This window comes from Papaver somniferum, chromosome 1 (assembly GCF_003573695.1).
Source record: "Papaver somniferum cultivar HN1 chromosome 1, ASM357369v1, whole genome shotgun sequence".
NCBI lineage: Eukaryota > Viridiplantae > Streptophyta > Magnoliopsida > Ranunculales > Papaveraceae > Papaver > Papaver somniferum.
In genome coordinates this window covers 235,500,107-235,572,195 of record NC_039358.1, presented here as the reverse complement: position 1 = coordinate 235,572,195, position 72,089 = coordinate 235,500,107, and the positions used below count along the sequence as shown (strand labels likewise).

Sequence of the window (72,089 nt, the reverse complement as noted above, 5' to 3'; positions counted from 1 at the left end):
ACGAGCAGCAACAGTAAAAAACAAAAGTTGCAAAGAGAAGAAAAGCTTGAAAGAGAGAAGTAAAAAGAAAGAAAGAAAAGCGTATGATGGTAAATAAAATATTTTATCCCGATTACCAAGATATCCCTCTCAAAGCATTGATTATAAACGTATGGATATGAGGAGGCGTGTCAGATTGGAAATGCCGGAAACAACACGTGTAGATTAACATGCCGAGAATCCGGATAAAGTAACAATTAAGAGGAATACAGAAAGATGAACGAGTGCGACAAAACGTATCAGAGTTTCTCATACCGCTCTCTTTAACAAAAGAACGATATGAAAAGAGGAAAAATGTGGATACAAAATACCGCACATTTGTTTAGTATGCGAAGTAACTCCTTAAGTGTTAAGCGAATACGATCGCATACAACATATTCAAGATGACGAACTAGATGACTTCACCTAATCACGAGTAAAGTGTGAAGATCTATGCGGCAGTAAAGAAACCGTGCGGCAATGGTAAATCCCTATGCGACAGTGACGCACGTCAGATCCGAAATAAGGGACTTTATTAGCTGTCCTCCACTATGTAAACTCCTATATAAGGAACCGAGCGTCTTTGTAAAAGGGAGAGGTCTTTTGAGAGAGCTTAGACAAGAAATTTAGGAGAGAGAAAGACTATTTGCTTCCCAAGTTAGGGTTTTCTCATATCTTTGTACTTGTTCTAAGATTTTAATAAAAGTTATTGAGATTCTTATGATGGTTCCTTAGATTGTTCTATAGATTTTACTAAGGGTGTGGTTGTGAGATTTTTCTCGAAACTACATTTTGGCGCTAGAAAATAGCTCGGAATGATATACCCTGTTGGTGAATTTCTTTAAAAACAAGTTTAAAATTATTCATAGTATTTCATCGCTGCATTAATAATATTTGAGAGTTTTAGAAATTTAGATCTAAAAGTTTCAACCAAAGATTTTATCTCAGGAAAACAATTTTCTTAGTAAAGATTTCAATTCCTTAGAAAGTACTTTTTCCTTCGTCAAGAGAAAATCAACTACAGAAAAACAAATGGTGAGACAAGCATCTACAGCAGAACAAGCGGTAGCAACTAGGAGGAGCGAAAGAATCGCTGGAAGAAGAAGAAAAGAAGTTGATGAATCATCAAGGATGGAAGAAAGAAACAATCGAGGAAATCAAGTCCAAACTCAGATTCAACGCGAACCAGTGCAGAATAACACCATCGACTACGATAGAGTAAGTGTTCATACTGCATATACAGATTCAACAGAAGAAGATGAGCAAAGAACTGGAGATGGAGGACCAATAACAGATAATGAAGAGAATGTGACCATAGAGGATCTCCGAAAAATATTAGTCGCAGAAAGAAGGAGAGAAGAAGAAGTACGTGCGAATCTGACACGTCAGAACAATGAGTTAAGAGAAGAGAATATCAGATTACAAGAAAAAAGGTCACGAAGTACAACGCGTACAAGCTCAAGATCTAGAACAAGTAGGAGCACGTCAAGACGTAGCAGGTCCAACCGCAGAGATGCCAGACAAGAGCAGCTTTTAGATAATAACATGGTTGAACATAATCAAGTAGATGATAATATACAAGAACAACGCGATGGTGACCGCATGGAGCAACAATCAAATGATGATAGATATGTACAGCAAGGCGAAAACCACCATATGCGATAAAATCACAGAGGCAACCGACATGATCAACAAGGTAAACGTTATCGCACGCATCATGACCAGGATGATGAAACTGATGAGGAGCAGGGAATAATGATATTACAAGGAAGAGAAATGTTAAGAAATCAATATGAGAGAAATGTTATCAAGGTTAGTGACGACGAGGTAGAATTCTTGACCCAAGGAGATGTTGTGGATGAGAAGAACGTTTTGTCACTCTGGTACGACGATTTGAAGTTGTTGTTGGTAACTGATGGTGAGAAAGGGTGCAGGTACTTCACCAAGAACTTCAGAGGAACTGTGAAGGGGTTCCCGGTGAACGCGGTGGATACTACAGGCGCTGGTGATGCTTTTGTTGGTTCATTACTTTACTGTGCTGCCAGAGATTCTTTAATTCTAGAGGACGAAAACAAACTGAGAGAAGCTCTTAGGATGGCTAATGCTTGCGGTGCAATCTGCACAACTAGGAAAGGAGCCATTCCAGCATTCCCGGACAATGCTGCTGCACAAAAGCTCATCTTGGGATCCCACTAGATGATGAATTCACTTTTGTTTTTCGAAGTTCTTTTTAGCACTCAGTAGTACCATTTAATTTTGGATTATGTCTACAAAATGAACAATAATTATAATTACACCACTTTTTTTTGGAATTTGTTTTTTTATTTTTTTTCAGCTGAAATTTGGTTATGTTACTGTTTGACTGAATACACTAATATTCTGATCCTGCGTGTATAACTGATGAGATATGGAAAGTTTGTACAATTTGATGCTGGTATTTGATCACTGGGAGCTCATGAGGAAGGAGGATCACAGAGGAGTTTGTTTATTTATTTGGGTGACACTACAAGAAAATGTACCTATTGTTACACCATATATTGTCACACCTTCAATAAAGGTGTTGCAAAAGCAAATTTCTAGTCATAGTACTTTTCAGCTGCAGTTAAAAGTTATAATTAACTGCTGCAAAATGAAACTTTTGCCACACAACTGTAGCAACAATATAAAAAGAGTGTGGCAAAAAAGTATAATCCCATGCTGCAACAGTAAAAATTGGGTGCAGTAATAGACTTCTTACTACACAGCTTATCGCGACGCTAATAGGGATTTATGTTATAATAATTGGGTCCTATATATTAAGTTTCTTGTAGTGCGAAATCAGATTTTGTATTTAATTTCTTTTCTTTTTCTTACTTGGAGTAAGAATATGGCTTAAGCTGTAATTGACTATTTGAGTCCAAAGCCTTTTCTACCACTTTTATAAGGATCATCAGATGATGATAGCTATGATTTTGTATCCCTAAAGGTTATTGTCTTCGTCTCAATGCAAGTATATATAGGAGAAGAAAATATAAAAAATTTTAAAAGGTCACCCGATGATGATATATATCTATAGAATTAGTAGTACCTATCACGGCCGGTCAAAGGGAATACGTATAGCAAAGCCGTAAAGTGGTTTTTTGATCAGATATTTTCTTACATTGTATGCTGCACTTAATATACACGTTATATATGCTTATAGTCCTATGTTATTTTTTATGGGCATCTAGTAACATGCTTGTTGTTCTTTTCCTCCAACCCATAAACCTATTTGTTTGGTTTATAAAAGAATTATTTCTGTTAGAATATATCAGAAGTAAATGCATTCAGAAGTAATAATTCCATTGTGTACTTTCGTGGACATTATAGATATCCATTTAAGATACCGTTAGTATCTGAGTAATTAATTCCTGATCATCAAATATTGTTCGACCATACAAATACTAGATACTATTAAAACAGCCTGGATTTGTTGATAAAAAGGAAACAACATCATTCCTTGATATCTTGCAAAATCAATGTTATCGTAGGAGCAAAGTATCGCATAGGTTATCAAGTGTGCGAGATTCATATAAGGCTGTGTGATAATGTCTCACGGTAATCCCGAAAATAAAGAAAACATGAGCTATTATTCATTATGTAAATATCTATATAAAGAGAAAGGCATGAGAGAGAAAGAGACACACTTTATAAAATGACACATTTTCCGGAGAGAAGGTAGAATTATTATTAGTATTATCTCCTTCTTCTTCCTCCATAAAAAACTAGAACTCCAAATACTCATTAATGGAGTCTCAATTGTAATCCATATGTAATTTCTTCAATCATAGTGAAACCTAACCCCGTGGATGTAGATCATATTGATCGAACCACGTAAATCTTGTGTCCTAATTTATATTTCCATTATCTTTATCATTATTTTCATATCAAATAAGTTCAGATCTAGAAATCATAATCATGATAGTACAAGGGCTGTGTTGTAGGATTTCCTACAACTACATTTTTGGCGCTAGAAACACTACCTGCGTGTTGGATTGAAGAAGATTCAAAGAAATTAACTATTGTTGGAATCATCTCAATGGATATTAAAGTCTTAAGGGGAAAAATGGACGTTTCAGTGCAATACTATCACGTGCGAAGAATAAGTATTACTAATGGATCGAAGAAATCAAGGGAGAGAGAGATATTGAGGAGCAGATGCGATGAAATCGTGAACAAAGGGAATCTTGGCATAGACTCATGCGAAGGAAGATGGGAAACATATAATCATAGCAGACGAAAACATACATCAACAGAGGCAATCTACACGAAAAGGAAGAGCTTGCTTTCATGCGAAAACATAGGATGCAATGTACAAACTAATTTGGCGTGAAGAATTATCTGGAACAAAGAAGTACAGGCGAAATACACGCATAGGAAAATCTAGGAACCCACTGAGGCGAAAAGAACACACTCAAAGCATCAACCGGAGGATCTCAAATAGTCTGTGCGAAGAACTGTTTATCTAATAATTGTGTCGATCTGATGCTTGCAGCGAGGAAAGTTCTAGGTAACAGGTAGAAGCATAAATCAAATCACAGGAACAATTGAAAACGTTCATCGTCAAAAACAGGTTCAGATGGAATAAGAGCGAAATAAATGGAAATCTACAAATAACCGTATAAAGGTTGGATCGGAATGCAAAACTCATGATGAGGACCATCTCAGCCAAATAGATCAATTGCAACTTTGTATATCATCTCATTAAGTGTAACAGGAGAAGATAATGAATCAAGCAAGATTCAAAGAGAAGATAATGAATCAACAATTTAGTGAATACGTCGTGCGAAGAAATCATCGTTCATCAACATCTCAGTCAAATTACACGTATGCGAAGACATCATCTTCACGTATGCGATGGAAGGTGGCAAGTGGAATTAAACAAAGTTGCACTGAAACCCATAAGGCAAATACGAATTGTAGGTTTACACGAAGAAGTCAACTCAACTCAACAGAGCAAGCACGACATATTATAAGGCTGCAGTATACAAACTCAACAGCTCCAACAGCATCAATTTGACAACCTTAGCTAGAGAAATTCATCACCATCTCATAGGAATCAGCAAAATATAGAATCAAATCGAGAAGGATACAAGATACCAACTTATCATCGCATAAAGACGTAGACAATGTGAAAGATAAACCCATGAAGACACCATCTTTATAACAACCCGTTATCATCGCATGAAATAAAGAAAATATTAAAGACGAAGTTTCCGTGAAGAATCGTCAGCACCAACTCATATCTTAGAGCAAAGATTCCCGCAGAAAATGGAGGGCCAAAGACAAATTATTTGTTGGTGAAATATAAAGGGAAATTACACAAAAATAACATATACGAATCTTACAGCTTTTTCAAAAATTGAGGCTAGCACAGTTGGTAAAGCCAAAAGCTTTTAAGTTTGATGTCACATGATCGATCATCACCGCACCCATTCTTTTTACAAGTTTTATTCAGCATAGATGGACCGTTATACCAAACTTCAACATAGTGTGTTTCTTTCAGACGTGAGAACCAGCACAGATGGCTACGAGCAAAGAGAACGAGTTTGACATCGCATGTTCGAGTCTCCCCGCATGTGAATTTTTATCACATTTTTGGAATACAAAGAGCGAAGATATGTATGAAGTTACAGAATTGTTTCATAATGCCGCACACAAGAAGATGCACAGTTGGTCATGAAAGGAAGGTGCAAACCACAGATCCAGAATTCGAATCCCACATAGGGAAGGCTACACCGACCCCGGAACTTGAGTTGTGGAGATTTGGGGTGAGAAAAACGATGATGCCCATCCGGGAGAGATACCTTAAACTTTCAGTCTAAGATAACAATCTTAGATTGAGAAACTAAGGTGAGAAAGGCTCTGCTAAGGAGTCCAGAAACTCGATCAAGGCGCCGAGGTACACGGTTTAGTCAAGAGTGCCCGGGGCGTCAGGAGCGTACCTCGCCACTCTTGACAAGTCCTGACCATGATGCACTCGGTCCGAAGATACCCCACTTAGGGTGAGGTCTTGCTGCCATAAACCCTATAGGTAGTGTATGCGAGACTGCGAAATCAACTGGTTGTTGATACCGGATGGGAAGAGCCATAATCTTAACCCGATATAGGTAAGCTTCCTTGAAGGGGCAGCTCGGGGGAAGATAAGGACGACACCCTCCATTAGGGAGCTGAATTGTGTCAAAAGTCGACAATGTTATGGGGCTTTTACTCACGGAAGTACTTAGGCCCGTCGCATTGTCGCACAGAGATATCCTGAAGAGGCAATAATAAAAGAGATGATAAGGCAAGATCAATGGGTCATTGCATGAAAGTGTAAAGACGGCCTACGATTTTGCCGCCAAGAGACAAAAGTAAGACCTTTACTTAGGAAAGCCAATAAGACCTCCAGAGAAAAAAAAAATATTTTATTTAACTAAATATTTATTTTGCAGGATATCCGAAAAAGGAGTAGCAAAACTAAGTTCGTACATGAGCAAACGAATCGTTAGGCAAAATAAAACCTCATGAGTAAAATAGAACACAAGTTAATATTGTTTTGCAGGAATTGATAAAGAGCGGATAGGCTGCGAAGAAGATCACATAATAAATGTGATTGAGGCAAAGCCAAAGAAATAAGGAAAAAGAAGCAACAATACAATGCGATACGATGAACTAAAGATGGAAGAAAAACAAAGGTAAGTAACTCAACATTATCTATACATTACATGACATAAGCATCGCATACGCATTCATGGCATAAGCATCGCATAAGCATTACATGGCATAAGCATCGCATACACATTTCATCGCGTAAGTGTTTTCACTTAATTATTTCGCATAAGCAATTTGAAGACATTATACTCAAAGAAGAAAGACGTAAAGATCAATTCGCTCATCCAACACTTTCTCAAGAGTTCTTCTCTCATAGATGAAAAAACAGAGGTAACGATGGATTATCAAGAAAACATTTTTTGTTCTTTATCTTTTCGGTCAGAATCATTTCCAAAGAAGACGCTCATTCATGAATAACATGTATTCTCACCAACAATGGAGTTAGAGAAATAGAAGACATGAAATAGGAATCACATCAAAAAAGTTTCGCATGATTGATTCACAATACTTCTTATATTTCGAGGATTAGTACTTCTTATACTTCTTCAAGGATACTTCATACTTCTTATACTTCTTCGAGGATACTTCATACTTCGCATAATACAAGAAATGATACTTCTCAAAGCTTCAGAACTTCACAAAAGAATAGAGGCAAGTACGTACTTTTCAAGTCCAGTATTCTTTCGCTCGTTCCTTCAACAACAAAGATCAAAGACTACTCCAACATCATGCATCTCACACCAGCGACTACAACAAAGTGGATTTTTCCTTGAAGATCACTCTTCATGCGATATTCAAGAAAAAAGAGGAAAAATGTAGGGGCAAAGTATCGCATAGGTCATCAAGTGTGCGAGATTCATATAAGGATGTGCGATAATGTCGCACGGTGATCCCGAAAATAAAGAAAACATGAGCTGTCATCCACTATGTAAATATCTATATAAAGAGAAAGGCAGGAGAGAGAAAGAGAGGATACACTTTTAGAAAAGAGACTCACTTTAGGAAAGAGACACACTTTATAAAAGGACACATTATGTAGAGAGAGAAAGTAGAATTATTATTAGTATTATCTCCTTCTTCTTCCTCCATAAAAAACTAGAGCTCCAAATACTCATTAATGGAGTCTCAATTGTAATCCATATGTAATTTCTTCAATCATAGTGAAACCTAACCCCGTGGATGTAGATCATATTAATCGAACCACGTAAATTTTTGTGTACTAATTTATATTTTCATTATCTTTATCTTTATTTTCATATCAAATAAGTTTAGATTTAGAAATCATAATAATGATAGTACAAGGGGTGTGCTGTAGGATTTCCTACGACTACAGTCACGGCTAAATTGGAAAGTATCTACAAAATGAGAAACCCTGTATTATCTACATGTTAAGCGGAATGAACAGTAATTAATCATTTAGTAAAAAATATGCAATTTTAAAGGGTGACATGAATGCTGACATTTATGTTACCTACCAGTGATATTGACTTATAAATACCTCTGTATTTTCATATAATTTTCACACACTGTTTTCACTGTATCTGTTTTTCTTAATTAAAAGAACGAAAGAGAGAGAGAGGGTAGTAGAATTGAGAGGACTAATGTCAGCAACACCCGAACTTTCAGAAGAATTCTTCGAAATCGAAGAAGTGAGAAGAAAAAGGGTTCGCAAGGTAATTTCTTTTCATTTCGTTTAAAAATTTATTAACAAATCATGATGACATTTTTTTTTTCATGTTTAGGGACGTATTGAGTATCTGATTAAATGGCGTGATTGGCCTGAGAGGTCAAATACGTGGGAGCCCCTGGAGAATGTTCAGGAATTTGTTGATGAATTTGAAGAAAGGTTTCAAACATTGAACCTCTTTAGATTATGTATTGTAGGAATTAATTTGTTATTTTATATTTTAACTTGTAATATAGTATTGACTTGTTCTTGTTTGATTGTTTGTTTGTTTTTCGCATTTAAAGCTTACTAACGAGAAAGCGTAAGAGGAAGCGGAAGGGTACAGTTCGTCGTAGAAGTGCAAGTAAATCATTATCATCGGTTGATGATATAAAGACTTCTGATCACATGGTAGAAGGTGAGCATAGAGTTGGGCTTTCAGAAGATTTTGATGAAAGTATTCAGAGTACAAATCGTTTGAAAGGGGCTAAAAGGAGAAAATCTGGAAAAGTCGAAAGGTTTTGTAATAAACCAACTATATTAGACGATGCTCAAAGTGGAGACAAGTCTGACGCTGATCATGAGGTGGAGCCGGAAGGTGAAGGACCAACAGGGAATGCTAGATAATCTGCATAAGGTGGAAAGGTTGTCTAACCCATGTACTTTATGTTGGAGTATGTGGCTCGATAAACACCACATATGTATAGCTAGGATAATCCCACATGAAATAATAGGAGTACATGTGGCGCTTAATAAGTTTTGGCATTTCCTTACATAGCACCGAGGCTTTTTAGATTAAAACCCCACACCTGCTGCAACAGGTGGTCAAGTGGGGACAGTATCGGTGCTATGTGGTCGGGCCCAGAAGTAGGGTCCGGCGGTCCGTGAAGATCCTAACAACTGGTATCAGAGCGTATGGTTGGGGCTACTGTCCGGACGGAGAAGTGGTTGTGTATGTCACCCGGTTCAGGGCGCAAGTGGAGTCAGACTCAAGGTGGAGCAGGCAAGGCCCAAAATAGAGTTGGCGCTCAAGGTGGAGTTAGTGCTAGCCTTACCATTAACTCAAGGTGGAGTACGGTTCCAGGGCGCGTAGTGACAATAATCATGTTCGATGGATAGCTATACGGACGGTGATCATATGGTGGAGTATGATTGGATTGGTGAGGTGGTTTAATCTCGCCAAGGTGGAGATTGTTGGAGTATGTGGCTCGATAAACACCACATATGTATAGCTAGGATAGTCCCACATGTAATAAGAGGAAGTACATGTGGTCCCTAATAAGCTTGGGCATCTCCTTACATAGCACCGAGGCCTTTTAGATTAAAACCCCACACCTGCTGCAACAGGTGTTCAAGTGGGAACAATATCAGTGTTATGTGGTCGGGCCCGGAAGTAGGGTCTGGCGGTCCGTGAAGATCCTAACAACTGGTATCAGAGCGTATGGTTGGGGCTATTGTCCGAACGGAGAAGTGGTTGTGTATGTCACCCGGTTTAGGGCGCAAGTTGAATCAAACTCAAGGTCGAGCAGGCAAGGCACAAAGTAGAGTTGCGCTCAAGGTGGAGTTAGTGCCACACCCCATTAACTCAGGTGGAGCAGGATTCTATGGTGGGCAAGGTTGTGCTCAAGGTGGAGTTAGTGCTAGCCTTCCCATTAACTCAAGGTGGAGTAGGGTTCCAGGGCGCGTAGTGACAATAATCATGTTCGATGGGTAGCTATGCGGACGGTGATCATATGGTGGAGTATGATTGGATTGGTGAGGTGGTTTAATCTCGCCAAGGTGGAGATTGTTGGAGTATGTGCCTCGATAAACACCACATATGTATAGCTAGGATAGTCCCACATGGAGTAAGAGGAGTACATGTGGCGCTTAATAAGCTTTGGCATCTCCTTACATAGCACCGAGGCCTTTTAGATTAAAACTCCACACCTGCTACAACAGGTGGTCAAGTGGGGACAGTATCGGTAATATGTGGTCGGGCCCAGAAGTAGGATCCGGCGGTCCGTGAAGATCCTAACACTTTCAATAACAAACGGTATACGAGATATGCGTGTCACCTTTGTGGCAGTAAGATACGTAAATCAACTTTTGGGTGAAAGATTCATATATCTGTTTGGGTGAAAATTGTACTGCAAATTTACTAATGTAACCTTCTTCAATCGCTTGCTAACTTGGAGGTTGAAGGATTCATATATCTGTTTGGGTGAAAATTGTACTGCAAATTTATTTCTGTTGAGTGAAAATTGTACTGCAAATTTAATTCTTATTCGATTTTTGTCAAGCAATTGTTCCATTAATACTACTTTTAACTGATTATGTAATATCAACCTTCTATTGAGAGGTTCGGAAAGAGTCTGCACTTTTTTAATGGTTGGCAGTCGCCTCATTTTATCGAAATTAGAAAAGTGAATCTTTTATTATAAAGCTTGAGGAAGTAGGGTTGTGCTTGGATGTGTATCTCATGATATGGTTGTTATGGCTTTGCAATGAAAGCTTACCTAGGTCTCTATGATTCATTTCCTCGGCTTTTGTGTTGATTTGAAGGAAAGTCTTGAATTTTCTTGTACTTAGAGTTCCACCTGGTTCAGACCTTACAGGCCACTCGTAATAATAGATTTGTAAAATATGAATACTGTTTTGAAGGTTTTCAGTGATCAGTTTATTAATTTGCACTTGTCATCATGACTTAAAGCTCCATTGAGACTGAGGTGGTGGTGGGTAAATAACAAACAACTGAAGGATGAGAATCCACGACTAGTATTTCAATTCCCTCTTATTTTATTTTAGTCCCTAGTAATTACCACATACAGGAGAACATTTAACCTAAATGAGGAAATTCTACTAAATTGAAGCAATAATTTAATATCGCAGTTGTGCAGTTTCTATGAGAAATTTTCCCTCATGAATGAGACATGAAGGAGTGATCGGAGAAGAAGATACAATCAGAGTAATCAAAACTAGCGGTTCCATCAAGAACGAATTAAAAGAGTATCTTCTGCAGTTTGATCAAGAACGAAGGCGACTATTCTCTTGAAGAATCTTAATTAATGACAGTGTCATAAAAGTATTGTTTCACTGGACCTCATTTTCTTCAAAATGGATTGCTCCTCGGTTGATTTGCATGTCAATAGTAAAGCTTAAATCTATTAATTGACCAAAAAGATTGCATTGGTTAAATTTATACAATATATAAAAGGGATCATATTTGATACTTGCGATTAGTGGTGATCTTTCGTGTTGTTTTTGTTTTCCCTACATATTTTTTTTTTTTTTTGGTTAAAGCAATTAATACAGATTGCACATTCGCAATAAGTTGAGTCTTTTGATTTGTAATGTATACTGCACTTGAGGTACACGTTATGCTCCCTTTGTTACCTTTTATGGGCATTTTAGTAAGAATGATTCTACACATACCGGGGCTCTCCACCGTGAGTATTACCGCCTCTCACAGCCCCGGAACCCACTGGAGCTTGCATGGGGTGGGCTTATGGGTCCCCCATTTTTTTGTGAGGTGCTGTGTATATCACGGGATTTGATCCCGGGTATACGTAGAATTGTTGATTTGGTAACATCTTTGGTGAGCACAGGAAGTATTTCTGTCAGAATCAGAATTAATTGCATTCGAAGTAAAAATATCAATATGTATTGTCGTCCACAGTTTGTAAATCTATTTAAGATACCGCTGCAATGGCTTCATCGATCAATTATGGGTCTTTATTAACGGATTTTCATTACCGTTAGTATCTGAGTAATTACTTATCAAATATTGTTCGACGATACAATTACGAGAGATACTAATCTTATAAAAACAACCTGGCCTTATATTGATAAAAAGGAAACAGCATTATTCCTTGATATCTTGCAAAATTAATGTCATGGCAATCAAGGAAGTGAACCGCTAAAGTGGAAAGGAGCTACAAAATGAGAAACACAAGAATAATCTTTTTGTATGATAAACATGCAGGTTAAGGGGAATGAACACTAATTAATCATTTAGTAAGAAATATGCACGTTTATAGGATGACATGAATGCTACCATTTATGTTACCTACTACTACCAGTGATTTTGGCATATAAATACCTCTGTATTTTCATATAATTTTCACACTGTGAGATGTAAACGAGTTAGTCTACAAATGCTTATTGGATAAAATAGCAGAGCTGATGGTTGTTGGTTGGCCCTTCTCCTAGTTACATTTTACAGTTCTGTTTCTTGTCCTGCGTCAAGAAACGTTGGTCACATAACTAGCAACACCGGCAAAGATTGTATTGATCATTCAAGTTGTTTCTTTATCTCAATCCAAAGAAAACAGTTTCACCCGTAACTTCTCCTCTTGAATGGTTAAAACTAAATTTGTCGGGGTTTTTTGATACGGGTCCAGCGTAGCTTGATGCAGGGCAGGAATCCGAACCATAGAATTGGGCCACTAGCAGAAGTGCCAACATGACTACCACCACCTCAACTTCTACTGCGACGGAAAGAGAATTTGGCGCTTCTTTTGTGATTCCGTAGTTATGTTTTCAAACTTGTTTCATGATTATTTTAACTTTTAATTTTTGTTATAGGGAAAGTTGATTTGTTTAGGGGGAAAGCTAAAAACATTTGACTATTGTATATTTCTTTTGACTTTGGGTCATTAAAGGGGAGGAGTAAAATATTGTCTTTCCCCTTAACAAATACCGAAGTTTACCGTTTTGTCCTCCACTTAACCTAATTTTTTTATTGATCGGTCTTATCCTAATCTTCTTTTTTTCCTTTTCACAAAAACTAGCATAACTGAAGAAGATACTGGCCGGAGCTATCATACATCAACCACGGAAGAAGAAAATCAACCAAAGACTATATAAGCTAACTGGTAGTAGTTTTTACGTGTGAAAACTTTTCACTGTCAAGACGAACGTACACATGACATTGGGAAAACAAACAAATGGAGAAGATAAAGATTGTAGCCGAACTACTGGTTTGCAGACTTTAGGTGTATTTACAGTTGGACCGAGTCCAATTATCTGAGGAGGTAGTTGTACAGTTTGTTTATCGGCAAAAGTAAAATTCGTAGTTTGGATTTCTAGTTGCGGAAAATCCCACAACTACACCCCTTATGACATTATGTAAATCTAAACTTATTAAATCATGAAAATGATGATAAAAGTGCTAGAAAAATAAAGAGACACAGGGATTTTTTACATGATTCGATCAGTGTGATCTACATCCATGATTCTTCACTATGAGTGTTGAAATTACATGAATATTACATTTAGAACCTCCATCAATGGGTTTTTGGTAGAGCTCTCGATTTGGGTGGTGGTGGTGGAGGATCAAAGAGAAGAAGAAGGATATATTTTGTGTGCCTTTTTTCTATCTCTCTCTCTACTGATCTCTCTTTATTAGTCTCTCTCTTTCCCTCCTTATTACAATGTCTTCTAGCTCTTTATATAAACAGGTATCCTAGTAGATGACAACCAAGACTCACATGCATGATCACAATTGATTGATTCTTCTTCAGTTTGTCTTACTCGACAGGCTTTTGGAAGTTGTCCCTATCTGTCGCACTTTCACTTGGTTATTCGCGCTTCCCTAATGAAGTTGGTCTTCGTATTATCTTCATCTCGTAACTGTTCTTTCGCACTCTTTCTTAACGTCGTGTGATTGCTCTTCGCCTTCTTTTCCTTGTGCGATATTTTGCCCCTACAAAATTCAAACACAAACAAACTAGTGACTATTTGGTGGATTCTTATAATCTAAGGCCTCGCTTCAGTCCCCACTGATTAAGGTGAGATTAATAATGAGTTAGTGATCTGATTCGCACAAGGTCAAAGAAACTTCTTTGATTCTAAGAGAAAAGTTGGTTGATGTTGTATCACGCTTTACATGGGTAGGGGCGATCAAGGATCGAACTGCAATAGCCAGTACATGAGAATGTGGTTGTGGAAAGTAAGTGGTGTGCCTCGAAACTGATTAAAATATTAGAATGCACCGAAAAAGTGCTAGAACATCAGAAGATTCATCGGTAACATAAAATAAAATTTAAGCCATGAAAGAAGATGACATGACTTTAAAGAAGAAGACCCATTAGAATACCTGTGTTTTTTCTCTTTTTGGTGAATTTTTTTTTGTCAGACTATTACATTATCATGGTATGGGTTTGGTTAGAGGGTAATTTGGCAATACACAATAATATATGAAAGTCAAATTCAGTTATTATTCCCCTTATACACATTTAATAATAGCAACTTTCCCTTAACATGCTTTCCCCCTAAATAAATCAGCTTTCCCTAAAACAATTTGATTGTCTTCAACAGAATTATTGCGTTAAAATTTTTGATTCTTTTATATTTCGTCCAACAGAACACATCAGTTACTGTCTGCATATTGGGTATATTTTCTCCTTCTCCCTCTCCTTCTAATACCTAAAAAAGCGGGGGTCTAACAACACCACCAAATATTTCACTTAGCAATCTGTATGGACTAACTCCGAAATACTTTGCTAGAGAATCAACTAGACAGTCAGACTCAATCTAAATAAAAGTATCTCAAGGAGTTAATATCTCTCTCTTGATTTGATTTTTACTCAAGATAAAAACAATAGCGAGTCTTTATCAAATACAAGGAACAATTGGACGGTAACAAAAACCAATGTCCAGGGATCAATCAATATCAATCAACAACCAAAGGTTGGATTTCCAATTGATGATCACGAACGCACAACATGTATTATTTCAATTATATAAAATATAATGCGGAAAAGAAATAACACAGACACCAGAAATTTTGTTAACGAGGAAACCGCAAATGCAGAAAAAAACCCGGGACCTAGTCTAGATTGAATATACACTGTATTAAGCCGCTACAGACACTAGCCTACTGCAAACTAACTTCGGACTGGACTATAGTTGAACCCCAATCAGTCTCGCACCGATCCAAGGTACAATTATACTCCTACGCCTCTGATCCCAGCAGGATACTGCGCACTTGATTCCCTTAGGTGATCTCACCCACAACCAAGAGTTGTTGCAACCCAAAATCACAGACTTGATAATACACAGATCTGTCTCACACAGAAAAGTCTATCAAAGGATAAATATGTCTCCCACAGATAAACCCTAGGTTTTGTTCCGTCTTTTGATATAAAATCAAGGTGAACAGGAACCAATTGATAATCTGGTCTTATATTCCCGAAGAACAGCCTAGATTAATCAATCACCTCTCTGCAATCCTTCCTGACTACACAAGCGGATTTTCGAGGAATCACAAACAGTGAGACGAAGATGTTTGTGACTTCTTTATCTTGCCTATCAGAGAACTCTCACGATCTCAAGTCAATCAATCGATTGTACTCTTACGATAGAAGATGTAAGATCAGATCACACAACTACGATAAAGTAGTATCGGTATGGCTTCACAATCCCAATGAAGTCTTTAAGTCGTTAACCTGATTTTAAAGAAAAAAATCAAAGGTTAATGGAGACCGAATCTAGTGGGCGCACTAGTAGCACACATACGTGTGGGGATTAGTTTTGCACAATGCTAGATGTCTCCTTTATATAGCCTTCAAATCAGGGTTTTGCCTTAGGTACAAAGCAATCCTTATTCACCGTTAGATGAAAACCTGATTTAGATTCAATCTAATATTTCTCAACCGTTAGATCGAAAACTTAGCTTGTCACACACACTTGGGTAGGCATTTTTTGGGTTCATGAAAACCATGCCCAAACGTGTACGTGTATGTTGGTTCAACATAGTACCCCAAAAGGTTAACCATATGAGCATTTCATATTAACCTTCTTCTTCTTCACCATAACTAGTTCAATTCACTCAAATGAACTAGTTAAAGAGTTGTTCAATTGCTATGAAATCTTATGTAATTACACAAGACACAATTGAAACAAAGATGATTCGATTCGATTGAATCGGCTCATGAACATTATAGCCACGGTTTTCATAAAGCATTCCTTAGTAATTTAATGTTTCATGTTCAGAGCACATCTTTAGATCATAACCTCTTAAGTTCACAAACAAGTTCGCGGACTAAAGTTAATCGGTTGAGTTTTCCAAACTCAACAGAAATTCTCGGAAAGAGAACTTCTGCCAGTTCGCGGACTTAGCACATAAACGAGTTTTGGAAAATCCAACAGAAATTCTCGGTCGAGAACTTCCGAAAGTTCGCGGACTGAGTCTGCGGACTGGGTTCGCGGACTTGGCAAGCCAATTCCACAATCCTCCCGATTTCTCTTGATCAACAAAGTTCGAAAACTTCGGTTCAAGGAATACATGGTTATGTAATATAAACTCTCATTTCAATCATTGAGACATTCTCGGAGGATGCTATGTAGCCGTTATTCACAGACCGATTCACGTCAGAGCAATTCTCAAAGTGATTGAAAGTTTTCATGAATTCCGTCACTAGGTGAAGATAAACTTGATCAAAGAGAAACGCTTTACCAACACACGATTTCGAGATAAAAGATAAGCAATTAATGCTCAGCTCGAAATGTCAAATGTGTATGATCTAGTCTATATAGCATACCACTTTTGTCTCATAAGAAGTAGGAGATAGAAGAGATAGACTTTTGAGTGATAGATAAGCTCAAGTCTCCACGTACCTTTTTGTTGATGAAGTTCCACAGTTCCTTGTATAGATCTTCGTCGTTGTATGATGAATCTCCATGAAGTCCTTGAGCTCAACTACACTTTTCTATCCTAGTCCGAGACTTAGCTATGTAGGCTAGAAATCAAGACTTATAGTTTTGATCACTAACATTAACAAACATGCTTGAGATATCAACGCATGCGAGGTTGACCGAGCTATACTCTAACAATACCCTCTCTTCAACCCTTGAAACCCTAGCGCCGAAACCTTTTATCTCCTCGGATCTCTCTTTTTTTGACGCATCGGAGGAGAGGTGTACAGTTTAGTTGATAAGTTAGTGATCTGTTGGTTTTTCATGTTTTAGCTTAGATTTGGCCATTTTGGTGTCCTTCTCTCGATAAGCGATCTGTTTCTTTTTCATGTTTTAGCTTAGATTTGGCCATTTTGGTGTCTTTCTCTCGATCTGTGGATTATGAAGGCAAGCTATGTTGTAAAAGGCGAAGCGCCAAAGGTGCACTAAGAGCAGTTCCTATGGAATGAACAAACTCCAAGTTTGTTCATTTTTCTCCCACTATGGAATGAACAAACATGAAAAATAGATGCTCAAATCAACAAATTTATTGATTTAAACATTGAGTTGGATGAACGGGCGCGCGTCGGATGGAAGAGCGGGCGTTGGTGCCACAAACGCGATTGTTGGAAGAACCAACGCGCGACCATGCCAAAAACGCCAGCGACATTTCCACTGACGCCCGCGACTCTTGGATTATCGCCAAGTACAATCCGTGAATACTTTACTACTTTTAATCTTATTTTATCCCACTTTATCCTATTTTATCTCACTTCATCCTATTGTATCTCACTTCATCCTATTTTATCTCATTTAAATATTATATTTTATTTTTCATCTTTATCCTACAAAACATTTTATATTAAAAAGAAATACTAGTGGGGCCCTAGAAAACCAAATCTGATCATTTTGCGCTACTTACCAAAGCGGAGAAACCCGTTTGGCCATCCATGTGGCTCAACAAAATTTTTAGTTTGAACATTGTCATAGGAACTGCTTTAAGCGTAGGGCCAGCGCCCGGGGAAAAAAGGTTTCCAGTCGCCAAACCATGACCAATTTTTTATTTTTTTTCCTGGGCGCCAATAACGCTAGGTGAGGCGAGGGGATGGGCTTGGCGCCTCGCCTAACGCCTTTTACAACATAGGAGGCAAGCGGTAGGGCTATCATATACTCTTACGGCGACCTCTGCTTGATGGCGGTACTAAGTTATTATATGTTGTTTCTTATGTTCGTAAGAATCCATTGGGGTTCATTTGGATTGATCTTGTTTTTTAGGTTACCCACCATTAGTCTACATAAGCTTTCCCAATGTAAATATGAAAGAGTCAGTCTACAGAAGCTTATGCTATCATTTTCAACTGATGTTGACACCGAGTCCAGTGAGAAAACCGTACTTTCTGGGGTGAAACAGTATAGGTGATGCTTGTCAGTTGGCCCTCCTCCTAGTTAAATTCTACAGTTCCATTTCTTGACTTCTGCCAAGCAACCCAGGTCATGTAACTCCGGGTTGAGAGAACAGCCAACTTGAATGGTTAATTTAAAATCTGGCGGTCTTTTTGGATATGGGGCCTGCGTAGCTTGGTGCAGGTCAGGAAGTAGAATCATAGAAGGGCCACTAGGTGAAGTGCCAACATGACTACCATCACCTCGATTTTACTGATATTTTATGGGATCAACTACCATCACCTCGATTTTACTGATATTTTATGGAATCAACTACCATCACCTCGATTTTACTGATATTTTATGGAATCAACTGAGGATGGTAGACTTAGTCCTGTCGTGGCTGGAAGAAGACAATAGCTGCACCTAAAGGGTCATTTCCAATCAAAGATAAAGATTTTTATGTTTTCTTTTACCATAATTTCATTACATTGTATAAGCCACTAGCAAGTTACACTAGTTTCACTGAAATAACACTATGTAAATAAGACACTAGAATTTTACTGCTCTACCGAGTGAAATTTGGTTGTAAGAATGACACAACTGTTCCAAAACTTATCTTCCCATGGATGAAGATGAGCCAGAGCAGGAATATTAGGATCTTCAACGATCTGGATGGTCTTATCCCAGCAATCCTTTATATTTTGAACGATTTCCCAGCAACAGCCATAATCTTTCATGCGTGGTAACTCCTTTGCAACTAAACTTTGAGCCAAATTATCTGCACACGTTTCAGATATCCTGCATTGTGCTGGCAATGAAGGTGCTTTTGTAGGTGAACTGACTGACAACATTGGTGCTTGTGCAGGAGATTCTGTAAGACTAACACATTTGTCCCAAGCATTTTCTGCCCATGGATGAAGGTTAGCTGAAACAGGAATATTAATAAGGTTCATTATCGCTTCCCAACAATACTTGGTAGTTTGTACAATTTCTTTGCAACATACAACATCTTTTTCGCTTGGCAAGGCCTTGGTCTCCATAATTTGTGCCAGAGATTCTCCAGACGGACCTGAAATATATCCTGCAATTTTGTAGCAATGGATCTACATATGGTGCTTCCGCAGGAGAATTTCCATTGTTACCGATATCCCTTGCACCTACTTCGGTAATACCGATGCACAAACAACAAACAAGGCCAAAACCAATGAAACATTAACCAACTTTGCCATTAATAGTCACTTAGCCTTTTGGCTCTTTTGTACTTCTGATTTGATTTGGGATGAGTTTCAATTGGTTGATGTAAAACTAGAATCAAAATACCTCATTATATTTAAATTGGCCAAGAGATGTATAAGCCAAGCTGTTTCAGTTTATTTTCTTAAAGTAGTCGTTAAGTTACTTGTATATTAACGTTATGGATGTGCATGTGTGTGATCTTCATTGTTCATTTTGTTTAAAACATTTAAAGAGAGGTAATAAGCTATTTTCCTACATTGGTTTCAGCCGACTGAAGAGCGGTTTAGCGCAAACAACTTTGCAACCACCTAGAGAGACCAGTACCCTTGATATGGCATAATTTGTGGAGTGATCAACTTTGCAAACTTTCTTTTGAAGCTATTAAAGAATCTTTGAAGTTTTTTAAACCTCTATATCTATAATAGTCATATTTTAGGTTTTCAAACAACTTAGAAAGAGAAAACAATCTATCTGAACTCATTGAGGGAATAACTTGGAGTTGCATGCAACTAGTTTAACCTTGCCGACATCCACTTGGCCTTCCTTGGTCTTTAACACCGCATCTTTCAAGATAAATTTCCATACATCGAAGTTCGAGTTGTATCTCTGCACATATCTTTGATTGTGACTTTGCTCTCAACTTGATTTCTCAAAGCTTCGATCATCGATTCATCAAATTGAGTAAGAACTTCCACAGCAAGTTCTAGAGTAAGAGTTCCATTAGAAATCATCTGATCAAGAGTTTCCATCAAACACTTCCCAATTGTAGACCCTCTATATATTTCAGGACTCGCCATATTCAACTACAAAACAAAAAAAGCGATCGATGTTTCGAGAGTTCTTTGCTCTGCTCTTATAAGGTCTCAAAACAAACTGAATGCTCTATTAGAGGAATTTCTCGTTATTAGAAGGAGAAAGTTTAGCAGAGAGGACTATATATAGGGAGCGAAAAGAAGAGTTAGTACAGGAATAGGAAAGCTGTGGTGTTTCTATATTTAAGCTCGTATCTATACCGCATATGCAAGTCTAAAAGCAAAACACGGTCCTGTATCTTAATAAGTCGGTCGCAAAACAGATTTGAAGTCTTGAGCTGCTTTAAGTGCTCTTCCCGTTGTCTGGACTTATGTGTGGTTTGGTTCAGAGAATGGATTCCAAGGGCTATCAGTGTAATGAGCCCGTGAGGAGGCTAATGGGATTGTAGGCTCATCCATAACCAGGTCTGTGCATCTGGTACGGTGCACTTAGAATAACAAGATGGGCAGAATATATATAGGACTGAATGACTCAAAACCCTAGCTAATGAGCCGGATAGAGATGGATATGGAGATGGAGGAAAATCTTCTAAACAGCCTCCCCTATGATGTTAAGTTCAGCATATTTTCTAAGTTACCAGTTATCAGTAGTAAATTGTATGCTTTCCAAGATTTTACAAAATTATACATATTTTGCGTACCTGAATCTTCGATGTAACGGTGGTGGGTTGCTAGAGCATCAGCACCATAGACACTGAATCTGAGATGCTTAATTCCGTTTTACATAAGCATCACAGTCTCTATGATGCAGAAAACCGCGAGCTAGGATCATGACATAAAACTGCAGTACCAGTTCCACACAATTAGACGTGAGGAGGAGCACAGGTTCGGGCAACGGATTGATTTGTTTATCAGGTGATTCAGCTTTTAAGACTGATGAACCTTCTCATACAGTAGAACCCCTATAATTTAATCTGCGATAAATTAATAATCACAATAAATTAATAAATTTTTCCAGTTTCGAATCGGGACCAACGTGCTAAATTAATAATTCGCTAAATTTATAAAATAAAAACTCTTTTTAGCTTTCTATAGGTCCCTCGTATATATATATATATTAATAACTCTCTGATTTATATAAATTTAGTTTTACATTTATGCTAATTTGGTAAAGAATGATTAAATTATGACTTGGTTTTTCTTAAAATTGATCTCATATTGAATTTCATCTTGAATTTTTCTTAACATTAGAAGAGTTTTTGATATTACATTTTCTAATGCAATAAAATCATATTCAATATATTTGCAGCTATGATAGCTTCTTTACGGTAAGGTGGCTCTGTAACTACACTTTCATCTTCGACTTCCACATCATCACTTTTGTCTTTTCCCATGGCACTCTCAATTATTTCTTCGTCAGTCAACAAATAAAAACATAATATCCTTTTGAGGGCTGTTTAAAAGGATATCAACATCCATTCCATTGTGATAATTCAATCCATTGATTAAATTTTGCATTTCTCTAGTTCCTTTATTATCTAACGCTTCACTGGGATACTTTGATACGGTGTCACCCATTGAACGAATCTTACAATGACGAAAACAATTTTCAATGGAATAAGGTGTATTGGTGACAAAAACAATTTGAAATGGAGTAAGGTGTATTGGTTCATTTTGTTGATTTTTTTTTAGAATCAAAAACTAATTAATATATAATTTGATAATTATTAATTTATGTGATTATTTAATATAGCGATAAATTCATAAACTTTACCTGTCCCCGAAGCTATTATTTTATAGGGATTATACTATATATGTAACCCGATCACCCCTGAATTTGTATACCTTCCACGAACGAAGATGAAGAAAAAAGTATATGATGGGATTTACTTTGTGGGTGGATTTTTTTACCATGCCATCATGTAATAATATTTTGTTATTATTGAAGATGTCGATATCAATTGATGCCGAGACTGAGTCCAGTTAGAAAACGGTACTTTCTGGGGTGAAACAGTATAGGTGATGGTTGTCAGTTGGCCTTTCTTCTAGTTGCATTCTACAGTTCCATTTCTTGACCTGTGCCAAGCAACGCAGATCACAGAACAAACAACACCGAGAAATAGTGTATCAACCATTTTCAAGCTAAGACAAGAGCCAACTGGAATGGTTGATTTAAAATTTGTCGCGGTGTGTTTGGATACGTGGCCTGCGTAGCTTGGTGCAGGTCAGGAAGTGGAATCATGGAAAGGCCACTAGGTGAAGTTCCAACATGACTACCATCACCTCGACTTTATTGATATTTTATAGTTGCACCTAAAGCTAGGGGAGAAATATCGCACAGAGCTAAAACACGACGTGGCCCTGACTAAAACGGCCATCAACACGAAGAAGAGAGAAATTAGGCGAAGAGTAATTATGCGATAAGGAGAACTAAGCACGAAGAACAACCATGCGACAGGCATAACACGATGTATATCAAGAAGAGTACGAAGCAGTAGCGCGAAGGACAGCGACATCTCCCCAAAGCCTGACGAATAAGACATAATGAACAGAGTTCAGCTAGTAGAGATTTTGCACGTGAATCCTTTTGTCTTCTACCATAGTGTTTACTTATATAAGGGTTCAAATAGTAAAGAGAGAGAGGAGGTTGGGGGGAGAATTCAGTGAAGTATCAAAGATAAAACCACTTTTAGAAGAGAGAAAAGAAGCCATTAGAGTTTAATCTTTTACTTGTCATCTCCATTGTTATAAACTTGAATCTTCATCATATTTGTAAGAACACCATATCCTTAATAAAAAGCTTGTGTGAAGATCGTATCTAGTGTCAAGAGGTGTATAATATCATTAATGTTTAAGTTTATCTCCATGGTTTAGACTTTGTGTTCTTATCATTTCATTGGGTGTAGTTGTGGGATTTTCCACAACTACATTGTGGCGTTAGAAACAGGGAAGATTATCCTCACCTTCTAGCTAGTAGCTAGAAACTATCATCTATGAAAACAGTTGATTACTTTTCACAAAAACCCTACCTTTGAAATATTTCCATCTTTATGCAGTCCCAGTGAAAACCCAACCACTTGGTTCAGAAAAGTACTGGTCAGGAATCATTCGCTTCTCAGAACCCTAAAGAGAAAACTCTTGACCAATTACCTTTGTTAAAAAACTAAGACTACAATCAAACCCTTGTCAAAATCCCTTTGATTATCAGAAATCCAGTACAACAACATCTCTGATTAATAAAATGGTGTGAATAGCATCTAGAGAAGCACACGCTATCGTAACTCGGAGAAGCAACAGAGTGGCAGATCGGAGAAGAGCTAGAGGCGAGGCTGAAACTTCAGCGGAAGGAGAAAAGCGAGGGATAGAACAACAAACTAGAAATCGCAGTCTACCTTCCATCATAGTAACGGGACAGCAGAACAATGAGGCTATCTCTCAGAATCCAACACAACAAAATAGCAACGTAGAGAGAGTTATGTACGACGAAGGCAGTGTGCCTACGACTGATCTTGATACTATGGAAGATGAAGAACGAACAACAAGAGGAGAAGATGAGAACCCCAACAGGTGGAAGACCCTACCCAAGGCGACCATAAGTCCTTTAAAGTTCTATGTGGGGAAGGAAATAAGACCTTGTTTAGGAGGCAGTTAAGACCTATAAAAATTCAAGTGAATATGAGATATCACAGGAGCGCGAAGGGAGACTGAGGCATGAAGAAGATACACTGAGACAAGAAGGAAACGCACTCCCTCAAGCTAAGCATACCTCAATAAGAAATACTTAAAATAAAACTACATCAGCATGCTCTGCTAAATACCATATGATACAAACGATAAGAACCTACTTCGCATAAATACCTATCTCACGACTGACCTTAGGAAGGAATATCACCAATATAGTTGGATTCGCACACATAATGTTCGCATGAAAAACTTCCCGAGCAGATGGGAAGCAGAGGGACGTATGAGAATACTAAAATTTACATGCTCCCCACCTCCTCGGTCAAAGCACTTAGAAATATGATAAAGATAGACATAATTCAAATTACCTGTCCTAACCAAAAAGGAACCTCCCTGAATGAAAATGAATATTTAATTAGATTAAGGATATGATATCCAGTTACAATAGAGATTAGTGAGATTACCCATCTCATCGGGATATGAATCCAAGAACGGAATATGGAGATTTTCCGTGGATCTTGCCGTGAACAATAGCAAGAAAATAATTTTGCTTTCTTCTAGGAAAGATCTATAAGATAATAATTGTCCATAACTATGGACAAAGAAAACATTCTTAAATGTGAAGAAAAACAAGAAAATAAAAGAAAATAGGAAGAGTTATTCGACTATAACTCAGATGGAGAATAAACAAAATATCCATTGGGAAAAACATACTACTATTGACGATAAGTCTGAACAAAATCGATGAAAATGATAACCCAAAAAATAAAAAGCGGAAGCAATTGAGCGGATCTCCCTCTCTAATATCATAATAAATTATGGGTATCACTGAGTCGGATCATCGATTAGACAGAAAGTAAATCAAAGAAAAAGAGCGGATCTCTCCGTAGGGTGAAACCTCACTATTGATAATCAGTAGATAGATATTGGGATAATTTTATGATTACATTTGAACTCTTTTTTATAGAGTGACGGATATTCTAAACTTAATTAAGAAGATAATATCAAATTTAAATATCTTTCACTAGGTAGATATTTAGGAAATTACAAAGATTACCGAAATACTTTTATCATGCAATCTTTAATGTCTCCTGAGCACGTATATCGCACGGACACCTCGGTGGTCTTCTCTTCATGGTCTCTCAGACTTCTTGTATACGTGTTACATTCTAATAATACTAATATTATAAAAACAGCCTGGCCTTGTTGATAAAAAGAAACGACATGATCATTCCCTGATGTTTTATAAAAAAAAAATATCATGGCAAATCAAGGAAGTGAACGGCTAAAGAGGAAATTAAGTAGTTACAAAATGAAAAACATATTCAGGTCAAGGGGAATGAATTTCACATTTATAGGGTGACATTAAGGCTGGAGATCTTATGGATTCTGCAATTTAGTGCTCTCTATTAATTAAAACAAGACACTCCATCTAATCAATAATTGTATAAATTTTCACAGCATTGTGGGTTGACATCCCCACCCTTGATATTCACTGTATCTCTATTTTTTCTAGTAGAAGACGAAAAGAGAAAGAGAGAATGTAGTAGAATTGCGAGGATTAATGTCATGAAACTCCCTAACTTCCTGAAGGTTTCTTCCAAATCGAAGACGTAAGGAAGAAAAGAATTCACAAGGTAATCTCTTTTCATTTTTTTTAAACCCTAATTAAGAATTCTTAACAAATCATGAATTTTTCGTCATGGTTAGGGTTGTACGGCATATCTGATCAAATGACGTAATTGGTCTGAAACATCAAATACCTGGGAGCCTGCTGAAAACGTACAAGAATTTGTGGATGAATTTGAAGAAAGGTTTCAAACTTTCACTCTCCTTGGATTAGATATTGTAGGAATTAATTTGTTATTTTATGTATTGGTTAGCTTGTTTGTATTTGATTGTTTGTTTGTCTTTTTTGCATTTAAAGCTTACGTATAAGAAAGGGTAAGAGTAAGCGGAAGGCTACAGTTCGTGGTAAAAGTGCAAGTAAATCATCATCAGTTTGTGATATAAGGACTTCTGATCACATGGTCGAAGGAGGTGGTCATAGAGTTGAGCTTCCAGAGGTAGATTTTGATGAAAGTACCCAGAGTAGTAATCGTTTAACAGGATCTAAGAGGAGAAAATCTGGAAAGCTCAGGAGGTTTCAGAATGAATCAACTGTATCATAGCATGTTAAAAGTGGAGACAAATCTGAAGCTGACCATGGGGCGGAGAAGGATGGAAGGACCTGTCGGGCAGAGCCGTGCCTGAGGCCGTGCGACCGCACAGGGGCGCAGCTCTGCCGAAGGCCTTTTTCCCCATGGACCAATGGTGTATACTCTCACCTTCTCCTCCAAGCCCAGTAAACTCAACATATAAAAAAAGAAAAAAAATCTTTGCCTTGGGTGAGATAGGTAAGTTCTTCAATGCACTAGGCAGACGACTTGTTTTTGTTATATTTTTTCTGCCCCTGAGCATCACTATATCTTATATCTTGAATCTCTATCATATTACTACCACGGGCACCTGCCCATGGCTATATATTTTGAGTTACCGTTCGCTTAAAAAAAAAAAAAAAAATTAACCTTCTAAAAGCCCAGGCGAATTTTTTTGGCACATGGTCCTTCTATACTCAGGGCCGACTCTGTTATTGGGGGATGCTAGTGCTACAAATGATCAGTTACGGTGGAAGGGTATCGATGTTATATAGTAAAATAAAATACTGATGATGAAGTTGAAGTGATTTCAACTCATTCGGACGACGTTTAAGTGATTTCAGCTCATCCAACTGAAGCTGAAATAATTTCAGTGCATTCGGAAAGTAGTACTCAAAGTGACGGCGAACCTTGCTTGTCTATCCTTGGTGAGTTCCGTAGAATGAAGATATATAATCACAGTCAAATGGTTAAATCTGGTAAGGCTCTCATAATTGAATTCTCAGCTTCTTTCCTTGTTGCATAGATTTGTTTACTCATGGTTTGATTTGATTACAAATGTATGTGGCTAGGTGTAACGTGCCCCAAGCATCCCAACTACAGAGAGCATTTTCCCGCAAGTGCAGGCCTAAAAAATCTTGTACTGCAGTATTCCAGAGTACGGAGGAAAATAAAATATTTAGTGACGGTTAATGGCATCCTTCTTAGGGAAAATGTTTGCAGGTATCTACTTGAAAGAACCTGATTCCACATGCACGGAAAATGTTAGATCCATGCAAATAGGAAAACAAACAAACAGTTATGAAAACAAGCAAAATAGGATAAAAAAAATGAGAAATTAAAAATTACAAGAAGATAGAAGATGATAATCTAAGAGGGATTATCACAATGATCTCTTGGACAGAAAGTGATCTCGAATAACAAAGTATTGCCTTTGATGATTGTCATGATACACATTTTATGACTGTTTATATAGGCAGACTGATCTTGAAGGTATCTACTCGTCATGAACATACAAACCCTATCAAATTTTGCATCCCTTGAAAGAATGATGCCTCTCACTCAAACGATGCAAAGTTTGGTTATTTTTTCCTTAATTTTGATTGGACAATCAATTAATGTGTAGATATGCAGCATCAATCTTTGCATTTATTGTCTTAAATACACTAGCAAATTAATGGTTTCCTAAATTCGTTTGAAATTTGGCAAAAGAGATAGGGTTATTAAATGGACTTGTTATGCTTAATTTCTCGCATAATCAAAATGAAGACCATTAATTAATGAAATGAATTACAGCACGTGAATCTTGGTGCAATAAAGGTCTTCATTTTGATTATGAGAGAAATTAAGCATTGCAAGTCCATTTAATAATCCTATCTCTTTTGTTGTATACGAAATTTCAAACTAGAGTTTAGGAAACCATTATTTTGCTGGTATAATTAAGTCAATAAATACAAAAATTCATGTTGTATATCTACACATTAATTAATAGTTCAATCAAAATAAAGGAGAAAAAATAACCAAACTCTGCATCGTTTGAGAGAGAGGCGGCATTCTTCCAAGAGTTGCAAAATTTGGTAGGGTTTGTCTGTTCATGACGAGCAGACACCTTGGCAATACTTTGTTATTCGAGATCACTTTCTACTCAACAGATCACTGTGATAATCCTTCATAAATCATCATTTTCTATCTTCCTGTAATTTCTAATTTCTCATCTTTCTTATCCTATTTTGCTCATTTCCGTAACTGTTTGTTTGTTTTCCTATTTGTATGGATCTGACATTTTCCGTACAGCAGGTATAATCAGGTTCTTTCAAGTAGATACCTGCGAACATTTTCCCAAACAAGGATATCATTAACCAGTGGAGATCCTTAAATACATTGAGGAAAATAAAATAGTTCAAAGCATAAAAGAGGACAAATGAATTTCTTTCCTAAAATCAGGCATTAGAGGGCACTAAATTGGTCATATGGTTGAACAATAGGGTAATCCCCTCCTTTTTCTTACAAAACCTTACTAAGTTGGTCATTTAGCCTTTGTCCAATTCTTTTTATCTGTTTAGTCCACTGAGCTCATTAGTTTGGTCCACCAAGCTCAGCAAATTAGCCCATCATGTTTCATACATACGTGTTATTTCTTTTTAGCAAAGTAAGAAGAATAGAGAAAAAAAATGGGAGGGAGACTTTATGAGCTCTTGAGACTTTCATCGCTATACATCGGTTACATAGCGTATAGTAGACTGTACTGAAACATCTATGCTCGCGCACGACTATCAAGAGTCACCTTTATATTCCATCTACAAATAATGTACAGCATAGACTACAACTACATAAGGTGGAAGGGTTGTCTTACCCATGTTATAACACCAAGATCGTCAAACCTCTATTGGTTATAAAGTTTCAATCACAAACGGTGTGCGAGATGTGCGTGTTACCTTTGTGGCAGAAAGGTACGTCAATCAACTTCTGCTTTAAAATTTATTGTGCTGTCTTTGTTGATTGTTTCTAAAAGCATGGAATTCAGCGATTAGTTTAATAATTTGCACTTGGCATCATGACTTACAAAACTTATGGGACAGAGGTGGTGGTGGACAATAAACAACTGACGGCTGACAATCCGCAACTGGTACTATTTCAATTCGCCCTTAATTTTTATTTTATTTACATTACTAGTATAATGAATGAATTTCCACATATGACATTAAAAGTAAATGAGGAAATACTACTAAGAATTTAATGTCGCAGTTGTGCAGTTTCTATGACTATGAGCAAATTCTTTGTTATAGCCCTCGTGATTTAGACACAAAGGAGTGATCATAAAAGCAGATACAATCTAAGTAATCGAAAGTAGGGGGTCTACCAAGAATGAATTCGAAGAGTATCATCTGCAGTTTGATCAAGAACCGGAAGGTGACTATTCTCTTGAAGACTCTTAGGTGACAGTGTCATACAAGCATTGTTTCAATTGAATAAACTACAGAGAAGACCTAATTCCTTGAGCTTATTGTTTGAGAATTTGTATCGTTGCTGACCCGAAGAAACTGAAGCACCTTCAATAAGAATAAGGAAAATGGGTCATTTGTCCAAATATTTTTAAATCACGGTTCAAATGGACGAGTAAAAAATAGTTTGGGTGAAATGGCCAACAAAAAATAGTAAAGATGAAACTGGTTTCATCCTAACTTAAATTTAAAAAATAGCAAGGATGAAACTAGATACATTTTGTGTAAATTAAAAATAAGAAAAAATATTTGAAAATGGACACGATGAAACTGGTTACATCCTGCCTATTTTTACATTTTTGTCCATTTAAACAGTATCAAAATCTAACTGTCCATTTCACCCAGAAATTGTTGATTTTGGTCTTTTTAACCAATTTTGTGATAAAAATATTCATTAATTTTTGCCTTCGTGTTTCTTTTTTGGTCAAATGACCTTAAACTTTTGCAAAAGGAATTAATATACTTGTGAATTGAGAATGAGAAATATGATATGAGTTTATAGGGAACAAATACATATAGTTGGTTACTTCACTTAGGGCTGGTATAAAAATTCATATCTGTTTTCCATTTTTGAGAGGCAAGGCATTTCTGTTAAGCAAAAAGACTTGTATGTAGGTACTACTAAATCCTCCAACTACACTTACAACGTGACATGACTCCTTGGACATAATAAGAGCTTCTCCAATGGCATGTGCGTGGAGATAAATGTCAAAATCCACCTAGGATGCACATCCATTTCTCAAAGATCATTTTCCAATCTGGATGTCATAAATCAATGTATGCATGACTTTATGTAGAAAATGTCAAGGGGAATGTCTAGTTTCCCACATTCTTTTTGACATTGTCTACTATCTTAGTCAGCTTTTCTAAATTAAAAATATATTTTATTTACTAAAATTAATTCTAATATAAGAAATAATCATTTTTGGATCAAATAAAATCTTAAAATTATTAAACATAAAATTTACATTTAATAAATTTTTGGGTGGGCTAACGGAAAACATGCATGTGTTGACCTTACTGAGGTTTCTCCGTTAGTGGGAATCGGACATGGCACGTTCATGGTCGGGAAATCGGCGTTAAGGGCTGCCTCAGGTAAGGTAGCGAAACATGAGAAAGCGTGTCATGACAATGGGCATGCCTTTATTCCTTTCGCTTTTGATACATTTGGTTTTTTGGCTCCAGAGGCGGTTGGACTCCTCAAAAGAGTCCAGAAAGTCATGCACAGTAATGTCATGACTCCTGGTTCGTGAGAGTTTGTTTTTCATAGGTTAGATTTGCAATTCAAAAAGGTCTTGCGGCGCAGCTTGTTGCGCGTTTTCCTATTTCGTCGATGTAAACCTTTATCAAAATATGAAATTTTAGCAGTGAAGATCTCCTTTCCGATTTACACTTAAAAAAATAAATAAAAAATGATCACAAACAACACCATTGGAGATGAGTAACTTTTTTCTCCTAAACTTAAGGAAAATTTGGAATAAAGATGTCTTGTTTGTGTTGTCACATAGGAAATACAACAACAACCATTCACTACACCAAATCAGGAATTTTATCACATTGTAAGTTGTCACAGGTTTTTTTTCAGTAACAGCAGATACACCTGTAACAAGACCTGCAACAGTTATAACTGTTAATAAATCCTGTAATTGTGATAATTATAATTAAAAATACTATTCAAAGAATTTAAGTAACAATAATAGTTGTTGCTAAGTTTTTTAATACTAACACTTATAATCTAAATTGCTATTTCCACCCTATATATATTCTCCTCAAAAACAAACCCAAAGTTTATAACAATTTTGTCACTGTAAGGGCAACAATTAATCAAAATAACAATTGTTTTAGATTTATTTTGTTTTAATCGAATTTGAAAAATCAAATTATATATTTATTTTCTAAAATTATCAAAAAAAACTCAAAAGATTTTTGACCCAAACCAAAGACTTCACATATTTCAACCTCTCTCTCCATCAGAACTCTTTTCTTCTTCTCTCGTCCGCCATTAACCACCCCTGCAACAAAACCTGAACCTCAAACTTCATCTTCGATTCCTGAAATTGTCCGCCATTAAACCCCCTCAACAAAACCTAAACCTCAATCTTCATCTCCGATTCCTGCAACAAAACCTAAACCTCAATCTTCATCTCTGATTCCTGCAACAAAACCTAAACCTCAATCTTCATCTTTGATTCCTGAAATTCAAGATAAATAATGATGATTGCACGTCGATTAATATGACCCAGGTATGTATTTCGATCAGTTTATTTCAAATTATGCACAACGATGAAGAAGATGAGATGTCGAATTTATTGGGTTTTCTTGTTTTGGGCAAGGGGTAAAATAGTCATTTTCGTAGTCCCGGGGATATTTCATACACTTATTTCGATAAGGGTAGTCCGGTCATTTTCACAATCTCTGGAATTTGCTGCATTTATTCAGGTAAGTGTAGTCTAGTCATTTTCACGGTCTCCAGAATATTTGCTACATTTATTCGATAAGGGTGATCTGGTCATTTTCACAAATTCTGAAATATTTGATACACTAATTTTAATAAGGGTAGTCTGGTCTATTTCACAGTTCACGAAATATTCGATATACTTATTAGGATAAGTGTGTGGCAACACAAACAAGACATCTTTATTCCAGATTTTCCTTAAGTTTAGGTGAAAAAAGTTATTCATCTCCAATGGTGTTGTTTGTGATCATTTTTTTATAATTTTTTTTTTAAGTGTAAATCGGAAGGGAGATCTTCATTGCTAAAATTTCGTATTTTGATAAAGGTTTACATCGACGAAATAGGCAAACGCGCAACAAGCTGCGCTGCAAGCCCTTTTTGAATTGCAAATCCTAACCTATGAAAAACAAACTCTCACGAACCAGGAGTCATGACATTACTGTGCATGGCTTTCTGGACTCTTTTGAGGAGTCCAACCGCCTCTGGATCCAAAAAACCAAATGTATCAAAAGGGAAAGGAATAAAGGCATGCCCATTGTTATGACACGATTTCTCATGTTTCGCTATTTTACCTGAGGAAGCCCTTAACGCTGCTTGCCCGACCGTGAACGTGCCATGTCCGATTCCCACTGACGGAGAAACCCCAGTAAGGTCAACACATGCATGTTTTTCGTTAGCCCACCCAAAAATTTATTAAATGTAAATTTTATGTTTAGTAATTTTAAGATTTTGTTAGATCCAAAAATGATTATTTATTGTATTAGAATTAATTTTAGTAAATAAAATATATTTTTAATTTAAAAAAGCTGACTAGGATGGTAGACAGTGTCAAGGGGAATGTGGGAAACTAGACATTCCCCTTGACATTTTCTACCTAAAGTCATGCATACATTGATTTATGACATCTGGGTTGGAGAATGATTTTTGAGAAAATGGATGTGCATTCTAAGTGGATTTTGACATTTATCTCCACACACGTGCCATTGGAGAAGCTCTTATTGGGTCCAAGGAGTCATATCACGTTGTAAGTGTAGTTGGAGGATTTAGTAGTACCTACATACAAGTCTTTTTGCTTAACAGAAATGCCTTGCCTCTCAAAAGTGGAAAACAGATATGAATTTTTATACCAGCGTGAAGTGAAGTAACCAACTATATCTGTTCCCTATAAACTCATATCATATTTGTTCCCTGTGACAACTTACACTGTGATGAAATTCCTGATTTGGTGTAGTTGGAGAAGCTCTAAGGACCTCACTAACAGCTAGCTAACATTTTTGGTAGTAGATCTGCCGTATAAACAAATCCACCACCATGTGGAGGTGATCTTAGACTCACCATAACTGTAAAAACATGGTATGAATAAGTATTATATAATCTGAAAATGGTGCAAGTGTTATGTGTGTTTTCCTTGTCAATTATGGGTTGTCATTAATGGCTTTTGATTATTGTTATGATCCGAGTAATTACCGATCAAATATTAGGATAGACACTAATCTTCTGAAAAAAGCCTGGCCTTGGTGAATGGTGATAGAAGGAAACGGCATCATTCCCTGATACTTTTACATATATAGAAAATATGCACATTTAAATGGTGCAAACAGGTTAAGCGAAATGAAAACTAATTAATTAATCATTTTCTAAGAAATATGCACATTTCTAGCAGGTTTAATGCCACCGTTTATGCTACCAACCAGGTATTTTGACTTAAATACCTTTCTACGTACTGTCATATAATTTTTACAACATGAATTTTAAAAGAGTGAGTCTTCATAGGCTTATTTTTACATTTTCAGTTTTGTCGAGGATCAAGTCCAGTGAAGAACAATACCTCCCTGATAGTGATCTAGATGGAGACCATGTAGTGGAAAACTTTAGAATAAATATCTAAACGACAGAATATAAGATAAAAGTTCAAGCTGATAAAAAAAACGATCAAATTGTGTTGGGTAAAATATGAACTAGGCTCAGCTACTATTGTTGTAACAGATGACAAAACAGACATACCTTTAGGGCTTCCGCGTAAGATGGTGCATCAGGTGCCCTTAGAATAAAAAGATCTTGGAATAGCGTACGCCTAGGCAGAGTATATTTATAGGACTCGTTAACCCTAGCTAATGAGATGGAGATGGAGGAAAACCTTATAAACAGCCTCCCCTTTGTAACCACCAGTTGAGTTAGTGCACACGAGTATGTAAAGATTGGAACAGTGCTTTCCTCGACTTGCACAAGATACATATTTTGCGTACTTGAATCTACAACTTAACGGTGGTGGATTAGAACAGCAGCCGCCGCATCAGCAACACATCGATTAGGTTCCGATTCTAAGATGGTTGGTTCCGTTTTTTATAAGCGTAATGATCACAATCTGTATAATGCAAAATACCATGAGGAGGAGATCGACGGAAAACAGCAGCACGAGTCCAACACAAGGATGATCAACCTCAGCATACCCTTAGACGTAACTGTATATATCGGTTCAGCTGGTAATTAAGGCTGAGGAACCCTGGTATATATGAAAGGACAAGTAAGACGGGCTTTCCTGTGTACATGGATTACCCATCCTTTCACTGAAAAATACAAGGTTATTTGCTTACAAGTATAAGTTCAAGCCTTATGAACAAGGACGGAGAACTGGACGTAGGTACAGGTCGTACTCGTATGGACAGGTAGACGTATATACACTTGGTAGCGGCGAAGGATGGAGACCATGCAGTGGGAGTATTTGTGTAAGTGGAGCTCTTCATTGGCTCTATAATATGCCGATAAAACATTCGAATCGCTTCCTACCCCACCTGGTTTGTCTCCCAATGATACTTTATGTTTTGGATGGTTGTTTATGTCTTATTTGTGAAAATTACAGGGGTGAAGCTGCCAATTTATGGTTTTTAAAGAAGAATATGCAAGGTGATCGAGTATTATTAGTTATCAAAGAGAGCACTACAAATCGCACGGTAGGAGCAAAGAGTTCAATATTACAATTCATCTGCAGATGTAAGAACGTGATAGTGCGTTTATTATTCCATTTGAAAAGGGATGCAATTATAAATTATGATTAAACGTCGTGGACATATGCTTGGGTATAACCTAGAGACGACAACTTCTGAAGATATTTGCAGATGTAAGGAGACGGGGAAATGGTCAACCATTATTACATGTCAACATCTTCATCTCAATTAAACGAGGATTTTTAAGTACCCATCAGGGCCGGAGGAATAGACAACAGCTACCCTTAAAAGCTACTTTCAGTCAAAGATGACGGCTGGACGGGCCATAACAAAGCGGTAAGAAGTTTTTTTTATCAGCAAAAAGAAGAATTTTATTTTTGTCTAATTTTATTTGACTACTTTCATATAACTTTCACAATGTGAAATGTAAAAGAGTGAGTCCAGTGAGAGAACAGTACTTACTTTCTGGGGAGAAACAGTATAGGTGATGGTTGTCAGTTGGCCCTTCTCCTAGTTACATTCTACAGTTCCATTTCTTGACCTGTGCCAAGCAACGCAGGTCACATAACAAACAACACCGAGAATAGTGTATGAACCATTTTCGGGCCGAGAGAAGAGCCAATTCGAATGGTTGATTTAAAATTTGTTGGTGTGATCTGGATACGGGTCTGCGTAGCTTGGTGCAGGTCAGGAAGTGGAATCATAGAAGGGCCACTAGGTGAAGTGCCAACATGACTAAGATCACCTCGACTTTACTGATATTTTACAGAATGAATTGATGACGGTAGACACAACTGTTCCAAAACTTATCTGCGCATGGATGAAGATGAGCCAGAGCAGGAACATTAGGATCTTCAACATGGTCTTATCCCAGCAATCCTTAGTATTTTGAACGATTTCGCGGCAGCAAACATAATCTTTCATGCGTGGAAACTCCTTTGCAACTAAAATTTAAGCCAAATTATTTGCACACGTTTCTGAAATCTGACATTGTGCTGGCAACGAAGGTGCTTGCATAGGTGAATTGTCTGAAACCATTGGTTCTTGTGCAGGAGATTCAGTAAGACTAACACATTTGTTCCATGCATTTTCTGCCCATGGATGAAGGTTAGCAAAAACAGGAATATTTGGATCTTCGATAAGGTTCAGTACCGCTTCCCAACAATACTTGGTAGTTTGTACAATTTCTTTGCAACATACAACATCTTTTTCGCTTGGCAAGGCCTTGGTCACTATAAGTTGTGCCAAAGATTCTCCACACGGACCTGTAATCCTACAATTTAGTAGCAATGGTGCTTCCGCAGGAGAATTTGCACCTTTTACTTCGGTAAATACTGATGCACAAACAAAGGGCAAGGCTAAAATCTTTGAAACATTAACCATCTTCGCCATTAATAATCACCTAGACTTTTGGCCCTTTTGTACTTCTGATTTGATTTGGGATTAGCTTTCAATTGGTTGATGTAAAACTAGAATCAAAATACTTCTTTATATTAAAATTGTCAAAGAGATTTATAAGCCAAGCTGTTTCAGTTTATTTTCTGTCATTAAGTTACTAGTATTTTAACGTTTTGGATGTGCATGTGAGTGATATTCATTCTTCAGTTTGCTTAAAACCCTTAAATATAGGTATTAAGCTACTTTCCTACATCGGTTTCAGACGACTGAAGAGCGCGGTTTAGCAAAAACAACTTTGCAAGCAGCTAGAGAGACCATTACCCTGGGTATGGAATAATTTGTTGATTGATCACCTTGACTCTTTTGTTGCTGAGAAAACTGTCATTGCACTAACTATAATACTTTTAAAAAATCTTTAACAATACTAGATAAACTTTCTTTTGGTGCTATTAAAGAATCTTGGGAACAACTTGCAGTCGCATGCAACAATTCCAACCTTGCCGATATCCACTTGGCTTTCCTTGTTCTTTAACACCACATCTTTCAAGATAAATCTCCATATATCGGAGTTCGCATAGGAGTTGTATCTCTGCACATGTCATTTGATTGTGACTTTGCTCTTAACTTGAGTTATCAAAGCTTCAATCATCGAATCATCAAATTGAGTAAGAACTTGAACAGCAAGCTGTAGCGTAAGGGTTCCATTAGAAACCATCTCATCAAGAGTTTCCATCAAACACTTCCCAATTGTAGACCCTCTATATATTTCAAGACTCGCCATAGTCAACTACAAAACAAAAAACCTGATCGTTCTTTCAAGAGTTCTTTGCTCTTATAAGGTCTCAAAACAAACTGAATTCTCCTAGATGAACTTTTTGTCATCAGAAGAAGAAAGTTGGGCAGAGAGGATAAGGGTAACGAATTGCAATGAATGAATGTGTATAATGTGGGAAACAAGGGGTATATATAGGGAGCGAAAAGAAGAGTTAGTATAGGAATAGGAAAAGCTGTGGTAAATCAGTCGGTCGCACAACAACGGGATTAACAGATTAAAGCTTGAGCTGCTGCAAGTGCTCTTCCCTGTGTCTGGTATATGGATGGTTCAGAATTCAGAGATTGGATTCAATGGCTATGACTGTCAAACTATCAGTATAATGAACCCGTTACGAACCAGGTTGATATTCGACAGATTTTGAATTTCTGCGTAAGATCTGTGCATCAGGTACGATGCACTTAAAATAAGAAGATGGGTAGAATATATACAATATTTATTTATTTTTTTGACACATTCGGCGAGCTCAAGGCCTAAAAAAGAAACAAGAACCAAAAACAAAAACAACAAAACACAAACTAACTTCTCTTCTTCTTCAAACGCTGATAAACTTGTTGTGACTTGTCTGCTGCCAAGATTTCTCTGAAATCCACATAAAACTCTTCATGTCGAATTTCTGTCCAAAGATTGCCCAGATGTAAACCAGCTAAATGGTCAGCCGCACGATTAGCTTTTTTATAACAGAAAGAGATCTTCCATCTAGCAAACCTTTTCTTTAAAGTCATGATTCTTCTCCAGATTTGGATCACATTCCATGGTGGCTCAGGCTTAATACTTGTAAGTAAGTTATAGGCAGCCATTGAATCAATACAAAGATGAATGTTCAACTTATGCTTTTGTAATGCCAGATTTAAACCAAGTTCAACCCCCTGTAATTCATGAGAAAGCACAGACCTGACAGGCCCTTCTCCACTTACTGCCCCAATCACTGCAGCTTCATGATCTCTAATAATGGCACCAAAACCTCCTGCTGTGGCAGTTTTTGATCCATCAGTGTTTATCATCACTTCATCATGCTGAGGATACAACCAAGTGAAAAAGATAATCTCAGGGAGAACAAAGGTGCAGTCTATATTCCATCTTCTCATGAAGTCTCTAGCATATGAAGTATCAATCTCCTTATGATTCTTGGCTAGCAATTTGAACCTCACATCTTGTATAATAAGTAAACTTACTTGGTCTTGAGAACCATTTTGAGCTCTGAATATTCTATTATTGCGCTCTTTCCAAATATGATAGATAAAACTGTTGAAAACAAGTCTTTTTATCATAGCTACACCACTAGAACCTTTAAAAGCTTGTGCACACAAGTTGATTTCTGCATCCCAAGAGTTCTCAAGACCTTTAATTATACCCATTTTGAGGAGAAGACCCCACCATATGGCAGAAGAGAAAAATCAAGCATGAAACAAATGATCTTCATTTTCCTCAGCATTTCCAAATAAAACACAAGAATATATACAATATAGCTCTCAACCCGCCGTGCATTACAAATATGCAGTAAGTTGTAAAAAAAATATTACCAAATATTTTATTTCCTCAAGTAACTTTATCATAATAAAACTCAACAGAGTAAGAAAGAGAGTAATAAGCATTAGCATTAAACTTGGTTTTCATTTTCAAGGATGATTCCAGTTCCAATCTTAATGGAAAAATCATCATTTCTAGTTTTAGGATCAGCTTCTACCATCTTCTTAATTACTGTACTCTTGAATAAGATCGTCACAATAGACCCAAAAATCTTCTGCCCATGAATGAAGATGAGCCAGAGCAGGAACCTTAGGATCTTCAATGATCTCTATGGTCTTACACCAACAATAAAAACCGGTCGTAATGATTTCCACGCAACAATCGTAATCCATCTCGCTTGGCAACTCCTTCGACACTATTTTTTGAGCCAAATTATGTGCACACGTTTCAGAAATCCTGCATTGTTCTGGAAATCTAGGTGCTTGTGTAGGTGACATTATTGGTGCTTGTGCCGAAAATTCAGTAATAATACTAACACAATTGTTCCAAATATTTTCTGCCCATAAATGATAAAGCTTTGGTTCTGCAAAAGGATAACCAGCAAGGGTCTTATTCATTTGAACCTCCCAGCAAAGGGTCTTATTTATTTGATCCTCCCAGCAATACTTTGTATTTTGTACAATTTCTTGGCAATATACAACATCCGTTTCGTTTGGCATGAAGTTGAAATATGAAATTCCTTCAAAATATCCTTTTTCAAAAGGTTTTGAATAACTCTTGCAAGTTTTAGGGGATGTTTCTACAGGTGCTTCTATAGGAGAATTCCCATTGTTACCGATGTCGCTTGCACCTTTTACTTCCGATGCACAAAAAACAAACAAGGCCAGAACGAATGAAACATTAACCAACTTCCCCATTAGCCTTTTCTACTTGATATTGGATATATTTCAATTGTTTGATGTGAAACTAGTATCAAGATCCTTCTTTATAAAGAAAAATTTGTATTCGCCAAACTGTTTCAGTTTTATTCTTTAAGTGGTCATTAAGTTATTTTTATTGTTAACGTTTTGGATGTGCATGTATGGTCTTTATTCTTCAGTATGTGATAACAAAATTTAAAGAGAGGTATTAGGCTATTTTCCTATATCTGTTTCTGCTGACTGAAGAGCGGTTAAGCGCATACAAATTTGCAAGCACCATTTTGGCTTTCTAAACTTCCCATTTTGTGCCTCCTAATACACAAGTTACTCAGAAAAAAAGTTTGAAAGTGATGACAGAATCAGTTTGAGCAGGCTAATTCAACCTGTGAACCTGTTGTTACCTGTTCATCAATGAGATCAGTAGACATTGCAGAAGGTATTCTATGACGCTTTAATATTCGTGAAGTGGCCACTTTCGCCGACTCATAGTTCAATACCACTACTCTCTCATCGTCCAGATCAAATCTCAAGCTCTCTTCTTTGCATTCTTCTACTAAGCGGCATAAATGTTTAAGATTTTCAACCTCAACTCCGTTAACTTTCTTCACCTGCGAACAGACCAACGGTTCAGAACCAACAATTTAAATGTAAAAACCATCAGATGGTGACCATGAGGATGCGTTGGAGAGGAAAGTGTAGGTCCAAGATTTTAATAACTTTTTTGTAGTCAAACCGAATATGTTCAGAGGGAAGGAAAAAAAGGGTTCAGTGTCCATTTGTACCTGTAATTCTGCCAAACGCTCATACCCAGCATTGATATCATCCATGAGCACCTGAAAAGATTTCAGAAGCCAACAATCAGCACAAGAAGGAAAAGAAGTTATATCGAGGCTCAACCTGGACTGTGGTGAAGAATTGTTCTCTCCCTGAATTGTAAGTGACAATTAATTTACATACAACTTAGAGAATTCATTGACGTACCATGGTAAGGAAACTAATAAAACGTAAAGCTTTAAGTGTTTCAATTAGATTGGAGTTGGAGATTTTAGTGACTAACATCCTTAGCCCTACATTAGAAGGGTATATGAAGAGTGAAGACCAACTTCCAAATGTCAAAACCCTGAGATGTTTCGGCTCATGAAGCTTGTTCTGTAGTTATGAAAAAAGGGATGAAGAAGTGAAAAACCACTCAAATACCTGAGCAAGAATGACAAGTTGTTCTCCGGCTTTATTAGGCAGTTCACGCAATGCATGTTCACACAAACGACGAGGTGAAGTATTGTACCAGTCTTCTCCGTACTCATGTAGGTATGGCTGGGTTAGTGGAATAAACACCAGACCAGCAAAGATGACGTAACTAGGCAACTTATCGAACTGATGCACGGGGACCAATGGTTGTAACTGCACCAATATCAAATCCAAAAGTTAGATAAAATAGCACTATAAAACTCTAATTTAGTTAAAGGCACTCTTTTTGTTTATGCTTGTTCAAGGAACTCAATAAAATGAAATCCATACTGCTTCATCAAGAGATAAGATTTATCACACGAAGAAAAAAAATTTACTCACAGGTCGAAGGGTGACACTAATATCTTGCTCTACACCATCTCTTAATACTCTAACTATCGCTGTTTCATTTGGTTTCTTCATGGAGACTAAATGATCAAATGTTATCCGCTCTCTATTTCGGAATGCAACTGTAAACAGCAAATAACAAGATAAGAAAAAGAATAAAAGAGATAAAACTTACAAGGTGATGATTATCAGGGTTATGAAATCTATAGTCTGATTATTTAGTTAGAGCACGCGAACTCTTTACCAGTTCCATCATTGGCTATAGGCACACTATCAAAAGCTAAGACAATGTCATCTTTCTTAAGCATCTTATAGGCATCTGAAAGAGGATTAATTTTGCTCACAAGAACTCCTGTCATTTCTGGGAGCATTCGGAAGTGCTCTCTTAATTGTGCATTTTCAGTAGGCTGGCAAGACAAGCCCAGGGAACAGAATCCAGCATATTTTCCATATTCCTCCACCCCAGCTATAAAATGCTTTATCACGGGAACTGGAATTATATACCTGCAAGATTACAAATTAGACAACGCAAAAGAGCTATAGTAACTTCAAAAACATGAAGCTCCTTTTCTAGGATTCGGACAGCTCCAAGTATCTTTCTACAACTCACCCAATATTCTCCGCACCTGAAAGATTTTGAAAAGCCACTCCAGCAACCTTGTCTCCCATGATTGCAGGGCCTCCACTGTTTCCAGGATTAATAGCTGCATCAATCTGTATAGCCATGAGCTGTGTCGCACCATGGACATATTGTGTTGGCTCAACTCTAGAAACAACACCTTTAGTAACAGATATGTTGTCTCCTCCTGCAACAATAGAAAACTATGTCATATATGGTTCCCCAAAACATAATAATTTTTGAATAGAAACAACCTCTTTAGTAATAGATATATTGTCCAGACCTTGAGGGTATCCAACAACTGCAACAGCTTCCTGCAAGAACGGAATGTCACCAAGCTCCAAGAAGTTCATACTCTCCCAAAACTCTTCACTTTCAACAGTGAGAATAGCCAAATCACATTCATGTCCAATGGCCCGAACTTCTGCTCTATATTTGTTTGGAGAACCATGCCTTCTCACAAGAACAAATGTATTATCAGCAACTACATGAGCATTGGTTATAATTCTTCGCCCCTCAATGACAAATCCTACATTATCATAACAGAACATTAAAACTGGACTAGCAATTCAGATTCACCAGGACTCCAGGAATAAGTTAAGCCAAATTTCACAGTTTGATACAAAAGAAAAAATATAATTGTTTAGTTCACCAATTATCTCCTACATAGCAAAACGGGCGCAGTTTCTTACACCTGAAAACGCAAAATAGCATGTTGACTCTATTAACAATATGAAAAGGGCAACCCCAACTATATATGCATTATCCCCTACTTCAGTCACAACATGGGATGTTCTTTTTAGGACTAATAATCAAATTCTAGCTCTAACTTCCCACTGCCACAACAACATCCCCTAAGCTCCTCAAAAATCTTCCTTTACCAACTAATTAAACAACTTTACATTTCAGGCTAATCAAGTCACAATTTTTAGGTCAAAACTCTAACCAATCAAACAAAAACCAATTAATTCAAAAATCCCCAAATCCAAACCATACCCACACACAAAAACACCATAAAAATTGAAACTTCAAGCAAAATAACTCAATGGGTAACACTAATTTTACCATCAAACAATCAAATTAAAAAAATTTAAAATGTGGGGGTTATGAAATTGACTTACCAGAACCCATAGTTTCTCTCTGAGATTTGTTCTGCCATGGTAAGAAATAATTAGGACTACTTGCAACAGTAAATATTTTAACAACAGAATCAAGAGCAAGGTTAACTGCTTCATATGCATCTGTTTGTCTTGGATGTATCAATCCAGTATCACCATCATCATCATTAATCTTAGTTTCAGAAAGTATTGGGTTTTGATTGATTTTGGAATTAATGAAGTTTTGAGTTGTAGAAGTACAATAAGAATTTGAAAAAATGGGAGTAATGGATCTAATTGAATTTGAAAACCGAGGCAGAGAGAATAAAGGAGATGAAGGGGGGCGAATAAGAGTATGATTATAACGACATAGCGAATGGGAAGGAGAAGCAGAAGAAGAAGAGAGAGTTGCAGAGAACCTGCGAAGTGTTCTAAGATAAGAGTACCGCATGATTTTGCCTGTGTTAGGTTTTTGTTTTCGGAGTTGCAGAGAGTTTGGGTCTAGGGGGGTGTTTCTGAGCTTTAAGTTGGGGGGGCAGCTGACCCCCTTTTTGTTTTGTTAAAAAGTAGATCTATTGCTACACTCTCGTTACACCAGTTCAATTTGATGGGGCAAAATTTCTATAAGGTTGGTCCATGAGGGAAGCACGATAGTCTTAGAAGGACCCGAAATGGCTAGGAGACAGGTGGTATGGGACAATTGCCCCCGTTTTCTCAATGCAAAACATTACCAATACTAAAGATTCTATTTTTTAATTTGTGCTTGTTCCACTCTGCTCTCTAATAACCATCGTATTTTTCCAAAAATTATCCAGGAACTTCCTTCTTCATCATCTCCATCTTTCTAATCTAGAAAAATTTCGAAGGACCAAACCAAAATCAGCATTAGTATGCTCTGAAATCCAATAAGCATCGCAATTTATCTTAACAGTAATCATTCTTGGGAATTGTCAGTAATGTAAGGTTTTGATATGACTGCTATTAACTTGAGTTGTGCTGTGCAGTTGTGTTGGATGCCAATAATTGTAATGTCTTATTATATCTAAGGCAAGTTGTGTAGGGGTTCTAGATTTATCCTCAAATATTCTAAGGCATCGCTCTTTCCAAATAAACCAACATTTGGTTGCAGCAAGAGCCATAGAAATTGAGTTTGTATCTCCTGCTAGCCATTCATTGTATCTATGCAGGAAAGTATTATGAGAATTATGAGATTGAGATACTCCCTGTGAGGCTATTGGCTGAAGATGCCAGATCTCCTTTGCATAAGAGCATTCAAAAGAGAGATGGTAAGTAGTTTCAATAGCACTGTTACAGAATACACACTTATTATCTATGGATCTGATCTTTTGTCTAGTTGGTAATGCATCTTGTAAACATTTCCATATAAACAATTTGATCCTTTGGACAGGAGTTGAAGAAGTAGGATCAGAGAGTTTAGCATAGAGTGATTTAACAAACAATTCTCCATTCGTTGTTAATGTCCACCTAAGTTTATCTCTTTTCAGAGAACCTTCAGGTGTGGTGTATAGTCTAATGTTTGTAATTTCTTGTACAGTTGAGTTATCAAATAACGAGTGTAACAGATCAGTATTCCACTTATTTGTGTTGGAGTCTATGAGCTCAGACACAAGTATTATAGTAGTGTTTCTAGATGGGAAAGACTCTGTCAAAGTCTCTCTTCTAGCTGGAAGCCAAAAATCATCAAAAATGTTAATTAGTAAGCCATTACCTACTTCCCATATGCTATACTTTTTAATGTGTGATATTCCTTGTAAAATACACTTCCAAATCCAAGAAGCTTTTGATTTCTTTTTGGAGTGTAAAGTTCCTGATTTCTTGAAGTGTTTGGTCCTTCGAAATTTTTCAGGTACTTTTCGAGCAGCAGAATGCGGATGGTGCAGGACCTTCTCAGCTCAAGTGGCAGAAGTTGTAGCTCTGCTAAGAGCAGTGCAATGGGCCATCAGACATAATATTCAAAACTTGGAGATAGAAGGGGATAACCAGGCAACCATAAAGTTTCTACAGGGAAAGACAAAGGATGTGAATTGGCAGTGCCTAGCAATATTGGAAGAAGTTCTACAAATAGCAGTTAAACTAGTTTCTTTTAAGGGTTTTCAGTATGTAGATAGACGCGCAAACAAGGTGGCAGACTGGTTGACAAAAGAAGGGCGATGATCAAGTAACACAACTTCTTGGACTGATCAAGCTCCTAGCTTTTTAATTCTTGTAATTGCTTTTGACACAGTCAAAGCATATGAACTATATAACTCTAATGACAGTACCTTTGTATCTTGTTCAACGATGATCAAAACAGCAAATTCAGTCATTGGACGAGCAACTCACCATGAGTTAGTCTCTGAAGAGCCTGAATAAGCATATTAATGATGGCCTAGTAATATAAATCTTATTTTCAAAAAAAAAAAATCTTTCTAACCTAGATTTGCTAGGTTCAACCGGGTTGATCTAGCGAATCTTAGTAAGTATATATTTTGATAGTATGTAATTACTATCAATAAAATGAATCCCTGTGCGGGTGATTATTATGTTTCTTTTATATCTTATTTTAATTTTATATCTGATTGTCTGATCTAGACAATTAGATTTTTCATTATATATTGCAATTTCATGCAGCCTTCTAGGCGTTTCCAACGATTCTTATAATCGTTTCAAACACATATTTGAGGGCGGTCTACATCTACTTGACGAAGATCTACATGTGGATCCTTGGTGACAAGATTTATTCACGAATTTCGATCAATCGTGTGTATTACTCCTCTTTAGGAGCATCTAGTCATTATTGAAGACACTAATTTCTCAATTAAGAAGAATATTGAAGAAATTTTCAAATGGTGGATTACAAATTCTCTCAATCGAATTCCTGAATGCAGTACATGAATATAATGCTTTTGTATTTTAGTATTTTTTCATGTATTTAAATTTGTATGTTGTATATCTTTGATGTAATTGAATGTATTCATGGCTTCCATTTGGCCATTGTAACCCTTATTACCTCAATTAAATGAGGTATTTGAAATATCCCCTGATTCAAATACCTGCTTACCCTTCTTACCATTGTAACCCTTCTTACCCTTCTTACCTCAACTAAATGATGTATTTGAATCAGGGGCTAATTCCTTCGAAAAAAATAAAAAATAATATTGTAACTTGTGACTAAAAGAAAACTTCACTAAAAAGATTTATTTTCTTTATCATAGTAAGAGATGGAGTGTGATCCGGTGGTCTGTGGAGAACCATTAAATAGAAAATATCGACACAACTGCGATTTAGATAACACAAAAACACATAGGATAAACATAAATTTCAAAACAGAGTTTTTTTTTTGGACGTTTAACAGGTTTTTTTAAAAAGAAAAGTAAAGACACCTAAATACCAGGTTCAAAGCTTACATTGAGTATCATTTGTGACAAAACCTCTTTTCAAAAGATTATCAATGGTTGGATTCACATGATGCACCATAATCCAAGCAAAAACATGCACCTTCTTTGGGACAAATGTTTTCCAAACATACTCAAAAGTTTCCCACTGGTTCGCATCTTTAGATAGGTTGAGTTGGTGCTACATATGATGGTATCATTATTTGTTTCCAGAGTTGGAGGATCTACTAGAGAATCAAGAAGATCAGTTGGTGCTCCCTCATTTCCTCATTGTCTGGTTGTCGTTTCAAATAAATGTACCATTTTCCTTCATGAATCAGGTCCGCAACTTTAGCTTCTTTGTGAGTCAGTATTTCGTAAGTTGATTAGATGACACAAAAGATATTTAAAAATTGCACATCTTGTATCCTACTGTCTTCCCAAACAAGTACCCAAGTTAGGCGAAACTAATCTCCCAAAAAACGCCCATGTTCTGAATTCTGATAGCATTCGATAATCGAATGTCTACATTGTATTGAAGACGTTCACACGTTTACAATCTCTCGTAATAACCATACACTCACAGCTTAGCGCACACACACAGTTACCTATCCTATTACCCTCCCTCAATCTTAAGGGGGCTGGAAAAACCACTTGAGATTTCATACACACACAGCTCAGCACACACACACATCTACTTAACCAAATAGAAAGGTATAGAGGTACACATAGCGGATGTAGAACATGCAGTAGTTGGGGATCTAGCCATGGAGATGCAACAGTAGAACAAGAACAGTTGTAACCAGCAAAAGCTCGAAAATCTTGGTAGAAGCATTAGCTGGTACTTGAGTTGTCCACTAAGTAACTTGAAGCATAACATTTCAGATGAGACGTGCGCAAGTGATATGGTAAAACAGAAGTAAGCAGGCAGCAACAGTAGAAGTTGTTGACGTAGATATCCAGGCATCATATAGTATAACATGCTAGCAGTTGATGTTGATTTGGAGAGCCAAGTATTAAAGGAAAAGATAGTAGTTACAGTGAGTGTAGAAATACCATATTGTACAGGAGGCATAAGGCGTGATATAGTGAGTGTACAGTCCATTGTATATTCTGCTGGAGTAAAGTTGTCCCTTATCTCTGTACCCATAATCACAATGATGAGCATGTCTCTGACTACCAACAGGAGGAGGAGCATGATAGGCATAATAAGAATTCTCATAGTATAAAAAATTGCAGCCATAATAATAGTTTCCAACAAACTGTTGATGTAAAGCTGTATTAAGCAGCAGAAACAATGACATAACAGACTGGCAGTAAAATTCTCTCAGCAAAATTCAGTCTCTTCTCCCTGCACTACTCAATAAGAAAGAAATACCAATATGCTTTCACACACTCCCTAGCAAGCATCAAGATAGTCCATTGATTTATTCCACTTTATTGCATTCTATCACTCACAACCCGATAGTCCCCTGCAATGTATATTCTTTGTATGTTGTGTACAGAATCTTCATACGACTGTATGCTGAGAAGAACTTGCACAAAAGTAAGCTGAAAACTCATCTAAAAATAGGTGCAGTGCATATCCTGTACAATAACCATTTGTATAATGCAGCAGCTAGAAGAACAATGTAATATCTGTAAAATTCAATAACTGCAAACTTGAACTGATATCCATCAAACAAACTGTTGAATCAACTTATGAAAGCACTTACTAAAGTACCCATATCATTTTCAATCAAAGAACGAAACCAGCAAACAAGAGATAGTTTGGCATTATTCAACAACATGAAAAACAATAGAAAAGACAACTAAACCAGGCTACATCATAATTGAATGTAGACTCATCAAGGAGAACATCAACTTGTACTGAATATAACTCTCCAATTCCAATTCCATAACATCATCTTCAGTTGCATCATTAAACTCGCAAGCCAATACACTCATAAAAATAGGACTGTACCAAAGCCAGTACCAATGGGATGAACTGACAATAAGCTAATTAAGCACATATAGTGCAGCAAACTTTCATTCCATACACTCATCAATACACATCTGTGATTTAAGAGGAGATTTTCCTCGCTTTCAAGTGGAACAACTTTAAGCTTCTCTCTAATCTAGACAATGTGTAACAGAGATAGGCATGCTCAGACTTAAAAGCACCAGGTATCAGCACAAGTAGGACTTAATTAAAAAAACTAGTTGCAACAAATCTAGTTATGATGAAAACAACTTTTGAAGAAGGAATTGTCTTTTGTTGAGCTAGTGATATAGAAGCTGAACACATATGGTTAAAACTAAAGCAATCTAAAGATAGCAATGGAGATTACCAGCAGAGACTCAGATGCTAGTTGATGAGGTAAGAGATTTCAATCCATTCACCAACCAACCGGAAATTGAAATACTAAGAGCTCAAACCCTAACACTGAATTTTAGTTTCAAAATACATGCTTAATCCTCTTAAATACGTTGCAATACCAGCATCAGGATCAAATTCAACTTCACACTATGAATCATCAGTAATTACAATTCCACAAGCTCCATGAAAAACTTCAAATTAAACTCTATAATCAACAAGAATAAGATAAAGAGAACTCAAACCTTTTGAATCATCACCACTCCAACACGAAACTCAATTCAGAAACATCATTAGAAACACAAGATTCTTCAACACCTTGTTCTTGAAATAAGAATTGAGACCAACAACTTATCAATCTTCTGCTGAATCCAATCAGTGGAACGACTTTAAGTTTTTTCCCTAACTAGACCTAGGTGTAGCGAGCTAGAACACGCTCAGACTCTCTCGGTATCAAGAATCAAGAACAACAACCTTGATTAAAATTATATTGCATAAAACAACCTAATTATGATGAAAAACTTATGTTGAAGATGAATTTGGAAGATGTTGATGTAAGAAAATCTAGATCTGAGATTTTAATTCTGTGTAAGATGAAGAACAACTATAGATTTGTATGAAGAGCAAGCAGAGTTTAATGAAGAACAGCAGCAGATGAAATTGAATTAAAGAGAATTAATGTTGCTACAACGAAAAATGGATCGATACCCTCAGAAATTCGTGATTTCTGAGTCTGATACCATGATAGCATTCGATAATCGAATGTTTACATTGTATTGAAGACGGTTTTGATAATCAATTGATTAAGAGAAAGATTAATTTTACAAATGGTGAGACTCTGAGTTTATACAACTCATCAATTATGTTGTGACCAGATGACGACCGCCTCTCTCACGTGTTGTTCACACTTTTACAATCTCTCATAATAACCATACACTCACAGCTCAGCACACACACACAGTTACCTATACTATTAAATTCTAGGGGAATCCGATAGATCTTATTAAGTTCTCTAGCTACTTCATGGTGGAGATCATATAAATAAGTTGAAGTGCCACAATGGTGTACCAAAATCGCATCATCTTGAAATATTGTTTCATGTCCAAATGCTGAAGCCATAAAAGCTTACCTCCCTCAATGGTAAACAACTTAGTCCAAGACTCTGCTTTACCATAATTCTTCATCGTCCATACTTCCTAATGTTCTTTTCAGGATCAATGCCAATTACGCAAAGGCAACCTCCCAAAAGACAAGCTTGTACTTTATTAAACTTGTGCGGAAAATGTTGGGGTAGCAGAATATGTTTGACCGTCTCATTGGCAGTATCTAAACAACTCATATGTTTGAGGCCTTGATGCTTCACCCAATGGAAAATTCCTTCGAAAAACATAAGATTTATAGATGGTATTTCTAAAGGGGTGATCTTGATTGTTTTCCATGAATTTGATTTTAATGAATAGACATGGACATGGGTCACATGCATATTGATGTATGTTATACTATACACAAGGAGTTTATAATCCTTCGTTTTCAAATCATAACTAAACCCATGGCCAAACATAGACTGAACCCAAGATTCATTTTGGCTGCGTGGGACTGGTGGTGGTGGTATCTTCTTGTAGTCTTTAGTAATCGGATTACAAATGATAATTTCATTCTGAAATGATCTATAGCAAACCAAACTGTTGCAAGAACCAAACTTTTCCAGATTATTATATTCCTGCGGATAAGCAAAATGAACAAGCTTGTTATTGAATTTTGATCTATCGGAAGATAATTATTAGACGTACATATCTTATACACTTGGAACATAAAACCAAGTCAGAATCTGTTTTATATTTCGTCATATCTTATTAGACGTACATAGTCTCTTGTTGTAACTTAGTCTTGTTTTCCTAGTCGTATGTTGTAAACTTCCCTGTAAACTCGTTCATATTCTAGCTGATTTATTCCTCTTGTAATCTGTATAAATACTCAATGAAATATATCATGTTCACAGTTGTGAGACCCTAACCAATAACCTAGATTCTTTGAATAATAATTCGTAATCAACATAACTTATCTTTTCCGCTGAGTCAATTACGATACCTTTGGTAGGACTAGAAATGATCCTAAAAATTCTAACTGCAAGTGCACAGTGTCGGCAAGCAACACAGGGCAAGCACAGGTCAGTTCCACAGGGACAAGGGGGTGCAAGTGCTATTTTTCTTATTGTTACCAATTTCTAACTGATTACACTAACCAGGGCAGATTACTAATCATGAGACTTTAAACAAGAACAACAAAAGTGACAGTTGAAGCAAGTTCAACACTGACAGTTGAAGCAACAGCAACTGACAGTGAGGCAAGATGAATAATGGACAGTGAAGCAAGAGCAGATAACAGTTGGGTGATTTTAGCAAATAACAGTTGAAACAAACAGTGAGCAGTGAAGGTAAAGCAAGTGAAAGAAAACAAGAAAACAAAGCTAAACAGTTGAAGATGGAATTGTGGATGACAGGGAAGGTTGATGGCAAACTAGGGTTTAGATTCCACCTCTTAACCTAGACTAAGTCGGATATTCCAATTGCAACTAAATTATCCTCCCAAAGTACTAGCTATCTGATTAGAGCATAACTAGTCTAAGGTTTGGACCATAATCAATTAACATGGGCTGCTGCACTTTCAATCACAGGGGTATCCTAACTACAATGTATGCCTGACATACAATGTGAGAGCAAAGTGATGAGAGGCCAGAATTGTAGTCTCCTACACAGTGGAATTAAGGTTTCATCTTCACCCTAGTGGTGAATTAGAACATGAACAGAAATTACACTAAACCTAAACACTAACAGGACATGAAAGCTAAACAGAAATTAAACATTAAGCTAACAGTGAATTTATACAACTAAGAGCATTAGACTAACAAAACATCAAACAATTAAACACTAAAACATCATACACTACACAGTGAACAAGAACCCTAATTATGAAATTGGATTAAAATTGAAATTTGAAATTAAAATTAAACCTAAAATAAACCCTAATTGATGGTTACTTGGATGACCCAAGAACCCCTTTTACATCTCATACACATCCCCTTTTATAGTTTTACAAATCCCTAAAATTTCTACAAACCCTAATTTTGAAAACCCTAAATTGATTTTGGGGAAAATCAAATTTGACATACCAATTGGATGATTTCGACCCAACCCATGCTTTGTACTGGCTTTACGCTGCTCGAAATCCCCTATTCTTCGTCTTCTTTGCACTGCAAACCCTATCTTGGAGCGAAACCCTAAGCCTGCCTCTCTTAATCTTAGCACCTATGTGAGAAGACGCTATGAGGGAGAGAGATAGACTAGGGGGTTCGATAGGTCTCTTGGTCGGCTGGTTGTGGAGGTGGTGATGGAAGAGATGGTGGTGGCAGTGGAGTTGCAGGCGGTGGCAGGACATGGTGTCTCTGCAAATGTCGGGGGAAGAAGAGAAATTTGGGGGAAATGAGTTTTGGGGAAGAAGAAGGTGGGTGTTTGTTTGGGTCGATGGGTTTGATGGCTAAGGTGTTGAGCGGGATCATCTGAAGTTGATGCGCAGCGAGGATATCCGTCGGATGTGAAGATGGTAGGTGGATCTAACGGTGGTATGAGAGATGAATCACTTCGACCGTTGGATTGTGAAATACAACAAAGTTAACGGCGAAGATTGAGGTTAGGTGATGTAGTGTTAAGCGGAAGTATCGAGATTTGATGAGCAGGCAAAGAAGCGACCGTAGGATCTAAATGTGATCTAATCTGAAGGCTTAGAATTTAGGTGCTATGGTGTGTGATAGGAGCTTCAGATTTTGATGCGCGATGAAGGAGCGACCATCGGATGATGAGATGGATCCAATCCGACGGCTGAAGATGGAGGCGGTTTTGGTTACAGAAAATGGGTTTGGGTAAGGGTTTTGGGCCTTGGGTATGCCAAGCCCATATCTTCTTTAAGAACAATTCTTCCTTCTTGAGCCCATTCCTAGCTTTTTGGTCTTGTGCGCAACATTCTTCGCGGCTTCCTTGCGTAATTCCTCCCGGCTTTTCACTACTTTTCTGCTCTTTTGCTCCGCATTCATCCAGATTTTATTTGTTACCTAAAAATGCAAAATTAAGTAAGAAAAATATTTATTCTTGAAAACAATGAAAATACAGAATATGGGATAAAATGTAGAATTAATGCGCAAAAGATGAGTTAAATGCCAACAAAAAGGGATAAATATATACAATATTTGGCACTCATCAAATACCCCCAAACCTGAATTTTACTTGTCCTCAAGTAAAACAAACTAAGGAAATCCTACCTATACCACTGTCGCTGGTCTCTCGAATGCATTTAGCGTATGCACTAAGCCTTTTAAACCACTAAGTGTCCCTAGTGGACGAGTTGAAGTCTCGTGAAGGTTTACCAGAGGTGTGCCTACAAAACCTAAGGACAAAATATAGCTCAGATTCCATCAAATGTGACATGTGCAAAACAGTTAAGCTCACAGCAAAATGGAGATGTCAATCTAGCTATCGAAGGCACAATCCTAGCACTGATAACAAAAAAAGACATGTGATAAGAGTGTAAAGTGTATCTACACATGTGTAAAGAAAGATCTGAAGTTATGACTACTAATCACCAAGAGATAGTTTCTCAGGCTAAGAACTGAGGTCGAAATCTAGCTAGCTGTCCGGACTTTACGAGAATTGTGAATGAGTTGGAGGTATTTCACAATTACTCGCGTTGTACATCAATGGCATACACCCTCCTTGCTTATTACAATGAAACAACAAAATGACTCTTTACATGACTCTTATTTACATTGACTATTCTCTTTTTATTTTTGGAACAAGAGATGATGGAATTGATAAATACTTGATTTTTTTGTATTTTTCTGATATTTTTTTTTTTTTCTTTTTTTTTTTTTTTTTTTTTTTTTTTTTTGATAAGAAACACTTTTGATACAAACAAAAAGAAACAAAAGATTACATGACACTTTGCAAGAGGTAGCCCTTTTTGATGCACCCAGTTAAATTCGATGGTTGTCTTTCTTAATGTAACCTCCACCTTCTATCCCAACCAACCAAAGAACAAGCTAGTCAAGTTTCGTTCAGTATTCTAAAGTGATTGGCAATCGTAACTTCCTATCAAACACCTTGAAGATCGAGGCCATACATGTATTGGTAGATCGTGCGCGTGCAAATTTCTTATCACTATGTGAATTGTGCTAGAATCAGGGTGCCTAAATATCTAGACTAAGACTCCTAATAAAAATACATATTTGCACAAGAGTCAACATTTCAAGGTAAATGAGCTCCATTTTTTATGTTTTTTTTTTAATTTTTTTAATTTTTTTGATTTTTCAATTTTTTTTTTGGAATTTTTCAATTTTTTCAAAAAGAAGAAGGAGTTCGTTTTCAATTATAGCATATTATCGTGGTATCTACTCTATACCCCCAAACCTAAACTAAACATTGTCCTCAATGTTTCAAAATATGGAAAGAATTAAAATGCAACATATGGAAAGGGACATGCTGAGTAGAGTAAAAGGAGAGAGAATACCCGATTTCGGCGAAAGCAGAATTAAAACTCCGTTATTCAAGGCAAAAATCCAACATATTTCAGCCGAGATCATATTGGATTAGCAAAATATAACAAAAGGAACAAAAGGGTTTTTAAGAAATTTTATCTACTGGATTATATACAAAAATTCACACCATACACCAAAATCTAAAGAGTTGAGGATCAACCCAAAAGAAAAAGTGTAGAGACATAGAAAGTTTCAAAACACTAAAATTGGACTTAAATGGGAGTGAGAGTGAAAAACCGAATGAATCACCCCTAAACCAAAATTGTTCAACAGGTTTACTTTTAAGCACAAAATCTTTTAATTTTGGGGTTCAGGATTCAAAAGGTCTAACTCATAATGGACTGTTTTCGGGATGGGCAAACAATTTCCAACTGTGGCTCTTTAAAAGTGTTATATTTTGAAACAAAATAGTCCAAGAGGACTTGGGAGGCACACAGTTCCAATCCTAGATTAGGAATTTTCAGAAAAGTTGGTTTAAAATTTTTGTTACAAACCAAATCTAGGTTGGGTGGAAGGCCATCAGATTGTGACTTAGGTAGAAGAATAGGCGTATCATTATCAATCAAAAATCAAAATCTTCTAACTCATCTACACATGTCACATCATGCTCACAATCATCAATCAAATTGGCAAGATCAATCAGAATTATCAACATCATCAACAGATTTATTCTCGTGTATCGGCACATCAGGGGAAACATCACATGGAATACTAGAAGAAATATCATGTATTAAGGTCGGGGCAGAGAAGCCTAATGTATTTGAACCCAAAGGTTCCATAACATTTTCAGTATAGACATGTTCTTCTAACATAACATCATAATCATCATCATCATCATGATAGGCATTTTGCAATCTAGGATAATTTTCAATCCTAAGGTCGGAGCTATTACAAGAATAAAACTCTAATTCATGGGGTGACTCATATCATGTGGTGTTGTTCCTGTTTCCCTAACGGATTCCCATTGATGGGTTTTCTCTGCAATCTCGGCTAAAAAATTCCATGCATCATCCACAGATTTATCAATAAACTCACCATTACACATAGACTCAACCATGGTTCGAGATTTAAAGTCTAGTCCCTCATAGAGGATGACGACAAGTCTCCACTTCTCAATTCCATGGTGCGGACATTCACTCAACAAATCATTAAAACGTTCAAAATAGTGAAAAACAGTTTCCTCATCCAATTGGACAAAACAATTGATACTTTGACGAATAGCGATGGTCCTATGATGTGGAAAAAATTTTTGGAAAAATTGATTAGTGAGTTGTTCCCAAGTGGTGATTGATTGTGGTCAAACCGTAAAACCATGTTTTGGCCCTTTCCTTTAAAGAAAATGTAAACAAACGCAATTTCAGAGAGTCTTCGGACATATGATCAGGTTGCATAGTCCGACAAATTTGTCAAACTCTCTTACATGAGTATAGGGGTTCTCAGAATCGAACCCTCGAAATATAGGAAGTATTTGTATCATGCTTGCATTTATTTTAAAAGGGTTATTGGTTTGAGGTAATACAATACATGATAATGGAATTTTTATTGACGGATACATGTATTCATGGAGAGCATTAGGTTGGCCCATTTTGAAAAGACACAAAGCCCACTATTTGGTTTTAATGGGAAAATTTGGTTTTGATGGGATATAGAAAAAGAAATTTGGTTTAAAATGGGAGCAAAGAAAATTTTGGTTTTAAAATGGGAGAAAAGTAATTTTTTTTTTTTTTTTTTTTTTTATTATCCTAGCATAAATTAGCACAACCCATAAAAGAAAATAAAAACAACAATAATAATTACAAACCCAAAAAAAAAAAAAAAAAAAAAAAGAAAAATTATTACAAGCCCAAATAAAAAAAATAAAGAAAAACAAAAATTATTACAAGCCCACAAATTATAAATGGAAGCCCACAGGTTGGGTTCTCTTAATGGGTTTAGGCTTACTTGCTTAAGCACAGCCCAGCTGCTCAGTTAGGTTGCAAAAGCCCAGTTGGGCTTTGGATCATCCTAAGCTTTGGCTTTTCTGAGGCCCAGTTGGGCTTTGGTTCACTTTCTTCACCTTCTGCAGCTCACAGCCCAGTTGGGCTTTGGTTCACTTTCTGCAGCTTCTGCAGCTTACAGCCCAGTTGGGCTTTGGTTCAGCAAAGCTGCAAGTGCACAGGGTCAGTTGGCCTGACACCAGGTGCAGCAGCTCACAGGGTTCTTGGCCTGGCACCAGCAGGAGCACCACAGCAGCACAAGAGCATCAGCAGCAGCAACAGCAGGTGGTTCAGTTCAGGGCTTGCAGGCAGGGCAGCAGCAACAAGGGTCAAGTTCTTACAACCCAGCAGCTTGGCAAGCTCAGCAGCAAGGTTAAGAACAGCACCACAGCACCACAGCAGATTTCAGGCAGCAGCAGCAGTTCAGTGGCAGACTTAGCAACAACTCAACAGGAGTTACAGCAAGCAAAATCAGCAAGCAAGCATAGGAGTTACAGCAAGCAGAGTTCAGTAACAACCCAAAAGAAAGAAAGAGCAATTGCGCCGCAACCGAGTCCCCGGCAGCGGCGCCAAAAACTTGGTAGGACTAGAAATGATCCTAAAAATTCTAACTGCAAGTGCACAGTGTCGGCAAGCAACACAGGGCAAGCACAGGTCAGTTCCACAGGGACAAGGGGGTGCAAGTGCTATTTTTCTTATTGTAACCAATTTCTAACTGATTACACTAACCAGGGCAGATTACTAATCATGAGACTTTAAACAAGAACAACAAAAGTGACAGTTGAAGCAAGTTCAACACTGACAGTTGAAGCAACAGCAACTGACAGTGAGGCAAGATGAATAATGGACAGTGAGTGTGTGAAACAAGTAAAGATTGTGATGTTAAGACACCACAGTGAGCATGAGGGGAAACAAATGAAAGAAAACAAGAAAACAAAGCTAAACAGTTGAAGATGGAATTGTGGATGACAGGGAAGGTTGATGGCAAACTAGGGTTTAGATTCCACCTCTTAACCTAGACTAAGTCGGATATTCCAATTGCAACTAAATTATCCTCCCAAAGTACTAGCTATCTGATTAGAGCATAACTAGTCTAAGGTTTGGACCATAATCAATTAACATGGGCTGCTGCACTTTCAATCACAGGGGTATCCTAACTACAATGTATGCCTGACATACAATGTGAGAGCAAAGTGATGAGAGGCCAGAATTGTAGTCTCCTACACAGTGGAATTAAGGTTTCATCTTCACCCTAGTGGTGAATTAGAACATGAACAGAAATTACACTAAACCTAAACACTAACAGGACATGAAAGCTAAACAGAAATTAAACATTAAGCTAACAGTGAATTTATACAACTAAGAGCATTAGACTAACAAAACATCAAACAATTAAACACTAAAACATCATACACTACACAGTGAACAAGAACCCTAATTATGAAATTGGATTAAAATTGAAATTTGAAATTAAAATTAAACCTAAAATAAACCCTAATTGATGGTTACTTGGATGACCCAAGAACCCCTTTTACATCTCATACACATCCCCTTTTATAGTTTTACAAATCCCTAAAATTTCTACAAACCCTAATTTTGAAAACCCTAAATTGATTTTGGGGAAAATCAAATTTGACATACCAATTGGATGATTTCGACCCAACCCATGCTTTGTACTGGCTTTACGCTGCTCGAAATCCCCTATTCTTCGTCTTCTTTGCACTGCAAACCCTATCTTGGAGCGAAACCCTAATCCTGCCTCTCTTAATCTTAGCACCTATGTGAGAAGAAGCTATGAGGGAGAGAGATAGACTAGGGGGTTCGATAGGTCTCTTGGTCGGCTGGTTGTGGAGGTGGTGATGGAAGAGATGGTGGTGGCAGTGGAGTTGCAGGCGGTGGCAGGACATGGTGTCTCTGCAAATGTCGGGGGAAGAAGAGAAATTTGGGGGAAATGAGTTTTGGGGAAGAAGAAGGTGGGTGTTTGTTTGGGTCGATGGGTTTGATGGCTAAGGTGTTGAGCGGGATCATCTGAAGTTGATGCGCAGCGAGGAGATCCGTCGGATGTGAAGATGGTAGGTGGATCTAACGGTGGTATGAGAGATGAATCACTTCGACCGTTGGATTGTGAAATACAACAAAGTTAACGGCGAAGATCGAGGTTAGGTGCTGTAGTGTTAAGCGGAAGTATCGAGATTTGATGAGCAGGCAAAGAAGCGACCGTAGGATCTAAATGTGATCTAATCTGAAGGCTTGGAATTTAGGTGCTATGGTGTGTGATAGGAGCTTCAGATTTTGATGCGCGATGAAGGAGCGACCATCGGATGATGAGATGGATCCAATCCGACGGCTGAAGATGGAGGCGGTTTTGGTTACAGAAAATGGGTTTGGGTAAGGGTTTTGGGCCTTGGGTATGCCAAGCCCATATCTTCTTTAAGAACAATTCTTCCTTCTTGAGCCCATTCCTAGCTTTTTGGTCTTGTGCGCAACATTCTTCGCGGCTTCCTTGCGTAATTCCTCCCGGCTTTTCACTACTTTTCTGCTCTTTTTGCTCCGCACTTCATCCAGATTTTATTTGTTACCTAAAAATGCAAAATTAAGTAAGAAAAAATATTTATTCTTGAAAACAATGAAAATACAGAATATGGGATAAAATGTAGAATTAATGCGCAAAAGATGAGTTAAATGCCAACAAAAAGGGATAAATATATACAATATTTGGCACTCATCAACCTTCATTATACGCTTCTTCAAAGATTAATCAAGTTGGAGTTTAGCGAAATTAATGGTTTTAAAAAGATTGTTCCAGGACTTGCATACACACCTGAATCTTAAGACAGACTTTACCGATAACATTGGTAGGATGTCGATCGTGATGTCTTCTGGAATACTAGCACCATTTGAAATATTGTCACTACCACCAGTCCCTCCGATCTTCTTTTTCATCTTGTTTCTCATATTTTTCTCAATTTTGTCCAGTCTCCACGTTCAAAACTTTCAACTCAATAAGCGCGGGTTTAGCAACAACTTTCACTCCGGTCTTCAAATGGAGATGTCTGTAATCATAAATCAATTAGTTCCATCATAAAATATTATCTAACTAATTAAGATTGTCCAACTCATGAAATACAGTCACTTGATTATTAATAGGCTAGCTAGAGATCTGGAGAGAAAAAAAAGGCTTTTTGATACTAAAATGTCTAGGTTCATCAAAAGAAAATGCCCCCCGTGGATAAAACAAAGATAACTTTGATATTTTGGTAGGACTGTTTGTGTACGTAAAAAATCAGGATTAGGTGTATGGAGCTACTTACCATTGTTGTTCTTCAATAAACTCTCTTGGCATCTTCAGCGTAACGTAAAAGTGAAATCGATATGAATCTAGGTGCATTTTTCTAGTATTAGGGTTAGGGTTTGGTTGTTTATGCTTTCAGAAAACAGACCTTAAATTCCTCAAATTTATCCGCCTTAGGGCCTAGGGTCGTACGACGGGCCAGGTGAGGCTGTCCGGCCCAATCATTTTAGTGTGCCGGGTTGGCCGGGGACTACAAAGTATTTGTAGGGCCAATATCATTGCAGATACGGGTTGGAAGTTGGAAGATTGGTATTTATTTGTTGCAACTGCCAGGAAGTATCCATTGGATTGAAGTGCGAAAAATGCTTTACACCCCCACTCATACCTCCAAATATTTCCCTCATGATCATAATGTGTCGTCACTTTAGTGGCTCAACTCAACACTAATGGACCCATGTTTGTCCAGAAGCATGAAGGGGTTGCCACATCACAGGGAAATGGTGAGGTATGAGTAGAGGTACGTTGCAGGGTCGGAAAAAAATGCCTCATGACCTTGTAGTAGACGGCTAGGAGATCCATCGTTAGGACAAAACAAACAACCTATTGGTTATAGGCACGTCAATTTGACCATGGCGTTCAATCATTTGACAAGTCTAATGTTTTTGTTTATTCTTTTCAGATTCAGCTAATTTGCGCAAGTAATTTATGATTAAGATAATAGAAGCTTAATAGTTGAGCATATCATAATCATTCAATGATAAACCATCAAACTTGCCTGCATTCTCTACTGAATATAAAACAAAAACACAATACAAAGATGAGCGTTTAATGCTTACAGCACTAATGCAATTTGGAATCTCATTCCGTTACAATAGAACTTTCAAGGAGAACTGCCTTTTCAAAACTGACACGGACTTGAGCATCGAAGCTAAATCGTTAGTATTAGCTTGGTCTGCAGCAGCTGGACATGGAACTTATCTAAACTTCTCAAGTACTCTTCTCAACTGGGATACAATTTTGCTGTAATTTACTCTTAATATTACCTCTGGTAATTTGTTCTCTTGTATATTTGATGTACATTATCTAAACTTCTGTTTCAATCACAAAAAAAAAACAAAAAAAAGACTGTAGTGATTGATTAAATTAGGGTTTTGACTAATATATATATCGGATAGCTTACATAAACCTCCCAACTACCTGAAAAAAGAGCTCTATGCATTGTATGGAGTCCGCAATACAATGTGGGACAATACAAATAGAAGGAAATTGTTACGTGATTCATTTATATACACATCCATGTTGGTATGTTTGTTCAGAGAGGGAAAAGCGAGTCACTTTGGTATGTTGGTGTTGGAGCCCAATTTGTTGGTAGGCTACCGACCAAGGGCAGTGTTTGATTTTGTTTTTCTTCTTTAAGGACCCATTAATTAATTAATTCGATTCCATCTTTGGAAGAGAAAAAAAAAATTAGTTGTATCTTGAAAGACAACAGGAAATGCCAACGGCGGCCAAGTTGATAACTTTATAGCTCAGATTATAAGCTTGTTAATTCAGTGACCGCCACACAACTTGCCTGCATTCTCTGCTGAATATATAAGAAAAACACGAAGATGCTAATTAAGAACTCGTTGCGAACGATATAACTTAATAACTTAACAAAATTCCATGACATGAACTGAAGGTTTAATATGGTAAACCAATTGAAAAAGTAAAACCCAATAGAAGAAATTATACATTCAACCATTCACCTCTTGTTGTTTATCCCCCACCTTAAGCTTCTTGTATCCTATTGCCCAAACAACTACTCAAATCAGGCGGAATTAAGCTCCCACAAAACGCCGCATATGAGTTGGACCTATAATCGATCCCAAATTCTGTAGCTTCTAAATGGTTGAGGTCATATAAAAAATTTGAATTGCCGTCATTACGTAAAATCGCATCATTCTTGAAATATTGTTTCAAGTCTAAATCTTCAGGCCTTAAATAATTATTTCTGTCAACAGTGAATATTCTAGCCCAAGACTCTGTTACACCATAATCCTTCATTGTCCATACTTCCCAAAACGTACTATTCTCATCAACAACAATTAGGCAGAGTAAACCTCTCAAAACACACACTTGTGCTTCTATAAACTTGTCCCGAAAATGTTCCGGTAGCAGAATATGTTTCACTGTCTCGTTAGCAATATCAAAACAACTCAACGCTTCAAGGACATGAAAACGTGACACCCAATGAAAAAATCCTTTGAAAAACACTGGTTTCTCGAAAGGTGTTTCAAAAGGGATGTTAGTGATTGTTTTCCATGAATTTAATTTCAATGAATAGAAATGTATATGAGCGCGTACTTCAACAAAATATCGGAGCCTCTCCAATGGAAATGTGTGAAGGAAAAAGTCTTAATCCACGTAGGATCCACAACAATATTTATAAAAAATCATCTCCAACCGATTGATGTGAAAATGATGTGGCAATAAAAAAGTTAGACATCCTCTAAGTGAACCTCTAGTTTTAGACATTCACTTAGAGGATGTCTTTGCATCCTAATCACACTTTTATTAATAAAAGTTAATGAAAAATAAAAATGGATAAGAGCAATGGAACGCCAAAAATGAAAGAAATGGGTTAATAAGCGGTTTCAAAGTAAAGAGCAATGGAACGCCAATAACGCATTTACAGTTTGCAGAAGATACGATTGTGTTTCTTGATGCAAATCCTGCGCAATTTACGGCGTTAAAGCAAATCCTAATTGAGCTGCAACAAATTACTGGATTGAATATTAATTTGGAAAAATCATCAGTTATTGGAGTAGGAGATGCTGCCAGTAATTGCGAAGAATGTGCTCGCGTACTGGGGTGTGAAGTTGGAAGCCTTCGAATTACTTATTTAGGACTTCCTATTGGTAGTTCTTCAAGAAGGATCAGTATTTGGGATCCGGTTATTGATAGGCTAAAGAAAAGGCTAGCGCCACGGAAACGGCAATACTTATCGAAAGGAGGGAGGTCGATCCTTCTTAAGAGTGTTTTAAGCTCGATGCCAATATACCGTCTCTCATTATTTGCAATTCCAGCATCAGTAGCAAATACATTGGAAAAAATCATGCGCAATTTTCTTTGGGGAGACTCTGAAAATGGAAAGAAGATGCATTGGGTCTTATGGCGAAAGGTGTGCAGGTCAAAAAAACAAGGTGGCTTAGGGGTTAAATCTGTAAGAGTAATGAACCAAGCCCTGTTAACTAAGTGGCTTTGGAAATATGGAAAAGAGAAATCTAGTTTATGGCACAAAATCATCCAAGAGAGGTGTGAAGGTGATGAAGAGGCATGGACTGCTCCACAAACAAACCAGACTCAAGGGTGTGGGTTATGGAAAAATATTCTTCAGCAATCAAAAATTTTGAAAAGTGGGACTAAGCAAGTTGTATCGAGTGGTAAGAATGTTCGTTTTTGGGAAGATAGTTGGAAAACAGCACAACCCTTGAAGGAGCTCTTTCCTAAAATTTGGAAAAAGTCTTGCAAGAAAGGAAGAGTGATACACAGAATGGTCAACAGAAATGGGTTGCAAACTCCATCATGGGATTTAGGCTTTAAATCGGGTTTCAGAAAGGAAAATATAAGTGATGTTGCTGCGCTCATTGAAACTATTGGGGATCCTAACAATTTAGGAACAGAACAAGATACAAGGTCATGGACTCCGGGTAAAAATGGAGAATTCTCAGTTTCTTCTTGTTACGAAATGATTGATGGACAACAACAGTTACGAAGACAAGCTCAAGCAAGACAACGCAGAATGCCGTCGAATTATGGAATTCAGCCATCCCAACGAAAAGTGTCATTTCTAGTTTGGGATGCATCAATGAATGGATTACCAACTATTGATCGTTTACGTCCAAGAGGGATGGAAATCACAAACATTAATTGTTGTTTGTGTCATCAAGAACACGAATCAATTTCACACATCTTTATTCAATGTGAGTTTGCAAAGAAAGTGTGGAATCATTTCTTAAACTTGTTGGAAATTAGATGGAGGCCGCCAGATTCATGTATGGAATTTGTTGTGTCTTGGCAGTTGAAATTCAGGACAGAACCAAGGGAATTTCTTAAATTCTGTTTGCCTTTCGCCATATGGCAGCAAATCTGGGAGGAAAGGAACGATAGAGTTTACCGCAACAAGGGAAAAACAGTAGAAAAGGTTATTATTACAGTGAAGGCTTCCTTATTCAGTTGGGCGAGAGTTCATGAATCCTTTAAGCATTTTAAGTTTGTGGATTTCATGCACGGTTGGGAGGTTTTTAAGTAGTAACTAGTAACTAGCTTCAAACATGTAGTAGGGGAAATGTTTTTTTGTTCCATGTTTGGCACTCCCCTTTACTCGTTTTGTGTTGTCCAGTTTGAATAGCTATGTGTTGTTTCTTTTAGTGCTAGCTCAGCACTTTCTAGTGAATGAATTTTATCTTCTCCGAAAAAAAAAAATTGGATAAGATTTTAACCAATTATATGACTACAAATAAGTAAACAAATAATATAACACTTTATGGGTTGGAGATAAAACTTTATTTTTCCCAATATTTAGGATTTTATGCTCAAACGATGTCTTAGAAGTGATGCTACGTATGAAATATTCACATTCACCATTGGAGAAGCTATAATATTCAGTTTTCGAATCACAACCAACCAAACGCATTACTTAAATATCTGGATCCCCTACCTGGTGGTGGTGGATTTTTCTTGTAGTCTTTAGTAAACGTATTCCAAATGATAATGTCTTCCTGAGATGATCGCAAACTAAACCGTGACAAGGACCTATAATTTCTTGATTTTCACATTCCGACGGATAAGGAATATGAACAAGCTTGTTATGTAATTTTGATGAGTCTGACAATAATGAGTCATAATCAAGATAACAAATCTTAGTGTCATATTCAATTATGATACCTTCATTGCGATTCTTCAAAGAGTATGCAAGTTGGAGTTTAGCAAAATTAGTGGATTTGAAAAGATTGTTCCAAGACTTGCATACGCACCTGAATCTTAAGAGAGACTCAACTGGTAACATTGTTAGGATGTCAGTGATGATGTCTTCCGGAACTCCAGCACCATTTGAAATATTGTCGACACCCTCAATACCTTTTATCTTCTTCATATTTCTCATATTTGTTCGTTTCTTTTAGTTTCCGTTTGTTGTTGTTGCAGACCACCTTCGCACCGGTCATCCCACGAGGATGTCCGTAATCAAGTCGGCTTACATTACTCTGCATGTACACCATAAACGTACATATAGATCAGTCGGTGCCAACAAAAAATCATACATGACTATTGTTTCTATGTATCGAATTGATTAAGATGCATAACTCATGAAATACAGACTACAGTCCCTTAAGTAAGCTAGAAAATTTCTACGTATCAAAAAGAGCTACATACCATTGTTGACTTCTTGTTCTTCGCTAAACCCTAGCGGCCTAGCCTGTTGATATCTTCAATGCAAAGTATTTAGCCTATTAGAGTTAGGTGGATTGTTTATGCTTTTGAAGTTTGAACCACAGAGAGAACCATACTGGGCTTCAATTTATTCATAGGTCTAATGAAGAAAGGCCTACTAAATTTACTCCTATCAGTTAAAGCCCAATGGCTCACCTATTGGCAAACATGTCAAACTCCCATTGGCAATAAATTTTTTTTTTATTTTTTTTTGAATAATCAGATTCTTAACCAGAAAAGCTCGAAAGAGAGGGTTGAAAATGTTCGACCGTCTTGGATTTTGTGAAGCAAGAAAATGGTTTGTGAATCGCGAGATTGAATTGAATAGGGATGATTTGGGTTGATTTTTAATTAACAGTTAAAACGTTTTAATACTTATCAGAACTTCCAGAAAGAGAAGTTACTGTGGAGCTTAAAAAATGATGAATTTGAGGAGTTCTGGAGCTTGTTACGTACTCCCTCCATTACTTTTTAATAGGTCAGTTTCTATAAATAGATATTTCAAAAAAATAGGTCAGTTTTCTAATTGGGAAGGTCAAATGTTACTTTAATTTTCTGGGACCAGTTTTCTTTTAACTTCTTTTGATGACAAGTATTATGTGGACCATTTCACTTATTTTTTTGGCTGACAAGTTTCATGTGGACAATTTCACTTCACTTCTTTTATTGTGCAGTGGGGAAAATACATTAAATACGTGAAAAATATGTGCGGATTTTATTAATTTTTTCTTTTTATTTTCCCAGAATATATGTGTGAAATATGTGGATTTTTTCCCCTTTAAAGAAGAGGTAGAATAAGAGTGTGAGCGGCATTTTGAGAATCTACCATAGCTTATCAACAATGTTTCCTTTATTTAGTTTTTCATCGTCGAGCATAAGAACGCGTAGTTAATCTCAATGACAGAAAACTTGCATAGTCTCGTCATAGTAAAAGACATTATCTTTTTATCCCAAGATACATAGATACTACATGTATCAAGTCTAAGGGTCATAAGTTAGTGTATTGTCATGTATGAATGTTACCGTGAATTGAGGTCAATGATTGTTTAACATTGTATAGCCATTTCTTCGAAATGATTGTTTAACATCCTTTCAAAAAATCTGAACTTTGTTGAAGTAACTTCCATTGAGAACAATGATGCTGGTATGCACAAAGGACATAAGAATGACGTTGGTTTACTTTTCTTCACCAAGAACTCGTGACGTTGGCCCATGAGAACAATGATAGTTGACGAAGTGTGATCTCTACACGTCTACAATATTTTAATTGAAGTGTTACCTTCCAAATGCAGAAGCGACCAAGAATCGAGCTTAACGACTATCACAGACAACAGAACCAGCCATGGGTCCAAAGACCTGGAGAAAAAGCTGAAGTGGGTGAGTCTAGGAGGTGTACACTCCCAAGTCTTATGGCTGCATAAGAGTCCAGAAACACGAATCGAGCTCCCAAATAGTGTTACTACAACTGCTACAGTGAAGTTGGATACTCGTTTCAGAACCGTCATCCGTGGATCAAAGGTGGATCTCAAGTATCGAACTTTGGCAGAGAGAGAGAGAGTTGGAGGGTTCTTTGGTAATAAGAGAATTGGGTGTTATTTGGAAGAGAATTCAGAGGACGCAATCGTGGAATATGGGAAGAGGTGTTAACCAAGGAGAAAGAACTATATATAGGGTTTTTACGATTTGTCATAGTTAGGAAACATGGTCAACTTAGGAAACCAAAAATTAGGCGGAGTTTATGGCAGAGTCCGCCTATGGACTTAATCGGGCACGGTAGAATAAAACCATGTTCCTTCCGGGACGCGGTTGATCCTCGCCGTTTAGAAAAAAAAGAGTCCTAATATGGTAGGTACTCGATTCTATATTGAATTTGGACTTCATAAAATTCCAAACAGGATAAGTTAGGTTTTCCTTTTGAGTTTCTAATCTTTAAACCAATCATATGTCGCCAAGTGTCCTCACCAAATTATTGTTAAAACAATAATTCCAAATTGAATTTGGTTTCCATCTATTAATCTTTTTCCTACTCTTTTAAACCAATCATACGTTGCCAAGTGTCCTCACCAAAATGCTTGTTTCACAAAACTCAAAAAAGACCTATTTCGGACAATAAGAAGCGAGAGTTTCCTCACCATTCAACGTGGGAGCTTTATCTGTCTAGGCCTTTAAGTCTTTAGATGTCCTACTACATCCCCAATAAGTATTCAAATTAGGCGAAACTAAGCTCCCAACGAAATCCCATGTTCGGCAACCTGGCCTAGTAATTTTTCTAACTATTTCTTGGTTGAGATCATATAAATAAGTTGAGTAGCCTTCATGATATACCAACATCGCATCTTTCTTGAATTATCGTTTCATGTCCAAATGTTGAAGCCCTAAAAGCTTACCTTCGTCAATAGTGAACATTTTAGTCCAAGACTCTGCTACACCGTAATCCTTCATCGTCCACACTTCGGTAATGTTCTTTTTATCATCTTTACAATTACGCAAAAGCAACCTCCCAAAAGGCACGGTTCTGGTGCTTCATAATATTTTTCCTTTTTATGATTGGTATGAAAATTTCGGGGTAGCAGAATATGTTTCACTGTCTCATTGGCAATATCAAAACATCCCACCTCTTTAGGGCCTGGAAAGTACTGACCATCAACCCAATGGAAAAATCCTCTGAAAAACGCTAGGTTTCCTGGAGATACTTCGATAGGCATGTTAGTTGTTATCCATGAATTTAACTTTAATGAATAGATATGGATACAAGCACATACTGTCACAAAAGGCCCGGCCGTTTCATAACCATACACCACGAGTTTATAATCGTCAGTTTTTGGATCATAATCAAAACCATAGGGGGTAGATCGGCTGGTTCTGGTACCTTAGGTATTTTCTTGTAGTCTTTAGTTAAATGATTCCAAATAATAATGTCTTCCTTAGATGATACATAGCAAACCAACCCGTCACATGAACCTACAATATGTTTATTTTCATATTTCAATTGATATGCAATAGGAGCAAGCTTGTTATATAATGTTGATAAATCTGACAAGAACAAAGAATTGTAATCAACATAACTGATATTTTCCGCAGAGTCAATTAGGACATCATTATGACGGTTCTTCAATGAGTAATCGAGTTGGAGTTTAGCGAAATTAGTGGTTTTAGAAAGCCTGTACCAAGACTTGCATACACACCTGAGTCTTAAGAGAGACTTAACTGGTAACCTTGTTAAGATGTCAATGGTGATGTCTTCTGGAAGACTAGCACCATTAAATATGCCAAGTCGGCTTACTTTATTCTGCATATTCACCATAAACCCACTTTACAAAACAATTTGCAACAAAATTGTACATATACAAAAATCGGATACTAATATGATTTATACGAAGATGGATACCATTGTTGCCCTTCACCAAACTCTCTTGAGCGAGTTGATATGATTATGAAAGTGTTTTCTGTTATTAGAGTTAGGGTTCATGCTTTTAAAACTCCATCCTTATAGTACTTATAACCCCAAGTGTGTTGGGTCGTTTCCACTTTCCAATACGACTCCTTGTTCCCGTACTTTTAACTTAGTGAAAACCAGGGGCGAGCATTTTATCTGTAATTCGCGGATGTAACCAGGATCAACCGTATTTTTGCAGATGGATGTCCGGAACGTTCGCTTATGGGTTGGACGCGGATGAGATTTTTGAAATCCAATGGATTACGGATTGGACCCGGATGCAACCTTGAAAATCCGTTTATATAGTTTCTAGAAAATATATAGATAGTTTTGGAATTTTTTAGGTGTTTGCTTGGAGTGTTGTCCATGGCACTTCTATATTTATATACATATATTAAATGTGTAGGTTCTATAGGCAATTATTTATATTGGTTTTATTTTTTCATTATAAATTTCAACTAACACAAATCCATTGGATTATCCGCACCCAATCTATTCTTCCGTGCATCCATTGGATGCAAATCCTTTGATTATTGGATTGGATGCGGATGCCAAATTTGAAATCCGTGGTAGATTGGATTGGATGCGGAAGAGGTAAAAACCCGTCCATACCGGCCCATGCTCACCCCTAGTGAAAACTACTACCACACACATTTCTACATATTCTCGCATTGTCAAGCCCACGCCCAGGAAAACCCATTCGCACCCAAAATCTTCAAAATTTAGTTTCTTGTTTTTTGATGTTTCCTAAACTAACCTTCCGCATACATAATCTTTCGTACAAACTTAGAACAAAAACAGATTCAATTTTTTTCTTTGTCTTAGAAAAGTAGCGGAGAAAGAGAGATTAATTCCGGAGCGAAGTAGCGAAGAAAAGAGAGATTAATTTCGGAGCGAAATAGCGGAGAGAGATTAAATTCCTGAATTGTAATTTTACAGGTTCGTTCGTTTTTAATCCGATCTTGTTTAATTCAAAGATCTTTCAAGTCTAGCTATTGTTTATGTACGTTTAAGATCTTCAATTTTAGGTTTTCGTAGCTTATTTTTTACAAATTTGTTTTCGATGAACCTATTAATGTATGGATCTAAACTTGTTCTTAGTCTGATTTTAGATTTTTCTTCTGTTTTTGATTTTTTTTGTTCCGATTGATTTACATCTAACTGTTTCGATTTCATCTTCTAATGTTGAGAAAGAAAAAATTCGAATTTGTTTCGATTTCGTCTTCTTTTCTAGTTTCCATTTGATTCTTCAGTCGATTAATGATGTTTTTGAATATGTTTTTTGTTTAGTTAATGTAGATGTTTTTGATTGTTTTGTAGGATAATTAATGATATGATTTTGAAGTATATGCAGAACACATATGTATTTGATTTTCATGTGTGTGGATGTTTTGATTTGAATTGATTTGTTATTCATTCTTTTCTTAAATGTTGAATAACATGTTATGCGAAAGGAATAACAATGTGCATAACATGTTTTGCAGGTGCATAAGCTGTCAAGCATTTTTGTTTTTATGTTTTGCAGGTTGAAATGCCTTTTGTTAGTTCACTAGTTGTAATTCATTACTTCAATGAGTTCTTAGCTACACCTGTTGACATAAACACAACTCTGGAGTCTTTGAAGACTGTCATTTGCCAGAAATGGACTCGGTTATTACCTCACCATGTCATATTTTTCCTTTAATGACGAAACCAAGTTTGTGCGGGTTAATTATGATGTTTTGCTTCCGTGTTTTTCATCTCGTTGCCACTTTAAAGGTCGGAAGAGCTTTGATTTACTTGTTGAAGTTGGAAGCAATTCTTCCAGCAGTCGTAGTAGTTTTTCGCGCAGTCGTGTAGTTGAACCTGAACCTGGAGAAGCTGTTGTGAATTTCCTTGAAGATGGTTCTGTGCATGTTAACAAGGTTCTTCATGGATGGGATACATTACTTGGTCCAGTTGGTAAAGTTTTTTTTGGAGGTGTAAAATAAATTCGGATAGCACTGAAAAAATATGAGGTTAAATATGGGTATCTTCTTCTTTATACTAAGAATGAACTTAGCAGGTTCAATTGATGTTGATAACAAAATTTTCAAGGTTTAGAAATATGTTAATGATCATCAATGTGTATTGGGATATCAAAGGCTCCACCACAAACTCACCAGTAAATTTGTTTCTAGTTTGATCAAAGACGAAATCAGAAGTGATCCGAGTTTCAGATCTTCAGATTTGTCGAAACTTTTAAAATCTAACTATGTGATCAATGTGAAATATTACCAATCTTACAATGGTAGAGATAGAGTGTACGAGGATATATTTGGTAATGATGTCATGTCGTATATGGAATGTAGACGCCATTCACACCACAAATTCGGGGAGTTTGATTGATTTTCAAGTTGAAGTAGATACTACTAGCACTTCAAATGAGTGGAGTTCGATTAATTTAGAAGTTCAAGCACCCTCAAATAAATTTGTACTTCTTTTTGTTTGTTTTGAGGTACGCATCCATGGTTACCTTTTCCTTCGTCCCATGATTTATGTCGATGGTGCATTTCTTACAGGGAGATTTAGAGGATGCCTCTTTACAAAATAAAAACCTTAATTACAGTTTCTAAAAAAATAAAATAAAATTATTTACAAAATCATCTTCTTCACTCCTTTTGTATTTTTCTTTTCTTTCCTTTTTGGGCTTTGCCTTTCTTTTCAGCACTTTCTCACTTTTTCTTTAGCTTAACTCCAAATCTGAAAGCAAACAAAAATACCAAAACGCGTAAAAAAGAACAAATAAAATAAAACTTAAAAACAAATCTATAAACAAAACCGCGTCGGCGGCGCCAAAAATTGATCGAATTAATAGAGTTGACGTTCACTCGGAGTTGATGAATTGATTTTCATAATTAATAAACTAAAAGAAAAGAAAAATATACACAAAATATTGTCACAGGATGAAGAGTGTTACTGGGACTAGGATTTCGTCGAATTCATAACATAGGGTTCAATTTATTTATTCTCAACAATTAAAGCTCAATGAATAAAATTAAGATGGACTTTGGTTTTGCCAAGGTATATTCTCAAAAGATTAGTTATAAATCCTAAGCACGATGTATCAAAACATTTAAGCTAAGCATACCTCATCAAATCAATTAATTCAAATCATATTTCAATTAAAATTAATGCAAAAATCTTAAAAAGAATTAAATAATTTTACCCATTATGAAATTCGTCTTCCTCCGTCGTCCCAGTGTTGGGGTTTAGCTCATCACGTCGAAAACACACTTAAAGTATTTATTCATGGCTCAAAATGTGTTTACAAGATGATGAAATGTAATGAGAAGAATAAAACAATGATTTTGCTCTCCCAAAACTCCCTTCTCTCCATCACTCTATTTGGTCCTACTAGCACCCTATTTATACACAATAACCCATTACTCAAACATCTTTTCAAAATCTTCTTCCATAACTCCATCAGATCTTCTCTTTAATGAAAGATATCTCATGAATAATTTCTTTCTCCGTTATCACAAATATTCTTTATTTGCTAGAATAAAATCCTAAGGATATTATCTTTTTTTATTTTTTAAATAAAACCCCAGATTTTCTTTCTCATTTTCAATAAAAACCAACTCATAAATATATTATCTCTTTTACCTTCAAGATATGGAAACTTTATGTATAATAGGCAAGAAGATATCTTTGCCTCGAATCTTTAAAATATCCCATAAATTCCGTGAATTCGTTTTAAAATGAAGAAGGAGAGGGTGCCTCTATCCATTTGCTGGGTGCCTTTAACAAGATTGGTGCTCTTATCTGAAATGAGGATGCCTTTAAGACTTTTAAGCCAATTATTCCAAAAATGTTTATTCCCCAAAAATACCTACAAA

The 72,089-nt window shown here is 36.8% G+C and overlaps 2 protein-coding genes, 1 long non-coding RNA gene and 1 pseudogene across 5 annotated transcripts; 1 reads left to right on the top strand and 3 right to left on the bottom strand.

The window, feature by feature from the left end:
• The first annotated feature begins 8,231 nt into the window (after positions 1 to 8,231).
• On the top strand, positions 8,232 to 8,923 carry LOC113273061 (chromobox protein homolog 7-like). Its single transcript, XM_026522832.1, has 3 exons — positions 8,232 to 8,303; positions 8,373 to 8,476; positions 8,602 to 8,923. Exons 1-3 carry the CDS (start codon positions 8,232 to 8,234, stop codon positions 8,921 to 8,923), a joined length of 498 nt encoding a protein of 165 aa, XP_026378617.1.
• Positions 8,924 to 20,053: 11,130 nt separating this feature from the next.
• LOC113338781 lies at positions 20,054 to 20,373 on the bottom strand (annotated as a pseudogene).
• Positions 20,374 to 38,593: 18,220 nt separating this feature from the next.
• LOC113319712 (protease Do-like 10, mitochondrial) lies at positions 38,594 to 43,251 on the bottom strand. Of its 2 annotated transcripts, XM_026567958.1 has the most exons (9): positions 42,764 to 43,251; positions 41,926 to 42,171; positions 41,634 to 41,829; positions 41,268 to 41,527; positions 41,018 to 41,145; positions 40,646 to 40,849; positions 40,231 to 40,281; positions 39,850 to 40,056; positions 38,594 to 38,943 (listed from the first exon to the last, which is right to left on the bottom strand). In XM_026567958.1, the coding sequence occupies exons 1-9, from the start codon at positions 43,188 to 43,190 to the stop codon at positions 38,857 to 38,859; spliced, it is 1,806 nt and encodes a 601-aa protein (XP_026423743.1). In that variant the 5' UTR covers positions 43,191 to 43,251; the 3' UTR covers positions 38,594 to 38,856. The 2 variants fall into 2 exon arrangements, with proteins under 2 accessions (XP_026423743.1, XP_026423748.1); XM_026567963.1 differs by lacking the exon at positions 38,594 to 38,943 and having other exon boundaries at positions 39,565 to 40,056.
• A 3,265-nt stretch (positions 43,252 to 46,516) lies between these two features.
• On the bottom strand, positions 46,517 to 49,310 carry LOC113319703. 2 transcript variants are annotated; one of them, XR_003345760.1, is made up of 2 exons: positions 48,715 to 49,310; positions 46,517 to 47,751 (listed from the first exon to the last, which is right to left on the bottom strand). It is a non-coding gene; the product is annotated as an uncharacterized LOC113319703 (long non-coding RNA). The 2 variants fall into 2 exon arrangements; XR_003345761.1 differs by having other exon boundaries at positions 46,517 to 47,700.
• Positions 49,311 to 72,089: the final 22,779 nt, after the last annotated feature.

Excerpts from the sequence above, each read along its gene's own strand:
- LOC113273061 (XM_026522832.1), top strand. The coding sequence starts at position 8,232 with ATGTCAGCAACACCCGAACTTTCAGAAGAATTCTTCGAAATCGAAGAA. Across the intron at positions 8,304-8,372 it reads GAAGAAAAAGGGTTCGCAAG|GGACGTATTGAGTATCTGAT; the intron begins GTAATTTCTTTT and ends TTTCATGTTTAG. Across the intron at positions 8,477-8,601 it reads GTTGATGAATTTGAAGAAAG|CTTACTAACGAGAAAGCGTA; the intron begins GTTTCAAACATT and ends TCGCATTTAAAG.
- LOC113319712 (XM_026567958.1), bottom strand. The coding sequence starts at position 43,190 with ATGCGGTACTCTTATCTTAGAACACTTCGCAGGTTCTCTGCAACTCTC. Across the intron at positions 41,528-41,633 it reads TCAGGTGCGGAGAATATTGG|GTATATAATTCCAGTTCCCG; the intron begins GTGAGTTGTAGA and ends GTAATCTTGCAG. Across the intron at positions 40,850-41,017 it reads TTAGTGTCACCCTTCGACCT|TTACAACCATTGGTCCCCGT; the intron begins GTGAGTAAATTT and ends ATATTGGTGCAG.